We start from the raw sequence: 70,375 nt of genomic DNA, 5'->3' as shown, positions 1-70,375 counted from the left end.
AAGTTATTTCCATCTGTTTTGTTTCCATTTTTCTATCACTTCCAACCTTTTAGAAAAGTCCTTTTTATAGCTTGATCCGCTGCGGTTTTCCACTACTTTGTAGCCTGCAGTGTGTTGCTGAGATGATCTTGACACTTCCTCTCACTTGCCCGGCACACAGGCATTGAGAAGTACTTCAGCTACTTTTTAACATCACAACATGCTGGAGCCAGTGGCTCACTGGTCTGACTATTGATCCAAGTCACCACATCAAGGTGAGCATCAGTGCTGCAGAGTCCATTGTGGGACCTCATCCTGAAAGAGCAGAGCTGTCCACAGCTCTAGGCGATGCCCAAAAGAGTGACAAGTGCTGAAACCACTTCAAGGGGGCTAACAGTGCCCTCAGCCCTTTCTAGTCCTTGCTTCAAAGCTGAGAGCAGGCTCTGGCAGATCACCCCCTCCTTTTACTCCCACCCTCACTCTCTCTCTTTATGGTCCTCTGGGGTAGCTGGTCCTATTCTTCTCTCTCAGGGCCGTCAATGTCAAAGCATGAGTGAGTCCGGTCAAAGCTAGTCCCCCTCCCTCTAAAACACACACACGCGCGCACACACACACACACACACGCACACACACACACTTGTTTTTTTCATTTCTTCCCTTTAAGTTTTCTCTTTCCCTCTGATGCACAGGTCCCATCCCCTCTGCATGACTAGCCCTCACTGACAAGTGGAAATCACAGACATCCTACTGGCAAAAGATGGAGAGTGAAGAAGACTTCAGAAACGTGTACCCTACAGCTATCAGTGTCCTGAACTCAAGAATGAAGACACCAAGCACAGCTCCTTCACTATATACTATAAAAACTAGTGAGACATGTTCACAAAAATTTAAAGGGGGTTAGAAAACAGGGTATGGTGCATGGTGATTTTTTTTTTTTTTTTACTTTCTAAGATAAATAAGTGATAGAAAAGAGGGAAGAGAGGGAGCTTTACGTTGCCAAAAGGGACCTTGGGCTTTGCCCTGTGGGCATGGCAGCTTTCATTTTCCTCTTTCCTCCTTTGATATTCCCAGCCGGTTTCCGGAGTTATGATTGAGTTTCACATATTGGAGTTATATCTGGCAGCCAGACTTGTTTATCTGCTGGGGCTGATAACTGTACTGGCCTGAGTATGAAGCAGAAAGTGAGGGGAGGGAGAAAGAGAGTGGGAGGGAGATACAAAGAGACAGGCCGCTCGTATATTCTCATCTCCTCCAGTCTTTTCTCATTGATTTAGCATGTCTTCATCAACAGTCTAACCCAGGTATGGCTTTTTTTTCTTTATCTCAAACTGCAGCTAGACCTCTGGTGTGCACTCAACAGGAGTAGCTGCCAAACGTTTGTCAGTCAAGCAACTGAAAAAGGACTGAACCAGATCAAGGACAAATTACGTTTTGGGAGATATACCAATATTCATTATTATATGTTTAATTGCACACGTCTGTACAGTGTGGTTGGACTTAATAAATCTGCTATGTCTTCACAAACATCACAGATTGTTATGCACTAAATTTGCTTTAGTACTTTAGGACTTATCCCAGATACTCGGGATAGAATCAGAAGAGTTGCAGTTCTAGTTGCTGTAGGTTTTTAATATGCCATTAACTGCAGAGGAGAAATGAGAAAGGGGTGTCAGGGGTCAAGATACAATTTGTTTCCGTTAAAATTCACTAAATGCCACGCTATCTTCAAGACAAAGACTGCCAAAGACTGGCTGTTGAATCCAGCTGAAAGGCAAAGTGAGACAAAGAGACTTAGGGAAGGTTGACAGAGGGGGAGAAACAAAAGGAGGACTGAGGGAAAGCAAAAGAGAGAGAGAGCAAGCAGTGCTTGCTGGACCCTGACTGCGTGCGAGGCCTCAATTATTCATGCGGCAGTGCACATGTCAAGAGCTCACAGACAAGCACAACTGCAAGGCCGAGCGCAAATCAAACAGCGCATCCGTGGGCAATGCCCACAATGCACCTGGAGGAACACACCTCGGCCCATTTCTCTGTTGTTCTCGGATAAACAGAGAACAAGGCTACCTGAGCACTGCCTGATTCTCCTCAAGAGCCAAGAGCTGCTGGAATAGTCTTTGTTTGTTTGTTCCCCTCACCCACTTTATTTACTTGTTTCTTTTTCTGGCAGCAATGCTGGTGCCAGTGGGTTCCATCTTTTCATGGCTCATTAGCCTGCTGTTTCGTTCACTTTATTTCTCTGAACTAGCTATCATGCCCTTAGTGTTGTTTAAGTCCACTGCCTCTTTTTGCCAGTCCCCAACATGTCTACATTAACTACAGCTGAGGTTTGTCTCCTCAAGTGCTGCAGGTTAACGGATGGCTCTCGACTTCCATTCTCATTTTGTTTAAGTTTATCGACCGCTGCCTCGCTGTCTGCTCTGCTTCATCTCTCCATATACTCCCAAGCCTGCTTCTAGAAATGCAAGGTTTCTTTTTTTTTATTATTATTATTACTATTGCAATTTTCAAGGCTCCCAAAAAAACCCTGCAGGAGCAGGAATTGCAGTAAAATACCTCAAGAGACTTGGAAGGTTAAGGTGCAGAAGCACATTCAGAGATTTGTGTTTAATAGATTAAAATATGTTTTATCTACTTCATTATTTGCCTGCCATTGTGCTCATTGTAGCTTTTTTTTTTTTTAAATCGTGCTCCAGCCAGGTAGGTGTGATTGACATATTTATTTCTTTATTTTCTGTCAGCGCAGAAGCAAGAGCGGTTTTTCAGAGGTTAATATTTGCCTGTTAGTTAAGGAAAGGTGCTGATTGATCAAGCTCATTCACAGAAAGATGATGTTCCCATACTTCCAAAGCTCCAGTCAAAATGGTTTGAATCAGGCAAATCTTAAAATGGAGTGCAGTAACAAAAAAACCACAAACATACTGTCTATTAGCAAGCCTTGTAGGATGTACTCCAAATATTCTCTTCACTTTGCACGTTGGAGCTGCATAAGAAAGCTCAGTAATGATCCAGTTGCATGAGGTTTCTCACGTGACGTCTTGCACACATTGCTTGAGATTTGTCCTCCATAATGGACACAATAACACAGCCAGCTGCAAGGAAAAAATGTGTTTGCACCTACTGGGTGGCAGTGGTTTCTGGAGGTGGGTGCTGGGTGAGATCAGTTGCACTGAAGCTGCTGCACTACAAACCTCCCAGTGATTGCTGTGGTTGATTACAGGTTGCCACAATTTCCTGCAGTTTTTCGTGTTTGCGTGCAAATACTCGCTAATAACTAGCTGAGCAGCAGAAAAGTTTGAAAACGTGGAAATGGAGAAAATTTGCCTTCAAAGTAAAAGTTGTCCCTCAAATTTTCAAAAGGCACAACTTTAACTTTGAAGAAAATGGTTGTTGTTCCAATTTGGGTTGTCTTTTTTTTTTTTACAGTTTCACCACAGCTTGGAGAGCAGCTGAACAGTGTTTGTAGACAAGTCTGTCACTTCCTTGCAAACTACAGGCATACAGCAATGTGCTGGCAACCAATGAGATTAGAAGGAGGTTTCTGACAATCAATTAAGGAATAGACAGTGACAGGTGGCTCACTAGGGGAAAATGACTCTCTAAACCTGTGTGAGTGGGTCCTTCAGATGCATTCCATTTCATTTCCCAGTCTCTAGTCAGAATTTTCAACTGGAACGCTCACTCAAGTCTGATTCCCAGCTTCGAAAGTTGGAGCAGCCCCACCAAACCAACCTCACAATCCAAGATAGCAAGAGTACAAAGACTAGTAAAACTGTAAAACTTTTCATCTCTACTGCCTCTGTTGTGCATTTGTTACTGGCTAAATAAGCTATACGCAGAACCCTGACCAGTGCAAGCATAGCCCTAGATTGTTAGTGATGCATGAATGGGCCTAGCTTGCTAAATAGCAAAACAAATCCTGGTTTTTCTTGTTTTTTTGGTAGAAAGTGCTCAATTTGGAAGTGACATCACTCCCAGCTACAACTTCTGAGATAACGGAAAGCGAGATAACTCACTTGGTACTTCATTGTCACCTTGATTGACACATAACGTTAATGTCACACAGTTAGCAGCAATGTGTCTGCGAAACCTGACACAAGGGTCAGATTCCCAGCACCCTGTCTGATTGTTGATGAAAGCAGACCAGGCACACTGGGTAATGGGATAGCTGCCTAAATTCTTGAGATGACTATAAAGCCCCACCATAACTGTAAACTGTATATGTACATGAATAAATTGCTTTGGAAAATAAATGTTTGTTAGAATAAAAATAAACATCTAGACGAGTGATCAGAAAAACAAAACTAATGATACCATACTGTTGCTATGGATTTTTCTCTTCTTTATCCAGGAAAAAATACCAGGAAACTGGCTGTTTTGCTCAGTTCCAGGCAAACATTGGCAGTTGTGTTTGCAGTGGCACGCACTGCCTTCCATCTATTTTTACTGTAAGCCCATGAGATGGAACAAGACAGCTCCTCTGTTGTCAACAAGCTCTCACTACACTTTTCTTCAATACTTGAATGCATTATTGGTATAATCCCTCTGTGTGGTATCGTGAACTGAATTTTCACTGGCCTGACAGACATGAAAAGTGCATGACACAGCTTTAACTGAGGAGTGGCTCAGGGAGAGAGAAAAAAAAATCACTTCCTTGAGACATAATTTTACCGGTCAGTGAATCCTATTTCTTTCTTCAGGGGGATTTCTAACCTGTAGTAATGGAGTAATCTAATGTGTTTCCTTTGGAGCTCAACTGCTCAACATCAATTTAGAGGTATTTTCAGGAGAGACCACATGGGCCATTCTTACATTGCCGTGCAACATTAATATATTTTTGAAGGTGATGTGGCCTTTTGTTTTTTGTTGGGTCACTTTAAAGCAGCGCTGTTTAGAAAGGGGGGCTGGATGATGATGGAAGTACACACAACAAGGGTTTGAATTCAATCGTAAACAGTAAAACAAGCTTCACAGGATCATAAGGAACAACACAACAGAAGGAGCAGGTGTGCATAAAACACAAAGGATCACTCTCACCATGTCCCCACTGTGGAGGCTTGCTTTCTTAATGATATATATATATATATATATATATATATATATATATATATATATATATATATATATATATATATATATATATATATATATATATATATACACATATACATATATATGCTCTTGAAATTTCAAGAGCAGTTTTTCCACATGATAAAGAAATCTTTCAGCGTGATGACTTTTTGGGCTTAAATTCTAAGAAATAAACATGTAATAATTGCAGAAAAAATTCTGGTAGGTCATTGTCTACATGGTCCTGTAATTTTCTGTTAATTCAGCCTTTTTTGTGGAACCTTTGGAAAAAACATACATTTCTATAGTCAGAGATTTTTAAAAAATTGATTCAATTACATGGTGTACTATGAATACCTATGGGTGAGGTCTGCAAAAGAAGCTGCAAAACCTACTAAAATACACTGAAAAGTCCAAGAATTTATATTTCCTTCACATTTTCCAAAGCCATCCAGTGGGCCAGACATGAGTTTTTGCCGGGCAAATTCTGGCCACCAGGCCTTGTGTTTGACACCCCAGCCCTAAAGCATATTGCACACCATGCAGTACTAGTAAAGAATTTACTGAGAGCTTAAAGCCAGTGCGCAGCAGAATCGTTTTCTAATAGATTTCTCTACAATCGACATTCTTTTTGCAACCAAGTCATGCCATGGCAGGACATTTCTACCCTGCCTTCACTTTTCTGGTCTGGAGGATATTTCTTCCTTATGTGATTACTCAGAAACGTATCTGCAAGCTTGTTTTTCCCCATAAACCCGGAGTAGCCAATCTCTGTGTTCTCCTTGGTGGCAAATGAGGATAAAGCCTTGATTGAGTTAAATATTGCAGTGTATTTTGTGTAGGTTCTGCTAAGAATGGCTCCATGGTTAATAAAGACTGACACACATAAAAATAAATTAATTCAAATGACTGGAAATACAAGCAGAGAAACTAGTTTATGTAAACTTTGGAGATGATGGGAAATATTTCACCAGGTGACCGACTGGGTATCAGTAAAGCAGAATTTTGCAATTTTTTTATTGCATCTTAATACATCTTAAATCAAGGATTATTAAATGTATAGTTAATGCACATTTTGCACATGGGTTTGCGAATGTTGTTTCAACATTTCACATTATTCTGTATATAAAATGTATGCGACATTTGTGGCATGTTTTTAATTGATTCATACAGAAATATTAAAATGACACAAAATTAAAAAGTCCTGCATAAGGTCTGTAAGCATTCCCCATCTGTATACATGTACCTGGCGGCTGTTTGCTAGGGGATAGTCCAGGATTCAGTATTTTTTGCTCCCACTGGCTGTTGCCACCATTGTCACCTCAAAGCTGAGGTAAGATTGATTCAGTGTAACTCACTGTTTTCATAATGATTTTCATTGACAGTCCATGGTCACTGGGTGCCATATCACTACTAGTTTTATCTAACTTCACATGGACACTTCTAACCAAAGCTGCAGCCCATTCTCAGTGCCTGAGCATCAATTGCTGCCATTTCATAAGAGTGCTTACATCTCAACTCTAGCTGGATTCAGCAATGAATAGTCTTCTCTAGCTTCTTTTTTTGTCCATGATGCTGCACCATACCAGGCATCTTTTGCATGGCAGTGTTTGACACTGCAAGATAACAGCTCAGTGATATAGCCAGGTGACAAATGGAGACTTCAGACAGCTCACTGAATAACCAATAGGTAGTTGTGTATGAACATACACATGAGGAGGAAATTAAACGTCTCCTGTAACTCTTAACAAGAAAGCAAATAAGCACATTTTCCTTAATTAAACAACTCAGTCTTCTTTGTGATGCTTTATTGCATAGAAAAAATTGTTTTTATTAAATATTTGGAGGATCGCCAACCTGAAATTATGAAAATGTGTGGAACATTAATTAGTACACTTCCAGTGAACTGCCAAGCTGGAGTTTATCACAGCCCCACTGACCAGATAACTGACTCAAAAACAGCGACACGTACGCACAACTCTTTCCCACATTCCTGCACGCAAGCAAAACAAACGACCAAGTAAACACCGTCGGCCACCTTGGTCTGCCGTGTGCAGGGGCGAGCTGCACTGCGAAGGCACCAGTGACTGCTTTATCAGCATGCCATAATTTATGTTGTGTTAATTAGGTCCCTGTGGCTGTGGCTGGCTGGTAGCAGTGTCTCGTCCCACAAAGGGGAGAAGGGATAGAGAGAGAAAGAAAAGAGAGGAGTAGCCTTCGTAGACACAGTCACATTAACATGCCCTCAGCAATGGCACCAAACTGAGATACAGGCGTCTCATAATTAATGGTAGTGAATTATTAATGTGGCTGTCCTCAATATGTTTGCATGCTGTGTGTGTGTGTGTGTGTGTGTGTGTGTGTGTGTGTGTGTGTGTGTGTGTGTGTGTGTGTGCGTATCTGTGCAAAAACCCTTGTGATTTTGCATATTTACCTGCAACCTCTTGTGCGGTCTGCTTTTCATTTATTTTTTTTTTCCGACTGAAACATTCAGCGTGGGGTTGGCTTCTTCACAGCCTTTCCGTGGACGAATACGGTCATCCAGAATCCGGAGTAAAACGCAGCTTCTGGAAGGCCCCAGCTCAGCCATCCTACCTGCTCATTAGCTCAGACCGAGGTCAGGGGGTCAGGCAGGGGAGAGCTGTGGCATGCTGGCACTGAGGTGCACAGGGGCCGACACACAGGCATACCTGCAGGCTCCGCTCCTGTGTTATTAGCTCACAGACTGCTGCCAAGTGCCTGCGCAGGTCGCACACTATGGTCTACTACAGGTCCTATGAGGATCCTGTGCACACACAAAAACACACACTCTAAACTATGAACAGTAGAATACAAAACAGAAATGGCTTAAGGAGAGTATTTCCCAGAAAGGGGGGGTGGACTTTCCCAAAACACACACACACACACACACAAGCACACACACATATTGTGAGACAACATAAAATGGAAAGGCTGAGTGGTATTAAGATCCATATTGACAGAGTAGAATCCCATAAGCACCTCAGTTCTCTCTGTATGTCAAGTATTCCTCTAGGTGCGGATAATTCAGTTTTACTACCTTTCCTTAAAATTCAATTGCACAAGGATTCAAGTCTTTTGATAGGATAAACACACACACACACACACACAAACTGGTGAGGTAAAATACTGTTTATGAGATATATTATTTTTTAGATCTATTAAATTTTTCACAAAATCTGTTCAGGGCGTTTTGATTGACAGATGTGTGTGTGTGTGGGGGGGGGGGGGGGAATCACAGAACATAACATTTCTATCTATATGTTTTCCAGCAGTAAGCACATGCTTTTTATTTCACAGTGCTTCATGTCGCAGCAATAAGGTTCCTGGTTTGAACCTCCTGCTCTGCTGGAGGGTCCCTTCAGATGTTCTCCCTAAAGACGTGCACGTTAGGTTAACGGGTTAAGTCGTTTGTCCCGTGTTTCGCTGGTGACCTGTCCCGACTGTACCCTAGATTTTGCTCAGTGATAGCTTAGAAGGCCTCCAGCTTCTTGTCAAACTTGGATAAGTGGTTAGGAAGGGAATGGATGGACAAATTATCCTCTCCTCCCTTACACCATACAGGAAAAATTTACTTATGAATCTATGATACTTATCTACTAGATAGTCACGTAAAAAATAAAGATTTTATGTATAAAACATCCCCTGCTGGCATAATATGATCATTTCTTAGATATTACACTACTTCCAAACACCTAATATTAAAGCTTGTTGATTGCTTTTCCACTGCTGTCTCTTCGGCTTTTATATGGGAAACCTAGGCCAAGGACTTGAACACAGAACTGTCGGCAGGCTTTTCTTTTTTTCAGAAGTGTTCTGTTAACACGCACTACAGATTGATTCAGTATAAGGTGATTTATAAGTTGTATTACTATTCTTTTCAGTGCGACAAATGTTGCTTGGCTGAGGAGATGCTCGCACATCTTTTTTTGGTTTTTCCCGACCTTATGTCAACATTGGATTGAAACCCTCTCTCCGGAGACATTAAATATAACCACTTGGCGATTTCATGAATGCTCTGTGAAAATCTTCACACTTCCTGATGTCCAGATTGCTCTGAATTTAGGAATGGTGGTAGCCAAGAAAAATAATTTTTTTTCTTTTTTTTAAATTTGGAAGTGTACCTCTCAACCTATCTTTGCACTCTGGACTAAGAAGAAAAAATGTGAAAAAAAACCTGCCTTTTTTTTTCTTTTTTACACATTTGGCATCAGTATTAATGACTCAAAACTGTGCTAGAATTTATCTTTCCAGTTTAATGTTTATATTTGTAAAAAATATCTGTGTTTGTGTTACTTGATGATCATAATGATTATTATTATTGTTATTACCGCCCTTCTTTTTTTTTACATTGCAATTAAATCTAACATCACTGCAACATCAATTCCATACAGTCTCACCGCCGAACCAAGTTCTGTGATCTTAAACATATAACTGAAGCTTTATCAGGCAATGGAATGTGTGGAGTTGTCATTGTCATCCAACAGAGACACCCTCTTGAACTATAGCGTGTGGCTTTAATGCCAAATCAGTATACATGACCTGTGCATTTTCTGTTGTGCATTTCTAAATTATTGACGCTATGGTTGAAAAGTGGTGTGAAAAGACTTCTTTATAATATCTTTTTCTTTAAATAATCCAGTCTTTGTGCAACCTGAATAGAAGGCCCTCCATTTCCACAGTTGAAATTTTATGGTTCTTTAACTTATGTAATTTCATTTGATCTTGCACTGAGTGTTGCGGCACTCGTGATGCATTCCAGAAAAATAAAACCATTTCACAACCAGCGTAATACATAATTTATGCATCTCAGGCAACAAGGGAATAAATATGCCTTTTGAACACACATTACAGAGGCATGGCCTGACAAGAAGTAGTTTTATTTTTCCTTTTACATAGCGTGTAAGGAACATAATAAAACTCCCCCTCAAGACATTTAAATTGATAATCACCACATAGCTTTAATATCATACAGACAATAAATAATTAAGACAAATGTCCATTCGGCGTATTTCATTAACTCTCTTTTAAACCTCTCCTTATTTTCAATCTTTCTGACCTTGAAACACTTTAATCCACTGATGTTAAATGAGATAAAATCATAATTATGGCAGCTGAGTCTGTTATTTAAACCAGATCAAGGACAAGAAGGACTTTGGGGATCGTGGGATGTAGTACAGATAGCCATGTAGTTGGAGTAAGAGAGGGCTGTAAATGGGCCAAATCCTCCTAGACCCTTGTTACTTTGTTAAGGTGTATTTTAAACCCATAGACCATGAATGTCTTTATGAACTAATATAGAATCTTTTATACTCAGGACAGGAAGTGTGTGAAAATAAGTAGATTTATAGCAATCCACTCAAGTGAGATGAAACAGACAGCCAATGGTGTTGATGAAAACTCTCAAATCGTGGCTGTTCTTAGAGTCAAAAGCGTCCTTATGCAGACCATTCATAGTGTCAAACAATGAGGATGTTTGAATATACTGTATTATTATTATTATTATTATTATTATTAACACAATTTATGTGTCGTACCAATGGAGCTGAACGCAACCCAATGCAACACTATTTACCATCTGTGCTCTGGCACTGTTCATGCATTGGGGCATTTTATGCAACTCTTGCATCAGTGAACTGTGAATAAAAAAACTGTATTTGTCTTCTCGGTGACTTGATACAAGTGCAAGAATGAAGTAAATATGGTTTTTGTTATGACTTGACAAAGTGCACCTGTCTGGTGCGGATGGTGTGCAGAGGTGTGCTCACTGTGTGTGTTTGTGTGCGGTAATGGTGCTGGTGGTGGTGGATGGTGGCCTGGCCGGCATCACAGCCACACACTTCAGTGCTCCCCCCATAAGTAGCCACCTTAGCCTGGCTGAAGAAGTACAGGAAAACCACTGCAGGAATAACAAGTCCAAGATGTTGGATAAAATCAGGTCTCTATCCACAAAAGTCAAGAATCAACATGAAAAATGTCAATGTTTGCGCAAAGAGAAAAAAAAAAGACATCTTAAAATATACATTTATTCAGAGCCTGTGCAAGATCAAACAGCAAAATTGATCTGCTCTTCCTTCAACCCTTGCTCTGCTCCCTCCCTTCAATTCCACTCCTCACCTATCGACTTTCTACACAGGCCATCGCCATGACGACTCCAGCTTGGCCTGCTGTCACCTCTCCTTGGGCCAGAACCCTGACTATTATGGGATAGGGTTCATTTGACTGCCATGGGCAATGAAGTGTCTGGCGAAGTGCACGGATCCCATTTCACACACACACGCACGCACACACACACACACACACACACACACACACACACACACACACACACACACAGAAAGGTACACACAATCATAAACTTCTCACCTGGCCCCTCTTGGGTGAGATACTGTTTCCCTAGGGGTCTCTTGGACCACAGACTATGGCCTAATCAAGGCTGTGAATGCCTAATGCTTCAATTCTCCTGGATCTGCTCAAATTGATCCAACAGGAAATCAGATTACTCACTGTGCCCCTTCAAATGTAATTATCAGTCTGTGTCTTTAAATTGTTTCTTTGCACTAAAGACATTTCAGGAAAAATAAAATGAACGAAATGAACATTTTTATGATTGACATGAACCCGAAGTCAACGTCCTGTCCTTAAACAATAGCTTACTTAAGTGCTTTCTGCTTGCTATTTTGCTTTTTGTTTTTTATTCCTTCTTTCCTGTTTTCACTGGCCATCAAGACCATTAGTCCTAACACTTGGCACTTCAGGGATGGAATTTTTGATGTTTAATATAATGAGGAACAATGGTTACAGAATTGTATCAGATATAATGTATCACATGATTGCTACTTTAAGAATTGGCAAATAATAAATCTACACTTTAAAAGTGGCACTTCATTTTTCAGTAGGTCATTTATATTGGCTTCAATTGTTTGAACAGTTTCAAAACATTATTGCCAAGGAAAACTTGCTACTGTTGATAAATACATGCCATGAAGACAAAACCACAGATTTGACATAGTTTGGAAGTGATAAAAGCAAACATATGTGATAATGAATCACGGAAAGCATGGATAATATATTTATTCAATTCAATATATTTTCACAATAAAAGCTAATAATGTGTTATTTCTCTCAAGCCGATTTAACTGAAATTATTTTTTAAGCATGTCAGTAATGTTAAAATGTATGTATAAAAAATCAAATCTCTCAAATCCCTCTGGGCTGCCGTTCCTGTTCTCTGGAAAATTATTAAATAAAAAATAATTAAATTATTAAAAAATAGAAACACTTCCATGGTGTATTTTAGTGAACTCGACATCATCTGTTGTAAAAAATTTTAGCAACACCCATGGGGCCTTGACAGAGGCTCATGTTACTTGTGCAATGTGCGTGAATACACTCCATTTTTCCAAAGTGGTGAATCTTTACTTTTGAAGGCCTATCTGATTTCCAACCATCCATCCGTCCATCCATCCATCCAGTGAGTGCTGGACCCAGTTCCAGCTGACTGGGCGAGAGGCAGGTTACACCCTGGACATCATAGTGCTTACAAAGAGACAAGGTGAACCATTCATGCTAACATTCACATCTATGGCCAGCTTAGAATCATCAAATAAGTTAGCATGCTTGCATTTGCACCCTGTTACCTGCAGAAAGCCCTGAGACAGATTCAAACTCACAATCCTGCTTCAAGGCAAGTACCATGCATCTCTCCTTTCCCGAGATGCTCTTTTTCCTTGAAGTCCTTAAAGCAAAACTTACCACTCAGGAACCATGCTGAAAAACCTCTGGGTGATTCTGTAGGCAGCTATTTCAAACATTATTTAAATTAACTTTAGTTTCTTTGGTCACTTGGATTTAAACACTACATATATAGATTATAGATTAGTGAAATCTTACAATAAAAAATAAAAATAAAAATGCTAAAAAGGTTTTTCTGTAAAACATAAACTCTCATGAGTTCTTTCACCCATATCTGTAGCTGCAAGTGATTAAACCTGATTTTCTTAAGCTTTCTGAAAGTTCAAATGTAATGCTGGCATTCAATCGAAATCATATTACAACAGGTGGACAAACAACAGAGGAATATTTAGACTCTTGATATGCTGTAGATAAATCAGTTGATTAATTAATTATGTTTATATTTGCACTGTACACCATCTCCCACCTTTTTGAGCAACCTTGATTTTCTTTGAATTTTGAAATGTAGTCTAGTTTAGAGAGTGGAAATCCAAAATTCACTTCATCTGATAAGCGCTGTTGTCACTGGACGAGCACTGGGTTTGGTCCAGTGGTGCAGATATGGATGCAACAGCTCCCGTGGAGGCAGATCTCAAATTGGTCAGAGAGGAGGATCAATACCACCAGAAAGAGATCGAGAGAATGATGGGCATCCCAGGATACTCAGGGAAGTAAATTACATTAGAAAGTTAGACATTGATTCATGATGAAAACAGTAGAGAGGAGGGATAAAAACAGCCAAAGGGAGCCTTTCCCCCCCAAGATGAGTCAAATCTTACATTTATGAACCCTCAAATTTGGAAACATGAAATTATTGTTTGGGTTTTTTGTTTTTTATATAAACGATGTGTAGTTTTTCAGTCAAGGAATTTTAAATGGTAAGGGTCCTTTGGTTGTGACAAGTTGTGACAATTATAATTCGACTCAAAAGTCGCTAAAACACAGCACACGATTAAATGTGTAACAACAATATTTGATAACCTTTTCTTTGATATTATAGGAAGGTAGAAAAATTATGTGCATTATCCAAATTATTTACTTCAGTATTTGTTTTGTTGAGGTTTTGTTTGTTTGTTGAGGTTTTGTGTATAATTTTAATATCTGGAAAAAAAATATTTCTTGGGCTCTTCTTATGATTTCTTTACAAAATCTTGTTGTCTAAGGTTAAGGTTAAAAAAAATAAAAAATAATAGTATGTCAGAACAGTATGTTGTAGTTATGTACATGTACTTCAATAAGTTAATAATTTAATATCATCAAGTCTGTCAAACCACCTTGAGGGCCACATTTTTCAACTCCAGAGTAAGTCTATCTGTGCTCCAGTTCCTTGACCCAAAGCTCCTCCTCTGGTCAGATCTCACTGATAATGCATTTCTTTTTTAGAACAGTCTGCTGATGATCTTGATCTGCCTCCCTGTAGTCCACCATGAATACTATTCGCTGCCCACTTATTGTGTAATGTGACAGTGTAGATGTAGGTGACCAGTGGGTGGGCCCCGTGAGAGCCAGCCCAGAGGTCAGCCGGTCACTGTCCCTACGAGGCAGCCCTGCCGTGGGTCACCTGCTGCCCGCTTTCCCCTCATTATTTATCTCTCCCTGGCAGTTCATTCCTCTTCCTGTCAAAGCCCCTCCTCTTCCATCTCCCCATTTTCTTCTCTCCTCTGCTGAGTTTGGCACCAGTCCTCCAATCCTTTCGCCAATACCAGCTACCCAGGCCAAGGTCCACTGAATCACCAACCCCTGTCTGGGTCATATGACATCGAGGTTCAGGGACCTTTCTTGTGATGATGGCCAGGCCACGGTCCTATATGTGAAAGTCCACTGTGCAAGTTGCTCTGTTTGGATGGCAGGGCTCCTCTCAGCGGCCCACGAGAGGGGTAATTACTTCCCCGCACTGGGCTTGGAACTGGACTTTGCCCCCCTTGAGTCTCCGAGGACTGGCTGGGACGCGGCACCCCCTTTCATTAGGAGAACAGCTTATAGAGGGAAAGTCTCTGAAACAGACAAAGTGAAGGCCCTCCTTCGGCCGGTGATAAATTGGTTTGCCTCACAGGCGAGGTGTTGGGGGGGGGGGGGGGGGGGGGGGTTGGCGAATGACACTCAGAGGACATGAAAAGGATGAGGAAGTCACAAATACAGTGCAGGAGAGGAGGGACTGTGCAGATAAAAATATCTTAGTTTGAAGGTAGAGAAGGAAAGACATGCAAGAGCTGCTATTTTAGCAAAGCAGGTCTGCTCTGGGCAGCGCTCATCGAGCTGGGAAGCACACATCAAGGTCAGAACCCAAGTGGTGGGCATTAATATCAGTGTGGCGCATTAAAAAAAACTTCACAAGGAAAATAACTGTTGTCATCTTCTCTTGGGCACTTTTCTCAACTCCGGTTAGAGCATTTTTATACCTTCCCCTACCTCCCACTGATCATAGGCAGTATGAAGTGACATGGTGAGCTGAAAGAGGAGAGGAGTGAACGTGTAATTAGCAAGTGGTTTTATAAGAGTGCTCTTTGATTTATAATTCAGCATAGCAAGAACCCCTGCTACCCAGGGCTAGTGCTCCTCTGAATTAGCCCTGCGACTGGGAGACGCAACAGCGAGGAGTGAGGAAGAACCTCACTAATTTGTGTTCTGTTGAGCTGGGTTTGAAAAAAGAAGAAGACGTGAGGTCCATACCTGGACATCGCATCGTAAGATACACCATAGAGGGGTTTAAGGATGAACTGCTATGTAGGCCTCTCATTCCCTGAGAGAGTGAGACTTGCAGAAAAGTTTAACATCCCGAGCACTGCTAAATTGTGATGTGAATCTTACCCCACTGATCTGTCAGTGGCAGCGTATTAATAAGGGCGATGCTACAGTTTTCAGGTAAAACTTGTGTATGAAGTTATTTTCTATGGGAATTGAGCAACATTATTCCCACTCTAACTGCGTCTTTGATAAGGGAGGCTTGTTTTGTCAGCAGTGGCCTCGTTTTTTCCTCAGCTTTGCATGCTACATACTGGATTCTCTTTAGTTCCCCATGGGTCCAATGATCCCCAGATCATCTATATTCTGATGCCCTTATAAAGCTAATGTGCTGATTTTACGTTTTCAACCTGCCATGATCCCCCCCAATCCCCTCTGTTCCCTCCGTTTCCTCTTTCACACTCAAGCGAGGATCCGCTGCCGCTTTGATCACAGTCCCCCGTTAAAGGTTTAAAACGTCTCAATTCCTGACGATTGTTGGGGCCTCTGTGGTTTACTTTAAGCATTTCCCTATGCCCCCTGTCCAAATTCACTACTCCTAAATGAGGTACCCTTTCTCCCAAGCTTCCCATCCCTGCGCTGCTTTCAAGTTCCCCCGATTGGGTGCCGCAGCTGTAAGCCCTAGATTTTGTCTCCTCCATCTTTGTCAAGCCCATTTGCCAAATACAAAAAAGACCCAATAAGCTAGGTCTTCATTGCTGCTCTCCAAAGTAATCCCCAGATCTCCCACTCTCTCGAAAATCAATGCAAAGGTTGAGATGAGGTGAATCTCCCTTCTTTAACTCATCGTGCTGGGAAGACTCTTATGATCACTTTTTTTTTGTAATCGTCGTGCCTCCATGATGAAACTAATTGTCCTATTTCGTGCACTCCTCAGATTTGCAGCCTTGCGAATGTCCTTTATCGCCACGCTTAAAAAAACAGAGCAGCTGAAGACGCTGCCGTTAGTCGTAGATTAAGTCAGAGTCAAACTAAGTTTATTCGTTTGCGAGAAACTTTGAACAGCAAAGTGCTAACGACTGATGTGACAGAAAAGAATCGCTTAACTTAGCAAAGGAAAAACATTAAAGCGTTAGCTTCCCTGTTGAATGGCTGTCCTGTATTCACTCACGCTGTACCTGAAAACACACACAACTTTTCTTATATGGGATATATGTGAGAAACAGCAGGGTTGGATGTATCTCTGTAAATTAAATTAAGACATTTAAAAGTGGTTGAAAATTTTAATGTTGAATTTTTGTGGGATTGGATGAATGTAACAACAAAAATTTTATTTTAACTGAGACATTTGAATAACTAACATTCAGATCATGTTTAACCCTGGCACTGACATATTATCACCTATATAAGTCACCGTGTTCTGAGTGTGCAGCCCTGCTTCTGAATCTCAGTGCAGATTTCACTCTTCTTTTACCTCCAACCTTGCCCATCCGTCATTTGGTGTTGACTGGCACCATCAATGGGTTCATCAAAGCCCCTAACTGCCTGCTGCACGTGATGATGAGGACTGCAAAAGTGAACCAAACAAGCAAAGGCATATGGCTAATTTATGGTTAAGGGAAGCTGAGGGAAAATTCACAGTCATTCCCTTTGGATTGCTTAGTATAAATAATAATTTTAGCATTCTGTTTGATTTATTATTAACACAAATGATCTGTACAGTGTCACCTGCCAATATTTTTACTGTTACTAATTAAGCTGTTTACTACCAAATACATTTTGTCTTAAATAAAGTTCAAATCCAGCAGTTTACATTAATTATATTGATAATACAGAGAGTATGTTAGAAACTTAATGCAACAAGTGTTAGTACATCTTTCCATACTGACATTAATATCTTTCTGTCTTTCATTGCTTTGTGTGTCAGCCTTTATTTTCCAATGAGGATTGTGCTGTTACACAAATTGTTGAGAGATGTTCTGCCGTTCTTTGGAGTCTGTTTTATAGCTGCTCTTTGCTGGAGGGGTTGTGTTGCTCCATCCTTATCTTTCAAATACTCCAAATGTGTTTTATTGGATTCAGGTCTTGTCCAGGTCATATTTATTTATCTTTTATCATCTATAGAAAGTCTCTTGTTTTTGCCAGTATGATTTGGATAGCTACCAGGCTTGAATATTTCGCTTTTGCTGAGCTTCACCATTTGGGGGGGTTGTCTTTTCAGTCCCTATTTTTATTTATCCACATAATTTATATTGCCAACTATAAATGCTATCTCCCGCCTCTGTGCTTAACTGCTGGAGTTATGCATTTATTGTATTAGACAGGTTCATGCAAAGCATTCTGGACCCATATGACCACAGGGAGAGTGTGTTTCTTTCACGCTCTTCTAGAATGGCTACTTGTACTTGTAATATTGTGGTAATAAAAAAACAATGTTTTATTTTCTATAGGAGGCTGTCATTAGATGTTTTCCTCTGATAACCCCTGAATTTAATGCCACAGTTGTGCAGTGACGTTAACATGTTCTCCCTGTGAATCTGTATATTGTACCTTCCTCTCACTGTCCACAGACATGCATGTTCGGCTGTTTGACTATTTGGTATTTTATAAAGCGCTTAAAGTGTTTTGAAAAAAAGGCTTTAGGAATGCATGGCTAAATGTTAAACGTGGCTTATAGTTTAACATGCTTTGGCTGGTCAATAGGAATAGAAAGGCAGAAAGGAAAGTGTCGGTCCATTTGCATTTACACTGTAGGTCATTCTCATTTTATACTGCCTGGCTGGAGGGTCCATATGCACAACACATGGAGACAGAATGAAAGCCCAAAAATGGATCTTTAATCTGAGTCAAATGCAGAAATGCTGGCAGTGAATGATACACGAAAATTAAAAATGAGGAATAAAACAAACCACAAATTGGCAACACTAGAAAACAAGGTACACAAGAAAATGTGCAGAAAGCTGGACTAGTGCAAAAAGGGTAGTGAATTGAGAGTGAAGCAGGTTTGGACAACTTATTTCCCTTAATAAATGAAATAATCACTTAAAAACTGCATTATGTCTTTACTCTGGTTATCTTTGTTTATCTTTAAAATTTGTTTGATGACCTGAAGCATGTAAGTGTGTCAAATGCAAAAGGAGACAGCTGTGGCACAAGAAGAGCGACAAACAGAATGAAGGCAAGAAGAAGACCGGAGTGATGTTCAAGATAATCAGGAGAAACAGGAAGTGACTAAACTCAACAAAATTATACTCATCACTGCTGAAGCCACGTTTCTAGGAAAGACAGACAATCAGACTTTTTTCTGTTCTTCTAGCAGTCTTATTTTCAACGTGGAGCCAACTGGTCCATAACTGGTCATTTTAGTCATGTTCCTGTAAAATCAGCTTACTGGAAATCACGGGCGCGATTAACCACAATTTTTTTTTAATCTTGTGTCAGTGACCACAGGTAAATTCACTTTTGCTTAAAGTTTCTACTTTGTGGCTGTATTTTCTTGTCAAAACCATGCCTTTATTGAGAGGTGATGCAATTTTCAATCAGTTAGGCGATCTTGCTCATCAGTGTGCCCGCTTCTGTTACAGAGCAACACTAACATGTAATACTCTGTTTGGATAACACCTCAGCTCAGACACAAGCAGTCGTGGTTACACCAATCCAAACTGCTGCCTCTGCATCCGTGCGGTTTGGTTGAAAAAGAGGGGCTAGTGCTGGGACAGCAGAAATTCTGCCAGCTAGTCTTGGCTAATGTCAGCCTGATGGAGGCTCCAAACCAGTGGGGTGGGATGTACCACTACAACCCTCTGCCCTATGGTCTACCATTATAATTAATATGTTGTTGTATCAAAGTTGAAGCATTTGCCTCCAAAATGTCCTGCGCCCAGCCCCCTTATTAAAGACCTGACCTCCAAGCAGCTGAAGGTTGCTCTGCAAACTTGGCACACCCCCGAGCGAAAACATCTGCTTTCCTCACAGGCAGGACCGCCACGGACCCCACGTCTCAGCTGGTTCCCACAGCCCAGCGAGAGAGCCCTTCCCCTGTCCTCGCACACTGACCCCCACATTTATAACCACACCCCCACCGCCACTGAGACCTCCTTAAGCCTTGGGCGCAGGCCTGGACCTCTCCATCACCTCACCCCTCCCCTGTCCACATGTAGCACTGTGCCAGTGTGGTCACTTTACTGCTGAGAGGACTGCTCCTGTCTTGTTATCCCCGCATCAGAGCCTGTCGAGAGGAAGGGAGGGATGGAGGGATGAGAAGGAGGGCAGTCGTGGAGGGAGGGGGGAAAAAGGCATCTGCGCTGCTCCCACAAAGCGGCGACTGTTGGAACGCTGACAGAAGCATCTGTCATCCCCTGCCTTCACACATCCACCTGCTGTCCTAGTCCCTCACTCTTTCCATCTTCCTCCTTTGTCTCCTCCTACTTCCTCTCCACCTTCCTGCCTTTTTGAATGTTTTGGTGATTGTATGGAGCTCTTGGGCATCTCCTTTAGAAGTCCCATACTCTGAACACCCACTCGTTCTCACTTTTAATGAATTAGAGCTCCAAGTGCGGGTCCAGACTGCATTAAATATGACACCTGTGCTGGGAACTTTTCTTTCGTCTGGTGACTGCTTTCCACTGTACTTCTTCATCTCTAATCATCATAGGCTTTCTTTGCCAAGTCAGTGCCAAATTAAGCCATATTTATTAACAAATATTGCCACGGTGTTAATGAATGTACTGACCTGTCTTGTGACTACTTTATCATTCTCCAGTGGCACCCCGGCCGTTCCCCTAACATGCTGAAGGGTTGCCAGCAGTAAGGGGAAAGATGCCAATCCATGTGTATGACACACATACATACACATAGACACACACGCACACACACATAAAAAGAAAGCACAAGCTCAAGGACACCATCATTCATTCAAGTCAGGAGAAGGTGCCCTTCAGATGATGCCACAGAGGAGTGTGCAAAAACCCAAATCGATGATTTCATCAAAGTTTGACGGGGAAAAACCTTTGTACATTTTCAACATTACTCGTACTTACACTGAGAGACAGAAGATAGTCTTGCTTGGCATTAAATTCTGCTCATTTTTACTCCACACTATGGATTTGGGAGGTATTTGTTTTTGTTACAAAGGCTTTAAGAAAGGGGGGGGGGGGATGCATCTTGTACAGATTTGGCAATCTGGAGCTACAAACCTGACAGATGTGGACTCTAATTTTTGTCTTAGCAGCTTATCTGTATATTAGGCATAGGTTTAGTCAAACAACCAATGTGCACTTGCCTTCAGATACAAGCACAAAAAGCTTGATTGCACATGAAATATGCACGAGCTTAAACAACTTGCACAGAACAGAAGTTTTATTGTGTAGATTTAAACTTTTTTAATTAATGTAATTTTAAATCTAAATGCAAACTATTCCGATGTTTTATGATACTCTACTGGAACACGTTGTTTGCTTAAAGCTATTTTTTTAAAACCCCCATAAGAGGATTTTGTGGCTCTGCTCCCACTTTTGTCCTCTGATTTCAGCTACACAGCCACTGAACAATTATTCAGATCTTTTAATTGAGTAAAAGTGGAAACACCACAGTATGAAATCACTTCATTAGAAGTAAAAGTCCTCCTCGGAAAATGGAACTCAAGTAAAAGCTGATTTAATTTTTTTGCAAAATGTGCTCAGATAAATAAGAGATATAGTGCAGTTACAGAGCATGCACACACCTATGAGAGACAGCACTAAGACGATAAAAGCTGGACTGGTTAAGTAGTGGTGTGGCTAATGGGGTGAAGAGAACAGGTGTATTGGCAAGTGTGACTGAAAGTAGTGGAAAAGTCTGAGGCCATCTAGTGGCTGGCTAAAAAAAACAGGTCTAGAAAGTGTTGGAGGCAGGGACAGGGGCAGGAATCCTGTCTGAGCTACGTCAGCTGTTTCATACGCTGCTGGCTTCATGTTTTTCAAATGACATTTTATGTATAAAATATTAAAACATTTTTTTCAAATACAAAATCTTATTGCCAGCATACATTTTTATGGCATGTGTGATTGTATTATTTTTGCCTTCCATGGATTTTGCATTATGTTTTTTCCAACACAGTTAACTCATAATTGAACAAAGTGTTCTTTTTTCCATGGTTGCGATTGCACTGCTTAATATAAGGTAAGGCTTCATGGACTTTGTTTTTCCTTGCAGGGAATCTTTCTGAACACCTGCTTCCTTTATTTGGAAAACTAACATAAAGTGCCCTAAAAATGTACTCATGCGTTTTACTTGAGTCAATATTTTAAGTTTCTTTAGGTTTTTTGAGTTTTATGATGCTAATAAAACAGTACACTCTTATTTATAGTTTTTATTCAGCTCATAAGCTATCAGATTAACATCAGAGCTCACCTGAGAGTCAGACTTTCACCTTTTTGGTGTCTGTGTGTGCTAGTTAAGCAGCTCCATTTGTCTGTGGCAGCTCTGTGGCTCTAAATGCTGCACAGCTTCCATGAAGTCCAGCTGTCTCCTTTCTAGGCTGTCTCATTGTCATGGCGATCCAGAGGACGGCACTAATGTAGGGAGGTGATTTTGAATGGCAGTGGTCATATATAAAGTAGCTTCCCTCAGCATGAGCGAGGACGCCGTGAAGAAGAGAGGCAGGTTAACAAATGAGTGAGGAAGGATTGCAGGACTTTGTGGCCCTCAGAGACAAAGTGGGTTGGGATGTTCTGCCAACTCCTCGTCTGGCAGGGTGAAGGATACACATTCACGTCCATGCACACATACTGTCATCTCTCTATACCTTCATCCCCGGGCCTCTGCCATAGCCATGTGTCTAAGCAGGAACCCCACTAAGCTGGCTGGGATCCAACTCTAAGGTCTCTCACCTCACAGGCTGGGCAGGGGGCCTGGTAGCTCCTGTGAGTTATTCCTGGGCATGGACCTGGGTTCCACCTCGTTCTCTTCTCCTTTTGTCTCATCCACCCTCCTCTGGCCCACACTGGCCTCCTCTTCTCACTTATCCCCCTCTCTGGGACTAAGTGGCTGGTGCATCTGTCCTTCAACTATCAGCATCGTCTATTGTCTTGATAATACACACAAGCACACACACACACTTAGATTTATGTACACTTGTGTATCTGTATGGCCACAAGTGCTAAGGTCACCTTCATTTACCTACAACATTTGAGGTCTTATAGTAGTATAAAGTGCTTCAGAGCCTTGTGGATGACTTATGGAAAGATATTTTTATTAGTTTGATAACTTTTCCTACAGTACATTTCAGCCTGTATATAAAAAATGGAGGAACAAAGAAGAGAATATTTAAATTTGTAAGAAAAGCTGATGCAATAATACATTTATATAGTCATATGAGTGTGTTTTATATATGTCTGTGTCTGTGAATATTGCCTGTAGCCAACTTTAGAAATAGGTAAATACGCTACTCTCCAGTGTTTTATCACTCTTAATTAAACTGCCTTTGTATAATAGTGAGGTCCAAAATCTAATTTCAGAAGCTTTTGGTCAGACAGAGCACATCTGAAGACTTGCATTAAGATCCACGAATTTAATAAGGAGATTTAAGCAGCTAACTGATCAATTAAGAGAACAATCTGGGCATCAACTGATAAGAAAATAGCAGTTAGAACTCTAAGATTAGTCAGTAAAACAGATGAGCTTGAAACTCTAAAAAAGAGATTCCAGTGTCCATTGGTAGTTTGCAATATACACTGTAGTATTGAACTCCTCATAGTACCAGGAACCGAAATTTTTTTCATGGGAATGTAATAAAATGAAGACCACACATAAGTATTTTACTGTAATAATTACAAACTCAGGACTGCTTTCAGTCAATGTGTTATACCTAGATTTGTCCACTAGATGTCACTAAATGCAAACCAAATTGAGTCGGGACGTCAGCCATCATATTCCAAGTGATTACCACATCAAGCACAGGCTTTTGCGCCTCGTGATGCTGGTTTACAATAAAACGAGAAAATTAAAGGCCTTTTTTTGTCTCTCAGGTAATATTGCTTTAAAAATAATATTAAAATATACCATCCCTGTATGAGCGATAGATGGCATCCGCAGCATCAGGACCAGCTGCCGACCTCCCACTCTGACTCTCACGACCCAGGAACATGTACTGAGCGATCTGTTGGATTAGAATTAACGCTGAATGTAAATGTTTAGAATTGTTGTATCTTTCCTTACTCCGACCCTTATAAGTTTCCATAGTTACAACTTTGAGCGTCAACGCTTATCGGTTTAAGCTTTTATATAAAAGCGCATGCGCAGACGTTAACGCCCACTAAAGCCGCATCCATCCCAACTGGGTACTAGCGTTATTACCCCTCAAATACATGCCGCACAAGACTCCAGGTCTCACAAGCATTTGGCATTTATTTAATTATCGTAATGGGTTGAGCTCGATTTGATACACAGAGAAAAACCTAGGTAGTGGCTTTTAATTAAAATCGACTCCCCCCGATCTGCACTGTATTGGTACAGTCTATTGACGTCCTGCGCGGGAGCGGAAAACGTGCATCCGAGTGTGCGGAAAAGGAAAGGAGCAGTTTGTTTTCTTATTAACAATTCTGATATACTATCGATTTTTCGAACCGCAGCAAATAGCCTGCTTCCCCGCGGAAGTCTCTAAACGCTAGAGGTCAGTGGAAGAAGCTGTTTTGTTAGCAGTGAATGGCTAAACGCTAGCTAGCGTGTGTGTTTGTTGACGAAGCGTTTCGCTTTGCTTGCATCGCTCACGCGTGTTAATACGCATGGCTTTCACTTGTTTTTAGCCAGCGATGAGATTAGCATGAACACATTAAACAAATCCATATAATATATGGCTGTTTTATCACAGCAAACGTGACTGTCATATTTGAATGAACTCCGGACTCCAGAGGATGTTGGTTGTGGTTAGGGGAGGGGCATTGAATGAGGGTTTCACCGTGTGGTACATTATATTGATGCAAGTTTAAATTTACTGATTTTTCCAGCTTGGTGATACGTCCAACATGACTCGAGATTGGAAACCTGGCGATCTGATTTTTGCCAAGATGAAGGGTTATCCACACTGGCCTGCAAGAGTAAGTACGATGCTTATATTGTGGACAGACATACAAGCACCCAAGCAAATAAGCCACTACCATTTACAGCTGTAAGCAAACATCTGCTTTTTCTTATGTCTTTGCCAGATCGATGAAGTACCCGATGGTGCAGTGAAGCCATCCAACGTCAAGTTTCCAATTTTCTTCTTTGGCACCCATGAAACGTTAGTAACAGGCAGCTTGACACCTCCTTCAGTTTGATGTACTTACGGTGTTCTGCATGTTTCATTTGGTCTGAGTGATCTGAAGAGATTCGACTGGGTAAACTTGTTGAAGATCTTTACAGAGGTGTCACATGACGCAGACTTAAAACTGTAGAAGGATACATGTGACCTTTTCATTGTATTTATGAGTCATTGGAATGACCGGGAAGTGACTTCAGTGGTTATGAAAGTACATTTTGTTATTGTTTTAAAAATTTTAGAGCCCTGTCAGTCCTAGCAGTGCATGTACTCACCGGACTTTATACTACACAGCAAAAAAAAGTATTAAATATACAAACATATTTTTCTGCAGTGCATTTCTTGGCCCCAAAGACATTTTTCCATACCTCCCTAACAAAGAGAAGTATGCCAAGCCTAACAAGAGAAAAGGATTCAATGAAGGATTGTGGGAGATTGAGAACAACCCAAAAGTAGAGCTTACTGCACCCAAGGTATATCCTCCTCTTTTCTTTTCTTTTTTGTCTTCTCCAAAACCTGTCCCAGTATTTGTCCTGCAGACATCAGGGCATTGGGATTGAATATACATCATAAAACGTGTTGCCCGGCTTTTTGTTTTGCTGACAAACATAAGTGGGCACCAGTTTGCATTCAGAGCATTTAGCCTTTAGCTACCTAAAAACTCAAGTATGGTTTGTTTACAGGAATAGTTTGGGTCATATTTGTTTAACTTCAAAGAAATTACCTGTTTCCTGCTGCCCTGTTCGGATCATCTGACATTACTGAATGTGCACAGCTACTTCTGAGCCCTGTTCTTGTGTTTTTTTGCCCAGTTTAATTTAACCAAATTCCTTTTTGTTTGTATTTGAAGCCAGTTCCCCCTCAGTCTTTTGGTGAGAAGGATTCAGACAGCAGTCCAGAAGGAGAAGAGGATGCAGATGACAAGGTGATCAAAGCCAAAGTAAGTTTTTCTCTTCAGATCCCCTTCTGCCGACTGTATTTCACTTCACTGCACTCACCTTCTGCTCGTTTGTCCATGTGTCACCAGCTTCTATCCTTTTGTTTATTTATTTGGTTTTTTGCTAGCCCTCAAGTCTTCCTCTTGCCTTCTTTATGATGAAAACCATATGACTGCAGCCAAAGCTTCACAGATTATTTGCTATTCTTTTATAACTGCTTCAGAGGCTTTTATGCCAACAGTTGTGTGTGTGTGCAGCAGAAGAATACTCGCTAACTTTTCTCCCTTTCAAGACTCGTTCACCCCACCACGCTGCGTCCTATGCTGTGTCTTGGGTGCATTCAGGTTCCAGGAAGTGAGGCTGAGCAGGAGAATGAGAATGAGGAGGAGGAGGAGGAGGAGGAAGGGTCTCTGATCTCTGAGCAGGGTCATCAGGACCAGGATGTACGTACTTTGCATGTTGTAACGCCCTAAAGCGGTGCAGGTTATTCTGTTCTCCTTGGGAAAAGCATGTGACACCTGGTGCTTTTATTTAATTGGTCGAGTTTTTGGTTTGTTTGTTTTCCTGTTTGACTCAAAATTCTTGTCGTTGGCCACAAAACGTCCCCGGTGCTGGACGATTCGATCGGAGAGCCTGGTGTGGGTTTTGCTGTTTTTAATGCTTTTGAGGTGATCGCTGATTTAGAAACTGATAGGTTTCTAAGAAAGCAGTCTGTTTGTTTTCACTAGATGAAATAATAATAATAAGCTCAGGTAAGGTCAAAGCTACCAGTGGAAATGGCTGTAGATCTAATCTGTCTTCATTCAAGACCCAGTTAGAGACCCGGCTATAAAGAAAACACAAAAAGTGTAATTTCTTCTTCTCTTTCCACCTCTTTGGGATTAATCTGACGTCCTGCTGCAGCGCTTTGCATTTCCTGCTTTTTCCTATCCATATAATGCACAAGTACTGTTTTCAATCAGTTAATAGTATTTTATTTTGCATGGCTTTCTGTGTACCTTGGAGAAAGGTAAGTCGGGACTCATAATTCAATTAAATTAAAATACATTATTTTACTATGACTAGGGATGGGTACCGGTATCCGGTGCCATCATGGCACCGGTTCTGACATAAACGGTAGTAACCAGACCGAAAAGCAGCGCGCATTTCGGTGCTTTATTTCGGTGCTTTTTTTTCCTGAGCTGTGGTACACTTTCTTCTTCCTTACATTTCTATTGGCGGTTGGCAAACAACTGAAAGGTGCATTACCGCCACCAACTGGTATGGAATGATACACTTTAGATTCTAGCCAATCATTTTACGTTTCGAGGATAGTAGGCGGGTCCAGGTACGTACGTTCTTTTAGAGCAGAGCTACAGATTAAAAATGCCCAAGGCAAAGCGGTCAAAAGTCTGGCTGCACTTTACAGCAAAAGATGCAAACTCAGCAGCCTGCAACAAGTGCTTTAAGCTGATACTGTCAAAGGAGGTCACACTTTAAATCCGATGAACCTAGCCCTGCCAGTGTAGCAGAAATGATGACGGCAGCAGCAGCCGTTCTTCTCTGCGTGAGTAGCTTAATGTTGTTCGTGTGTAATTTACGTTGAGTAAGCTAACCGCGTTATTAAATTAATGCATGTAACGTGAACTAGCAAACACCATCATAGCTACATGCGGCTGTCTTCTTGTTTGATGTCAGATACCCCCTTCACCCTGGCCAAAAAGGCTAAAATGACCGAAGAAAAAGTGGAAAACAGCTAAACATGAGAGGTTTTTGGACAAAGTTTGTGTTTTTTCCATTGTTTAAGCACTGCTTCCAGCCCAGAGTGATACCATATATGCCCTATACCTGCAGAAAAGACTAACATTGTTATCTTTTTACAAAAAAACAGCTGAACATGAGAGGTTTTTGGACCAATTTTGTGTTTTCCATTCTTTAAGCACCGGTTTGGGCACCGTTTAAGCACCGGCACCGTTTCAAAAGTACCGGTTTGGCACCGGTATCGGATAAAACCTAAACGATACCCATCCCTAACTATGACATTCTTCCTGCTGTGACTGCAGTAATTTAATGACTCACATGTTGTGTCTTATTTCTTTAATAAATACTGATTCATACTGAAGCTTTAATACCCCAAAATCTTTGTACTCATACTTATAAAGTCTGTTTGTGTGTATGTGTGTATATAGCTGCAAACAAACTAACTAACAGGCCAAAAAAACCCAAACTTGTAGTGAATAAAGGATTGATATATTTAATGATTCACAGAGTGTAGTATTTCAGGTATACACTAGATGGTGCCACTGACACCCCCTCCCCCACTACCATCAGCACCACCACCAAAGTCAAAGACAGATTGATGCTTTTTTTTTTTTTTTAAATCGGGGAGGACATTTACCTGCTCATTCTCTTACTGCTACAGCTTTCCTTCTTATATTAATGAGATAACAAAGAAAGCTAAAATTTGATGTGCGTTCTGATTAAAATAACTGGATGTGTCAATAATTTTAGGACTCTGCTCAGAAAGAATCACCAGATGTACTTAAACCCAAGCGAGGAAGAAAGAAAAAGGTTGGCACTGGCTATTAATTTGTTTAGTTTAAAAGAAGTGTAATAATAATAGATTATAGTTTTGGCGGGTTTTTTTGTTTATTAATTGGTCTTTAGTACTTTGTTTTTAAATTCTTTTATTTCTTCCTAAATTTCAGAGCAATGCTGACCAGGAGAATGACAAAGATGATGTACCAGCAAGTCCTGTTAGTCCCACCGGTAGGCTGTTTGTTTTGTGGTGCTGGTATGATAATCATGTAGGAGCAATGAGAAGTTAATAAATCAGAAGCTCATATTCATGACAATACATCTAATACACAGGAACGAGGTGGGAATATACCCATTACAGCTTGTAGCCTGTATGATATATACATTAAACTTACTGGCAACTGTTAACAATGCATTATTATAGGACTGGACAGCTGTCCTTCATAACTTCTGCATATGATCAAAATGAATCGTGTGTCTGCGTGTCTCCATTCATGTGATTAGGTGGAGAAGGCCCTAAACGAAGAGGCAGGAAGCCCAAGAGTGAGAAGTTGCTTTTGCTTCAGCAGCAGGAACAGCAAGGCTCTGGCAGTGAAATGTAACTACATGATTATCAACAGACCCCGTACAAAATTCATGCAGACACAGAAGCTCCATGCTTTCTTTGCACAGTTTCTGCAGTGGCTCTTTGATGCTCTTCAGCCTGCATAAAGGCCAGATCCTGAAACCCCGATTTCACTGGAATGTTAAAAGCTAAATCAGCCCAGCAGTATAAAAACAGATGCATTTTTCTCTTTCTTTTTTATTTAGGGAGATTGGAGAGTCAGACAAAAAGCGAAAGAGGACAACAGAGGACAAGACCCAAAGTGGAGAGGAAGAGAAGAGGAGGAAGAAGGAAGGAAAGGACACAGAAGTAAAGGAGCCCGAAGCTAAGAAGAAGAAGTCCAAGGATGATAGTTCCTCTGGCTCTGACGATGAAGAGGCAAGTATCTATGTAATTCGTCTCTCCCATTGCCATCATTGTTTCTGAAAGAGGCGTCATAAAAAACATGCTTTTACCTTAATCTCTCTTAATCTCAGAAAAATAAAGGCAGAAAGAAACAGCAAAATGCAGATGTGGACAAAGATGTGCGGCGGCGGAAAGCTGATGAATTGAGAGAGTACGTTTATACACAGCAAATGATAAAATGTAATCATGTGTGTCTTAATCCTGGATAGAGTTATGACATGTTGTATTTATTGCTATCTCGTAGACCAGGTAGAGATGAAGAGAAGAAAAATGAAGAGACAGGAACCAAGAAAAAAGGTAATTTTGCTGGTCAAAACAAAAAACCTATATATTCATATTTTTGTGGCAAGCTAAAAGTCAATTGTAGGTGCAAAAAGATTTTAGTGACCAATCAAAATATCTATTTTTTTTATTTATATTTCAGTAAAGTTTTTTAAAAGTAGTTATTTAAGAATAATCATGTTTTCTTCCCTTTTCTTTCTTCACTTAGAAATGTCAACTGATTTGAAACTGCAGAGACTGCACAGTGAAATCAAAATTTCACTGAAAATTGACAACCCTGTAAGTTCACATCACTCAAATCTTACATGTTACTCAGTCCACATTTCTCTTCTGGCAACTTTATGAATCAGTGTTCAGTGCACTGTGCTGATGAAGACAAAAGGTGTTAAACCCGTCAATGCTTCATCTAAAGTATCCATCAAAGACTAAAATAGTATTTACCCATAGACGCATACTTTTCTCATTGTGGTTTTATTGCACTGTTTAAATTATGCCAGAATGCTTGGACTCTTATGTGGGTATCTTAAGGTTAAGAATAAGCCTGCTACTCCATCCTTGTTAATGCGCTCCTTGCATTATTCAGTCCGTCGGGGCTCAGATCTGCACATGAGCTTTTACTTTAGTTCACTCAGTTTTAACTGGGCTGTGGGAAAACATAACTGGCATTTTTCCTCTTATTTTTACCCCTCAACCATATAATGCTGATGCGGTATTGGCATCACCTCAAATTGATACCATAGGTGTATCTTCTAAAAATCTGTATTTTGGACTTTTTTTTCCATGCCATCTGTATTATTCCCTGTCTCTTGTCACTAGGATGTGAAGAAGTGTCTGGATGCATTAGATGAGATTGGTGCCCTTCAGGTCACAACCCAGCATCTGCAGAAACACAGCGAACTCATCGCCACGCTCAAAAAGGTAACAACGTGAAGGAGTCTTATTTTGGATGCATTCTGCATCAGCATTATTTCATGAGTGGTAATGCCTTCCTTATTTGTTCATGTCCTAGATTCGCAGATTCAAAGCAAGCCAGGATATCATGGACAAGGCCACCATGTTGTACAATAAGTTTAAGAGCATGTTTCTGGTTGGAGAGGGTGACTGTGTGCTCAGCCAGGTGCTGAACAAATCTTTAGCTGAGCAACGGCAGCACGAAGAAGCAAAGAAAGGAGCGCTGAAGAGGGTTGAACAAGCCAAAGAAAATAATTCGGGTACAGATCATCACATTCTTTCTTTCTTTCTTTCTAGCCTACCTTTACAGTAGCTGTTTAGCATGCATGGGCCTATATATTTTTGGACACTTGCAAAATGTATTTTGCAAAAATGTTGCATCAAAGCAGAGACAATCTTATTATGTTGTGATTGCAGCCATTCCTGGACTTGGTGAATGGTACCATGGTTGTGTGTGTTTCATTTTTGTATTTTAGCCTTGTTGTGCTGAGTGGGAGATAAGCACAGCTTTTTAAGATAGACCACAAACATTATCAATACATGATCTAACATTCCACTAACTCTGTCATTCTTCCCTTGGAGCATATTTCTCTTACTTTTGTGCTCTGTTTAAGAACTACCATTTTATCTAAGAGCTTTCATAAGGGGTATGTGTTTTGAGAATAACTTTGGTCTTTATCAGATTATAATCTTAATCTTGAGGGATTCTGTTAAAATATAATTCTAAGAACCTTGACACCAGCAGCTCCTTGTACTTGGAAGCTTTATATATGGTCCTTGGAGCTTGTGTATTTTTCCTGTATTATGCCACTGACATTGTATTAGAAAATCTGCCTGAGGTGTCAGATATTTAGGGTTCTGTCTTTGTAGTTCAGGGGAGCCAATCAAAGGTTTATGAGTGAGTCAAAGAGTCAACGACTCACTGTGGTTTAACAGCTCCTCACCACATTAACTGTCAATGCAGACATTGGTATTAAAGCTGGTATAACTGCAGCATGTGAGCTCAGTGAGAGAGGTTTTCCACTTGACTGGTGCCAATAAAAGTTTACCTTAATTGGAGGTCTTATCCATGCACGCCTCGACTTGGTTTTTCGGGGTGTTTTTCAGTAGGTGATAGTACCTGCTACCAGGCACTTTTTTAGTACCTACTCAGCCAGGGTTCTCAGTGATCTGAAAATGTGATGTCAACAGACTGCACACCACTGATTGGCTAGTCAACTCAATAAATTACTCAATAAATCACAAGAGTTTCTTCCACATGAACATCAAAACGAGGGGAAATGGTGTCATAAAAAAACACCACTGTGGTCCTCAAGTCTGACAAAAAGCCATAAACTGAGCAGCCGGTATACCATCGCCTTGACGTCCCGCTTTGTTTTGGCGTTCGTGTCGCTTGCAAATGACATCACGGGACTGTCAGCTGCTATAACAACCCCACGGAGCCAAATAGGTACTAGTGGAAAAGGGCTATTGGTGTTGAATTCAGCCCGATATGATGGCTGCTCTCCATCCAGTGATTTGCAGGATTGTAATGATTCTTTAGGACTGATGATGCAGGTCTGTGTCCCTGCTGTGGAGCACTACACACAGCTCCTGGATGGAACATTTCACAATAAATCAAGAACATCACTGATTCCTAAACAGATGTGCAGTGCATACGATGATAAAGTTACAGAGTGATATGAAGATATTTTGACCTGTTTTCATTTACCAAAATATGCCAGACTGGCAAACAGGCACGGATGCTAAAAAGCATGTTTCTACAGAAAGTAATGCACATTTATTATGGGTTGATACAGATGGTATGTAAAAGGTATGCATAACCTCTAGGTCTAAAAAGTGAAGTCTCTGTGCAGGTGCCTTAAACCTGCATTTGCTGCTCACCAGGAGCCGACTGCTCTGGCTTCAAGGAAAACAACCCTCGCCTCCCATTCTCAATGACTAATGACTGCCCTGATGAGATGATTTTAGTCCCTGGTTTGGAATCTTTTTTATTACAATGTGACAGTCATTTAGGAAATTATGGTCCCCCACTGGACTTTAGAACAAGGATGAAACAAGATTGCTAGTTGGAGAGTGTGCTGTGTCCCTCAGATACTTGTGACATATGCTTTTAAAACACTAAGATGGCAAAGGCTAAAATGCTCAGATCAGGGTTTCCCAAGAGAATGTCACTAACCAGTAGGTGTAGTCATGGTAGCTGCATCCATCCTTTATATATATATATGTTGTCTGATGGATTTTATTCTTATAATGGTGAGTAGGAGAAAGTTTTTATCAAATAGTGTGGAAATGGCAGAAATAACAGAAAATGTCAGTTTTCTGTCAGTTAAGGTAACACAGATCTCTTTCCATTACGTTAAGCAGAAGGTTTGCGCTTACTATGTATTCAGCCTTTAAGGGCGTGACTGAGCCTCGGGCACAAGCTAGTGATGATGGTAACTGGTATATGGAAATAAGATAACTATAAGCTATTTTGATGACTGCAAGGGAAAACAGTAACAGAAATGGGATAAAGTTGCATCTAGGACTTTCTGCTCATTATTTTAAATTCATTATGAACTTCTAACACACTTATAAATACCAGTAAACAGAAACAGTGATCCTCTGATATCAGCTTCTTCTCCCCTTCCCAGGGGGACGTCACAGGATCAGTGTGGTTTGCATCCTTTCCAGAAAAACTAACCTTAATTACCTTATCCTTGCTTGAAAATACAGTACTACTATCAAAATGTGTGCTTTTTATGAAAGGTCTTTTTTTAAAGTGCATAGCATGTCAAATGGATAGAAAATCGTATTTATTTTTGTAAGATCCGGACCGGTCATGTGCCATCACATGCTCCTGTCATGGCTCAGGTTGTGTAGCGATGACTCTGTTTGACTCAGCCTGTGCGTCTCTGCCGAACAGACAAAGTGACAAATGGTGATGTCGGCCCCGACGAGAAGAAGCAGGAGATGGAGAGAGAGAGGCTTCCCGAAGATGCTTCAGCAGGAGAGAATCAAAGGTAGCTTTGAGAACACAAGCTTGATTGTGAGCCTCCTGCATGCTTGATGGCCTAAACGGAAACTCAGTGTAAATCAGTTGAACCCATTAGTGCTGGTTATATAACTCCAATTCATAATGTATGCATAGTTTTCAGGGCAGTGCCACACATGTGGGTTGTTAACTTTTTCCCCTCTTGGTCTATTATACAAAAGGTCATCCTGGAAGGTGCTGTGTGATACCTGCCCACTCCCACCTCGGCTTTGAGGTTCATACAAGTCACAAAATCAATGAAGGAAATAAAGCCTTTAGAGCTTATTTTGTTATGTGCTGATTTGATCAAGTTTTCTTACTTCCATTAACAGAATCAAGGCCCTTGCCTCCTGCTCATGACTTAAAGTAGGCATTTGAAAATGCATTCAAATATATGGTTTCATTTTTTTTATAAAAGAAGTCTTTGTTGGGGAATATTTAAGATATTTGATGTTAAAGGGGATGAGAACTTCTGTTCCTATGTTTCTGTTTTTTTAAATAAAGAGCATTGAACATTGAAATTCAGTTTCTCAAATACACTGTAGCTCTTGATCATCACAGTCTAACACAGTCAGTTAAACTGCAGGGATTTCAGTCTGTCCAGTTAGGAAGGATCAAGCACTGTGAATGCATTTCATCTGCTTTGGTGCAAATTAAATTCAGGTGCACTGGAGAAACAACAACAAAGAGCATGCTCAGGCACGTGTATGCTTGTGATTAACATTTTTGGTATGATTTTGAATCTAGCCTTCACAAGGGTTGATGATTTTAGTTTCCATTGATTGTGCACAAGTGCTACATGTGCCATACATGTTAGAAGGATAACGTTTGGTCTTCCAAGGATTTTTACTAAAAATAAATGAGTAAATATAAAATATCAAGACTTTATCCTCATTATTTTTTAATGAACTGTTTTAACCTTTATCCCTTTATTATTTATTTTGGACTGTAGTGCCCCAAAAGCTCAGGAGGAGTCCACTTGAGTGTCTTGCAGGCCTGAAGAAAGGAGATTTGCTGCTGTAAAACTGGGCTGATCACATGAGATCTCACGCCCAGTTTGTGACTGATGACATCCACTGGTTTCCAGTTTAATTGATTTATTTTTTTTGTTGTTTTTTCTGCATTGCTGCTGCTGAAAGCTTTCATCAGCCCAACCCCAGGATCGCGACTGATTGCATATATTTTAATTTCATGCTGTCTGTAATCTTTAACTTCTAGACACCTTATGCTTAGATGCATCTGTTTGAGTAGCGACACGACTTGTAAATCTGCAACCTTGAGTTTGTCAAACTTTAACGAGGATGGGAGAGAGTTAGTGCAGGAACCATGGGGGGGGGGGATTGTTGGAGCATTTACGGATTCGACAGATGGATCTTAGCCTCAATTATGGGAAGTACAGACAATTATCTGTAGGTAGAAGCACCTTGAAAATGTCTAATAGCAGTAGATGTGTTAAGTCTGTAAAGCGTGTTTCATACATGTCCACTTCAGATGCACGAAAACATAACTGTGGAGATTGCCAAAGTTTCTAGCCAAGAAAATGCTTTAATTTCTAGTCAGCGCCTGTTTTAGGTTTTTCTTTGTTTTTTTACATAGATGTAAATAAGAGTATTTTTGTGCCTGTCTGATGACCTGTTTCAGCATCCAATAACAAAGTGGTAGCTGTAGTACAACTTTAGTTTTTAAAGCCGATAGCACAGATATTGTGTGATAATATTAAACAAAGATTAGTCCACTTTCTGTCATCTAGATTTTTCTTAGGTTTTTTTTTTTTTTTGCCTGTTTAACCATAGCGGTTATTGTTGTTCTGTTGCTGCCATTAAAAAAAGAAAAATCAAATAAACATGTTGAACTTGGATTGTGCCCTTTTTTTCTGGGTAAACCAATGGATGTGTTAGCTGATTGTGTTTGTGTTTGTAAGAGTCACTCAAAGCCAAAAGGCTTCATCAAAAGCTTAAAAGTACTGTGCAAAAATTGATTGATTGATTGAACATTGATTCTGTTCATCTGGGCTTTAATCAATGGTCATGAGAATTTGTATATTAAGGATCAAGGAACTGACCTCCCATCCCATTGTTGACTTATTTGAGCAGTGTGTTTGGGATCATTGTCATACTGAAAGACTTACCTCCGTACATGATACATACATGACACAATTTGAACCAAAACTTTAACCACTCCATAAATCCTGTTGACACTGAATTTCAGTCCAGTTATTGTGCAGTTTAGCATACCTCTACCTTTTTCTCTTAAGGATGCCTTCTTGACAGCTGCTTTTCCACTGAGGCCATTTCTGATGGTTTCAGTGAACAATAGATTAGCCTTAATCCAGATGCATCACTCGGGTTCTGTATCAGGTATGTGGTGGAGTTTTTGTCTGTTTTCTAAGGACTTACGACAGGGTTCATACACCTTTTTCAGCACCTTTTTTAGCATCAAATGTTTGAGCACTTTCAATGTCCATTTTCAAGCTTTTCCAGCACATTAGCAAAAAAAAGAATGCATGTTTCACTTTGCATCACCTCAGTAACGCCATGTGAAAATTAAAACAAATCATCCTAGGTTGATTTAAATACCTTTGTTCCTCTTTTTTGCTAAAACATAGAAAAATGCAGCACACAAAAATAATGCAAAAGGAGGTTACCTTATTTGCATATAGTGTATAAACTCAAAAAAAAAAAATTTCACTTAAAAATTTAAAAATTAAGATGTGGAAATGTGAACAAATTAACTTGTTAGAGATGTCATATTCAGTGAAATTCAAGACTTTAAGAATGCACAAGCATCTACCTAAAATCTATTTAATCAATCTATCATCTATGATATTATTATATACAATTATGATGTATTGTTCCTCTCCCTTAAATAAACAGGCAGCCTTAAAGTATGAAATACTCATATACATAAATGTGTCTATTGTCTCAGTGGCTGATAGTGCCCCACAGGCCCCAGTGTGAGCTTTTAGCCATTTATAATGTTTAAGTTGTTTAATGTGTAGGTGCCCATGATAAACAGATTTTGAATGAAAGCCGGGGAACTTTGGTAGCACAAAAAAGTGTCTATTCTTTGTGCCCATATGGATCAGTCCCTCATATTACCATTATTCCCCCTAAGGTGTTGCCAAACACACCAAAGTTAATACTTGAAAAGCTGCAGCAAAACACAAAAATATGAACAGTATTCTAATTACTTGGTGACAACTTTGCTTTTAGCTTTTAATTGGCTAGTTATGTAGTTCACAGCATATTCCATAAATTACCATGCCATAACTAACTTCTATAGTAGCGCTGCCGTATTGCATCACACTCAGTGCATTTCAATAATAGTTTGCAAGCTAGCAAAAAAATAATAACTTTAAAAATTAGCATGTGTAACGTACACATACTCAAAAATGATTTACTAGGACTTACGCAAAGCCCCCCCATTGTGAAAAGGCGCAAATCCTTCATGCAGACTACTCAGGTGGGGGGGGGGGGGGGGGTCTAGTCTGTACAAAGACTAGCCCAGAGAACACTGAATCACTTTCAGAAAGCCTGGACAAAGCTTTGCTCAAGACCACTTGAAAAATAAAAAAAAGTGGAAACAAAATACAAAATAGAAATGAGAAAGAAAAGAGGGGCGGCTCAAGACTTTTGCACAGTACAGTATAAAGGTGACAAATAAGACAGCCTTTTAAAATTGTCATCTCACTAAGGTCGAGTTTCTGTTCTGTGTCACCCTCATTGATTTGAAATACATCAAAATGAGTTAAACAAGCTGTATCAATGTCCACCAATCAAACATAATAACTCGGTTACTTTTAATGAATTCAATCAAAATCAATCAAAAAGCTGTTTTGTGCATTTAAAAATCAATAACTTTACACAAAAAAAAGTATGCTAAACATTAAACTGACCATGCTGCTGTCAACTGAACTGTTTATCAGTAAATGTTACTGTTTAGCTCAAAGAGGAAACTCAAAACCTAAAAAAACAGTTTTGATGACGTTGCAAGTATCAGAACATTTCTTTCTGAAATATAAACCATGTAACTGTATTATACAGCAATAGGTCATGAGAACCATTAATTAAAGGCACCCCGGTCCACATAGGGATAGGCCAAGAATTCTCCCACTTTATTGCCTTGAGCGTCGTAGTGCATCACACGAAAGCATTTGTCACAGAAGAGACATGGGTCACTCGGAGCAAACTGGTCGTTGGTGGTATACCATCTAGAAAGACGAGATACGTGATCAGCCTTTAAAAAAATAAAAATAATAACACAAAGCTTCCGTTGTTTATGCAGCGCCTGATGTCTCCTCACCTTCCAATGAAAACATGGCAGACAGCACACTTCTGGGTGAGGACTCTGTGCTTGTGCGTGAGCAGTGGGTACAGATTCTTGTCTAGACAGTCGTTCTTGTGGGCCAGTCTGTAATGGGTAAAGAGCAGGGAAGAAGACGACATTCTCAGAGGCACTGAGCGGTAGGAACACAGATTTGTCTCACATTCATGATATCAGGAGCTGCTTTCATGTGCGGTCGGCCTGCTTACGCCAACGCTACATAAGCTCGAAGATAACTACGCATCCGTTAGTCTTGTGAGACATGTTAAATCCCGTCTGACAATGCGTCTCATTGTCAGACGGGATTGCTGCAGCTGACAAATCCACCTCCTGTACTACAGTAGTAATCAGTTTATTACTTTATGGTTTATTAAGCACAGGGTTTGATGTAAAATCAAACCAGATAGGCATGAGTATTTCTTATTCATACCAAGCATCTTATTCATGAGGAGCTGAGATGAGCTAAAATGACCCCGTTTGGCTGCATGCTTATTTGGTTGTGTGATTATCTGGATGTACTTTACTGTGAACTCCACCAAAAAAGAGCTGGAAACTATTAATACATTACCGGACTAACAGAATATAAACATTTCGATGATTTTAGCTCGAACTTTTCAACTTTGACTTGGCCGTATTATCGACAGCTGAAATGTTCAGGTTTTAAGTTGCTCACTGGACACAAATAGAAAAGTCGAGTTTATTGCAAGTGTGTTTCATGTTTGCACAACAGCAATAAAAAGAAATTAAAATGACTTTGTTGTAATGAAAAAGCATCCATTAAAGCAAGTAAAGAATAGTTCCTGGTTGAACCTGGAATCTTGGTGTGCACTAAGGCGTGTATTGTTAGGTGAACTGTTTATTCTAAATTGACTAAAGGTGTCAACAGTTATCTGCCTCTCTGCGTCTGCCTGTGATTGCCATTCACACTTTCACTTTAATGCATGGGGTTCAACAAAAATCTTGCACTAAGTGTTTAGGAGCTGTAGCCTTTTTTATATATAGGGTCTCCTGTTGGTTGAAATTTTTGCTGATAGCCAATAAATATTACTAATTCCTGTTATCCCTTGTTACAGAGTGTTACGACTGATCTTAATCACATGCAAATTTAAGTGTCCAGGTGCTCCTCCGGGATTGGTGCGTCCGGGTGGATGGCTGGCACCGATTGGCTGCGGACCGGGAGGCAGCAGATAAGAGGAGACCGCTGGCGACTGCTATTTGATTCATCCTCGGCCCAACCCGACCGGCAGACCATTCACTATGTCACTGTGTTATGTTACTCGATGTAAGAGCACGTAGGGGTGGACCGCCTTTTCTTTTGATCAGTTTTCTCCTGTTTTTGTTAGGCAGGGAGGGAAGTGAGTGTCGTTTGGTTTAGTTCTTTTTGGGTAGGTAAGTTGTTTATTTTTGAGATAGGTTACCCTTTTGTTTGTTGTTTTGGCTTTGGGTTCACCCTGACGTTAAGATATGCTCCCTTCCTTGGTTTATCGCACTTATTGTAAATAAATCACTGTCACAAAAATATTAAGTGTGTGACGTGCTGCTTGGGGTTGGACGGGGATGGATCACCCCTTATGTTGTGGTCTGGCCGCGCCTAGACGGGCCATAACATAATTGGGGGCTCGTTCCGTCTCTTTTCTCGCTTGTTGGTGTGTTGGGGTTGGCGTGTCTTGTTCTGGTTAGCAGTTTTGTTTTTTTGTGTGGGGGGTGTGTGAGAATGGATTTTTCACTTGAAGATTTTGTGGAGGCACCTTCATGGGAAAAAATTGACAAATGTAAGAAAGCGGACCTGCTCATTGTGGCTAACTCTTATGATGTGGAAGTGTCTTACAGTGCTCGTAAGGCAGAGTTGAAGGAAACCCTGGCTGAAAAGCTAGTGGGAAAAGGTGTGCTACTACCATGAGGGGATGCGGAAAGCAAGCCAGTGAAAGGGGCAGATGGCACTGCATCTGAAGCGGATGCTAACGCAGTTGATGCGTCTGCTGCTGGCGCCGAGGCTGATCGGATTTCTGAATCCAGTGAAGGTACGTCCACTGAGGATCTACGCCTCACGCTCCGCATAAGAGAGGTGGAGACCCGCAACAGGGAGCTGGAAGTGCAAGCTATGCATCTCCGTACCAGGGCTCTTGAGCTTGAAAAGGGCTCAGCTAATGTTTCCCCAACGTCATCAAGCACAAATGCTTCTTCTTCTGCTAGTTTTGATATAAGTAAGCACCTCAAGTTGGTTCCCCCGTTTCGCGAGTTGGAGGTAGACTCTTATTTTAGTGCATTCGAGCGCATAGCCGCTGCTTTGAAGTGGCCGAAAGAGTTCTGGTCCCTCTTACTCCAATGTAAGCTTGTGGGAAAAGCCCAAGAAGTGTGTTCAAGCCTGTCTATTGAGCAGAGTCTAGATTATGAAACTCTTAAGAAAACTGTGCTGCAGGCATATGAACTTGTCCCTGAAGCATATCGGCAGAAATTTAGGAATCTTAATAAAACTGCTAACCAGACTTTTGTTGAGTTTGCGCGAGAAAAGAATGTGTTGTTTGAGAAATGGTGTTGTTCATGTAAAGTTAAAACTGTGGAAGAGTTGAAAACTCTTATTTTGCTGGAGGAGTTTAAAAAGTGTTTGCCGGAACGCATCGTGACTTATTTAAACGAACAAAAGGTGTAGTCTCTCACTAACGCGGCACTCCTGGCTGACGAGTTTGTTTTAACGCACAAAAGTGTGTTCTGTGCACAGAATTCGTTTCAGGAAAATTTCTCTGAACGAAAAAAGTCACCAAAAGCAGTGCGTAAAAATGTCTCAGCATTCATTGCTAGATCAAACGGTCGGGAATGTTTTTATTGTCACGACTCAGGACATTTGATTGCTGCTTGTCCAGTATTAAAAAGAAAAGAAGCGAGGGGCACTAAATTCCCCGCAGGCGTGGGTTTGATTAAAACCGCTGAACAAAACCCGAAAACTGACATTGATCCGCAGTTCCTACCATTTGTGTCACGCGGCTTTGTTTCGTTGACGGGTGAAGAAAACAATAAAGCGCCAGTCACGATTCTTAGAGATACGGGTGCGTACCACTCATTCTTACTAGAGTCTGTGCTGCCTTTGTCTGAAAAAACAGCCTGTGGTTCCGACATACTAGTGTGGGGAATAAAAATGAGTGTCACCAAAGCCCCTCTGCATATGGTACACCTGCATTCGCCGTTAGTGTCGGGCTACGTTAAAGTCGCTGTGCGCCAGCGATTACCCATCGAAGGAGTTTCCTTCATTCTTGGTAATGATCTAGCTGGTGGGCATGTTTTTCCCCCGCCAGAAGTTGTTGATGTTCCTGCCCTTGCTGCTGACTCAGGCTCCCCTGCTTCAGAGGTGTTTCCTGCGTGCGCAATTACTCGTGCGCAGGCTCGTAAAATGGGTGAGATTGTGGATTTGTCGGGGTCGTTTATGGCTACGCTTGATGAAGACGACTATTTCGTGTCACCCATTGATTCTGTAAAGATTTCCACATGTGACGTTCCTGAAATGATTCCTGAGGACATTAATCAGAGCTTGAATATGACCAGAGAGATGTTGATCAAAGCACAGCAGGGTGATCCTTCACTGGTGCCTTGTTTTACCTCTGTTGTGGACAGAGAGGGATCTAAAGCTCCAGTAAAATATTTCCTTGAGAACGGTGTGCTGTTGCGATCTTGGTCTCCTGACTCAACTGATTTACATAGAGTAAATCAGGTTCTGGTGCCACGGGAATGTAGACTCCAGATTCTCAGTCTGGCGCATGATGCCAGCTTAGCTGGACATCTTGGGGTCAAAAAGACGTATCACCGTGTACTCCGTAACTTCTTTTGGCCTGGACTAAAATCAGATGTGGTGAAATACTGTCGCTCATGTCATACATGCCAGGTAGTGGGAAAGCCAAATAAACCGATTCCGCCAGCGCCTCTTCACCCGATTCCAGCGCTGGGTGAGCCGTTTGAGAGAGTTCTGTTGGACTGTGTGGGCCCGTTGCCAAAAACAAAATCAGGCCACCAGTACATGTTAACAGTAATGTGCGCCGCCACTCGTTTTCCAGAGGCAATTCCATTACGTACATTAAAGGCAAAGGCCGTTGTGAAAGCCCTCACAAAATTCTTTTCAACTTTTGGGTTACCCAGAGTTGTTCAAACTGATCAGGGAACAAACTTTATGTCAAAGGTGTTTGCCCAGGTTTTGAAGGAGTTAAAAATTAAACATCAAACGTCCAGCCCTTATCACCCTGGAGAGTCAAGGTACACTGGAACGATTTCATCAAACCCTAAAAACCATGTTGCGCAAATACTGCCTTGAATCAGGTAAAGACTGGGATGAGGGGCTTCCACTTTTGCTTTTTGCTGTTAGAGAAACACTCAGGAATCCCTTGGATTCAGTCCGGCTGACTTAGTTTTTGGACACACTGTGCGCGGTCCCCTGCGACTACTTAAAGAAAAGTGGTTATCTGAGTCGCATCAAGCCGAACATAATGTGTTAGATTATGTTTGCAGTTTTAGAGAGCGTCTTTTCCGTGCATGTCAGCTGGCCCGTGAAAATTTGGAACAAACCCAAGGCAACATGAAAGCCCGGTATGACAAAAAGACGGTGGTCCGACATTTTGCTCGTGGTGAAAAAGTTCTGGTGTTGCTCCCTTTAGTTGGGTCTAGCCTCCATGCTCAGTTTTCCGGACCCTATGAGGTGGACAGAAAGATAAGTGACACTAGCTATGTAGTAAAAACTCCTGATCGAAAGAGAAAACTGAGGGTTTGCCACGTTAACATGCCTAAACGCTATGTTTCCAGAGAGGACGCGGCAGCTGAAAAAACCTCTCCCATAGCGCCTGTCTCTGTGTGTTCGGCACCACCATGGTATGTTTTGCAAGATGATGACTTGATTGACAAGAGCAGTTGTATGCCTGTGGCCCGTTTGCGAAACTCAGAAGTGTTGGAGGACGTAGAATCCTTTCTGTCGCATTTGTCAGATTCCGCCCGCAAAGAGATCCTTGATCTGATTGAAGCTAATTTGCTGCTTTTCTCTGACCATCCTCGGCAGACGTCTGTGCTGTTTCATGATATCGTTGTGGAAGTTGATAAGCCAATAAAACAACATGCTTATAGACTAAATCCAACCAAGCGGATTTTAATGCAACAGGAAGTTGAATACCTGGTTAAACATGGGTTAGCTGAGCCCAGTAACAGTGCGTGGAGTTCACCCTGTATTTTGGTGCCTAAACCAGATAACACCCCACGTTTCTGTACCGATTTCAGAAAGGTTAATGCAGTCACAAAACCTGATTCTTTTCCTCTCCCCAGAATGGAGGACTGCATTGATCGTGTCGGCTCAGCTACATTCGTCACTAAATTAGACCTGTTAAAAGGGTATTGGCAAGTCCCGTTAACCCCCAGAGCTTCTGAAGTCTCTGCTTTTGTAACTCCAGATCATTTCCTCCAATACACTGTAATGCCCTTCGGGTTGCGAAACGCACCTGCAACGTTTCAACGTCTGATGCAGAAGGTATTGTTTGGAGTGAAAAACTGTGAGGCATACTTGGATGACATTGTCATTTATTCTCCAACGTGGTCAGAACATCTGGAAACGCTTTCTGAGGTGTTCAGACGTTTTTGTGAATCTTCTCTCACATTAAACCTCTCTAAGTGTGAGTTTGGTAAAGCCACCATTACTTATTTGGGGAAACAGGTCGGACAGGGGCAAGTGCGCCCTGTGGCTGTGAAGGTACAGGCCATTGTAGATTTTCCTGTCCCGCAGACAAAAAGAGCTCTGCGTCGTTTTTTAGGAATGGACGGTTTTTATCGAGGGTTTTGCAGAAATTTTTCTGATGTGGTTAGTCCTCTGACTGATCTTGTTAGCCCTTTAAAGCCTTTTATTTGGTCTCCAGCGTGTCAGGTGGCATTCGAGTCCGCCAAATCATTGTTGTGCAGTGCACCAGTGCTAGCAGCGCCGAATTTTGAGCGCCCTTTTAAATTAGAAGTTGATGCCAGCTCGTGTGGCGCAGGCGCTGTTCTGTTACAGGAAGATGGTCACGGTGTAGATCATCCCGTCTGCTACTTTTCAAAAAAGTTTAACAGACACCAGACCCATTATAGCACCCTCGAAAAAGAGGCTCTTGCCCTACTCCTTGCGTTACAGCATTTTGAGGTCTATGTCGGGTCAGACATAGACGGGTCTCTTTCAGGGAAAGAGAATGTGTTGGCTGATACTCTGTCTAGAGCACTTTCTCCTTGAATTAAACATTCTGGGGGTAATGTTAATTCTTGGGAAAGGGGGTGTTACGACTGATCTTAATCACATGCAAATTTAAGTGTCCAGGTGCTCCTCCGGGATTGGTGCGTCCGGGTGGATGGCTGGCACCAATTGGCTGCGGACCGGGAGGCAGCAGATAAGAGGAGACCGCCGGCGACTGCTATTTGATTCATCCTCGGCCCAACCCGACCGGCAGACCATTCACTATGTCACTGTGTTATGTTACTCGATGTAAGAGCACGTAGGGGTGGACCGCCTTTTCTTTTGATCAGTTTTCTCCTGTTTTTGTTAGGCAGGGAGGGAAGTGAGTGTCGTTTGGTTTAGTTCTTTTTGGGTAGGTAAGTTGTTTATTTTTGAGATAGGTTACCCTTTTGTTTGTTGTTTTGGCTTTGGGTTCACCCTGACGTTAAGATATGCTCCCTTCCTTGGTTTATCGCACTTATTGTAAATAAATCACTGTCACAAAAATATTAAGTGTGTGACGTGCTGCTTGGGGTTGGACGGGGATGGATCACCCCTTATGTTGTGGTCTGGCCGCGCCTAGACGGGCCATAACACAGAGCGAGACGTTAGAAAAGAACCAGGTAAATGTTAATAATCAAACTCTTTCACCTTGAGCTATTCAGCTGATATCTATCCATTTAATGTTCACAGGACACAGTCGGCTAAATCCTTCTTGATTTTATGTAGTGGTTCAGTAAGCTTCCTAAGCCTCCTTCCTGGTAGACCCAACAGTACTGCTGGAAGCATGAAATTAAACCAGTTAATCAGTTATTTAAACTTCAGGGGGCCTAGTTTCATTATTACTGTACCAATTCATCTTAAAGACAGCTGTTATTCAACTGTTGCTGAACAGAGGTGCAGATGTATAACACAGTCTCTCTGTAATTTGTTTTAATTGACAGCAACACACAGAATATGACATAAATGTTATTTGAGGTTGTAATAGTTATAGTAATAGTAATATATAGTAATAGTCAAAACTGAGCAAGAGTTGGAGTGGGCTCTGTAAAGAAGTTGAAGTTGACTAGACAATGAGTAGCACTAACCTAACATCTGTGATGATGACCAGATGTTCGCAGTCGCCCTGGTGACAGTAGAGATACGGGAATCCCACTTTGACTTTCAGATCCTCCAAAAGTGTGTCCTCCATCTTTGCCTGGCTGTAGGATGGGAAGTTATGGGACTTAGCCCATTCAATTGTAGTCCTGCATCATAAAGCAAGAGGAGATAAGATGAGAAAAGATGTCTGTTATTCACCCAGAAGTTGGCAAATCCCCTTTTTATAATAGTTAAAGATTAAGTTAAACACAGCAAATGTTTAACAAACAGTATCTATGCAAAGAATAGTTTGTAGCTTAAAAAAAGAAAACACAACAAAACAATTGTATTAGGGTAGAAACAAAGCTGAAATCAGAGTAAATATAATAAAGTAAAATAAGTGAAATAGAAAATAATGATAATAATAAAAATAATTATAATAATAGAAATATTTTAAAAAGTAAGCTGAGTTGAAAATTAAAAGATAAAATAATATTTGGCGTATATTTTTTACATGAGTTTCATGGTTATTTCACAGAATGATACATAATTTTGCACAAGAGCGCTTATGTCAGTGATGGATTTATTAAAAGCACAGCAAATATCAGATGACGAGTCCTTTCAGTTCATTAAAAGACTCCCTACCTCACCACAACAGATTAGCCTGAAAAAAAAAATACCAGGGGAAAGACACTTCTTAATATAAATTATGCAAAACTTTGTGGATTTTTAATGGATTTCTAACAGAAAACAAAAAACATTTGGAAAATCTCAGTCCAATTCTACTCTAACTGTAAAACTGTGCTTTTTACAGGCCCCTAAATCTGTTGTCAGCAAGCCAACATTCAAATATCTTCAAGCATCCTTTATTCGATGTTAACTTGAACTACACTAAATATTCACAGAGCCATAGCAACAAACAAAACTGAAGCACCAAGCTTAAAAAGATTTCTAGAAAATGGAATTTAAAAATTATACCAGAAAAAATGTTCCCAATTGGATCTTGGCCACAAATCAAGAAGGACCTATTAAGTAGAACTTTCCTCTGTCAGATCTGAGATGATCAGCTGGGAAGTTGTTGTTGGGCAATGCGATAAAGTGCTTAGTGTGTGCTGAGGTGTAGATCACAACGCTTTGTGACCTTAAACTAAAGTAGATCTACAGTTAGCTTCTGCTCTTTAACAAGCTTCATGAGAATGCTACACAACAGACCAACATACACTTTAAAGGGCTGAGCATTTCTGGAGATTACGTCCTCATCGATTACTTCAACTGGATTTATGTTTCTAGGAAACAGATAACTGCATCAATACGACTGTAGGTTGCAATCCAATGAATAAAGACACAAAAAATATCAAATACGCTAAAACTGTTGTCTTTATTTACTGTGACCGGTCTACGTTTTATAAATGTGAACAGTTTGCAACGGTCAGACCAAGTATACTCTTCAAGCTTCTATCTTTATCTGCTTTCATAAGCTGCAGATATCACAGTGATTATTTGAGCGTTTCAAGTTATTTAACAAATCATTAAATAGAACTCTTGAATAGACCCGGTATTCATAGAAATCCTGCCCAAAGCCAACATTTAGATATTTTATTCCATTTCATTTTACTAACCTTTCCACGGCTCTCAGCTCCAAGCCCAGGTCACTCCTTAGACACAGTTTACAAACTGCTGAGCACTGTAGAGTTATTAAACCTTACTTAAACAGATCTAATAATTTTATGGTTTGGAATTCTTTCCAGACATGTAGGTCCATATGTTTTTGGGCAGTAACCTAATTTTTGGTATTTTTGCCTCTGCACCAATGCACAATGCAGATGTGAACGAAGTGCAGACTTTCAGCTTTAACTCAAGGAGCTGAATAAATATATTCTATTAACTATTTAGAAATTACAGTAATTTTTATACAAAGTCTCCCATTTTCAAAGGCTCAAGAGTAATTTTGAATTTTGGACCTAAAACTGTACTTTAAGACTTTTTAACCATTTTTACAATTTACTCAAATAAAAACTGAGAACAAATTTAAGGTGGCACAGAAGACGTTAGCATTGATTCCCGCCGTGTGTGGCGGTTTTACTTCTGCCTGTGCAGGTTCTTTGGCTTCCTCCCGCAGTCCAAATAGAGGCATGTTAGGTTAAAATGGCTATTCTGGTTAAGTGTCAGTGGTCGTTTGTGTCTCTGTCTTAGTGACAGACTGTCAACCCTGTCCTCTCACCCTATGACAGCTGGGACAGGCTGCCAACCTCCCGCAACCTCGATTTGGACAAGAAAATGGATGACTGGACATACAGACGAATGAATAATTGGAAAAAACAATCCAATCTAACGATTGCTTGCATATATGCCTGCAAGTGTTTTGAAATGAAAGCCTTGTTAAGAAGTTCAGGGTTTTCAGCCACTGTGGAGTCAGGACTGTTAATATGAAACGACTGCGCTAAATTTGTTCAAGTTAAGCACCTTGAGGGGGCCATGTCAGGAAAGCTTGCATGTTAAACTACAATACATTTTTTCCTAGGTCAGCTTTATTACGTTTGCAATTCATTCACTCATTTCATTTTCAGAGGAGACACATGAGTGCAGTTGATAACCGTTTTGATTGGCAGCCCTGTGCAGGTGAAATAAAAAGATGTTCTACTCTCTAAATAAGAGCAGATTGCAATAAATAATAAACTGAATGATTTCTCTTTAAACTGCCTAGTAAGTGAGTTATTGCTTGCTTTGTTACAATCAACCCAAGACAAAAGTCAAAGCAACATGAACAAATGAAAATGTCAGTGCATCCACCCATTCACACACACATTCACACACTGGTGATGGCAAGCTACATCGTAGCCACAGCCACCCTGGGGCGTGCTGGCAGAGGCGAGGCTGCCGGACACAGGTGCCACCGGGCCCTCTGACCACCACCAGTAGGCAACGGGTGAAGTGTCTCGCCCAAGGACACAACGACCGAGACTGTCCAAGCCGGGGCTCAAACCGGCAATCTTCCGATTACCAGGCGACCTCCCAACTCTTGAGCCACGATCGCCCGAATAAATAAAATAAGAGGCCCGTTTTTAATAGCAACCTTCTACAGATTTAGGCCTGCTGCCTTCAACTGTTGTAAAGGTCCTGGTTAAGAAATGCATAATCTTTAAAGCTTCCTAAAGCAGGAGGTACTTACGAGCTGATGTCCTGGCACTCGGGAAACCGCATGTCATTGTAGAAAACTCCTTCAAAGAAGAAGAAAGCTGACTTGTAATGATCCTGAAAAAGAGCACATAAAATATTTTTCTCTAGCTTACAACAGATGCATTTTTAAATATATACATACACGTATGAGAGTCCAGTCACACTAAATGTACAGAAACAGTTACATTTAGATACGGAGCACAGCAATATTATCCTGTTCGGGTCCTGTATTTACCTTGCTGATGAATTCTGGAGCTACGTCAGGCGTGTTGCTGAACTCTCCACACACTTGCAAGTCACTGACACAGCAAACAGCATCCCTGAGCTCTGCCAAGCTGTGGGAACCCATCATCAGGAGAGTCATGTGGGGTCTGATGTAGTTAAACTGCAGGAAATGCACCATTAAATATAGTATTCAACTACAACACACAACACTGTGGCTTTTTTTTTTTTTTTTTTTTTTTTTAAACAGTTTTATGACAAAAGAAACAAACAAACAAAAAATGTAACCCTTACTTTGTCAAACACAGCTGGGTAGTAGACATTGATGGTTAGAATGATCTCTCCTTCAGGAACCATGTCAGTCACCGTTTCTGGTTTCCTGCCAATGGTTAGGCGCTCCTGAAAAATAAGAGAGAGAACCAAGCCTCACGTTTAGATACAAGATGAAAGAGAAAACTAAAAATGTCTGGGAACCTGTCAAGAAGCCCCAGGGGATAATAATAAACACCTACTTTAGAGCGAACAGTAAATGCAAAGGTTAATTATGTAATCTCAGTCCCTAACTAAATTCACCCACCAGTTCATCTGCATAGAGGTCATGTCTGTTCTTTTTAATCTTTTTAAGAGAAGCTCTGTGGTCTTGCCTCTTCTTTCTTTGCCTGTATTAAAAAGAAAAGAAAAAGCAAATCACATTTAAAATTGCATTACGATACTGATCAATCACATTTTTCATTTGTATGAACTGAAGTAAGATCATACACTAGTGTTCTTAATGTGGGATCTGGAGGTACAACTTCTGTGTCAGGCTGCTGATCTTCAGGGTGACATCGAAGCGAATCAACACTTCAAAAGAAAGAATAAAAACAAAGTCATTTGACTATCTTTGGTAACAAGAACAGATCATCTTCCACGGAGTTATCAGGTGAGAGTCATGCGACATCGACAGGACTTTTTTTCTTTGACATTTTGTTTCATAACGGCCATCGTTTTACTTGCAGCTCAATTCTTGTTCTGGAGTTTGCACTAATTCAGGGGTCCCCAATCCCAGTCCACAAGGGCCGGTGTCCCTGCAGGTTTTAGATGTGTCCTTGATCCATCACAGCTGATTTAAATGGATCAATTACCTCCTTAACATGTCTTGAAGTTCTCCAGAGGCATGGTAATAAACTAATCATGTGATTCAGGTGTGCTGACCCTGGGTGAAATCTAAAACCTGCAGGGACACTGGCCCTCGTGGACTGGGATTGGGGACCCCTGCACTAATTGATGAGCCTACTGTGAAACTCCTGGACTGAAATCAACGTTTGAAATAATCATTTATTTTAAAAGCAACCTTCCAGTGACCACAAACTTGATGAGACACAAAAAATAAACATCCCCCACTGTCATTAATGAATGTCATTTTAGTCAGCAAAAAAAGGATAGCAGCTGATAAATCGGCCCATCTCTGTTTAGTTTACAGACTGTGGAAGGAGTTTATATTTTTACACTGTTAAAGCTGGCATTCATTTCTTTAAAGAAAAATTAATAACGTTTTGTTATCTGGATAAAAACCAAAAAATAAAACATCATTTAGTTTTTATGGAAAATATAATAAAGATTTTACAAACTATACAACTAATCAGGGAAACATTGATCTATTTATAATTACAACTGACTTAACCCCATAACCTAAAAAGCTTTAGTTTTAATTGACATTTTTACACGACTTACTTGAACGCAACATGTACGTCGTTTTATATTTCAGTGTCTTTACGCCAACCTCTGCAGTTGTTTTCCCTCTATGTTTGACCACGTGGTGGATTTTGTTGTATTTTACGGTACTTTATGTTTCTGCAGCACATTGGGACACTCTGTAACTCTTAATTCATAGTTATATAAGTAAATGTTACACACCTCTTCCACGTTTGGTGTGTTTACTATCACCTGTTTTGGGACAAACTAGATTCAGCTATCAGCTATTACACCTCATTATGTAATTTAACTACGATTCTTAATATCAGTCTACCATTACAATTACTGCAACTGAACTTAATTACCATTAACATATTATTATGGTGCACATTGATCTCGACTACCTGCACACAGTCTTAAGATCAGCCATGGTTTCCGCACCGACCCCCATCTCTTCAGCAAAGTTAGCAAGAAATGCGTCCTCATCCGCCTCCTCATACGAGTAGTCGCTTGGTTTCAGTCTGTTCAGCCACTCCTTTTTAAAAGAGCCGATATGAAATGGTTTTGTATTAACATCGGGATATTCGTACTCCGGGACGTTCACGTTTGCATCTGTCGTCTGCTCGGACGCCGCCATGTTTCCCAGAACCCAAAAGTGCGCCGAGAATCTTGGGATATGTAGTTTTAGCGCTACAGTGCCGTTTAGACCTTGTAGGATTAGGCAAACGGGAAAATATTGGACAAAAGAAAACCAACAAACGGCTTTCCAAACATCTGTTTTCATATATTATATAGTACTGCGCAAAATTCTTGAGCCACCCCTCATTAATAATTACAACGAAGTCTGGCTCCTTGGACGCAACATACAAATTAAAAGTGATCTTGAGCATTAGTCCTCCAGGGTTTGGACACTGGTGGTAAAGGCTCTAAATACTACATTTTTGGTTCAGTTTTTGTCTCATATACTGTATTTCCATGTGTTTGTGCATGTTTCAGCAAATTGTTGCACCTCTGTCCTACATCACAATATAAAGCCCCAAGTTGTAGCTCAAGACAAATAAAATTTGAATTTGATTTGAAGACTTCTGCATCCTTCTGTATCTACATCTATTGTACTTGCTTTTTTTTCCCCTCTAATGTTTTTTTTTTTTTACATGGTATTACAGTCCTGTTGTGGACAAGAATGTTAGTACAACAAAAATTTGAGGAAAGGCTAAAGCTAAATTTGTATTAAAACAGACTATTTATGTTAAATGACAATAGTGAATGAGGCTATTTAGGCCTCTTTTCTTTCTTTCTTACTAAATCATCCATGAACTGCTCTTCTAGTATGCTGTAATACCTCATTAGATTGATTCACTGAAGCTTGAATGAATGTGTGTGAAGTAGTCTGGCTTAAGAGTCAAGGAAGGTGGTTGGTACGCAGACTCAGCAAACATTTTAAGTTCCCAAAGATAAGCAGTTTATTTACAGTTACCTCCATAACGTGAAACTTAAACCAAACCATCCCAAGCTAACTCACAATAACTAAAAACCAAAAATGACATGAACTGTGCAACAGAGCTCACCTTTCCTCCCTCATCTGAACCAACCTGAGACTGACTATATATAGAACTGTCAATGCACCTTCAGTTTGTCTAGTCCATGCAGGGGTGGGCAATTTCAGACCTGATGGCCAGTGTCCTGCAGGTTTTAGATCTCACCACACCTGAATTGCATGATTAGTTCGTTACCAGGCCTCTGGAGAACTTCAGGACATGTTGAGGAGCTAATTTAGCCATTTAAATCAGCTGTGTTGGTTCGAGGACACATCTAAAACCTGCAGGGACACCGGCCCTCAAGGCCTGGAGTTGCCCACTGTACCACTAGCTTAAGCTGCTGAATCTAAAACACAACACAAATAGCAGAGAATCACAAAAGGCTCACTGCTCTCCTGATTAACCCATTTAAACAGTGAAATGGTTCTATATAAGAAAATATTCTCGACAAATGGCCTGTATTTATATAGCGCCTTACTAGTCCCTAAGGACCCCAAAGCGCTTTACATATCCAGTCATCCACCCATTCACGCACACATTCACACACTGGTGATGGTAAGCTACAATGTAACCACAGCCACCCTGGGGCGCACTGACAGAGGCGAGGCTGCCGGACACTGGCGCCACCGGGCCCTCTGACCACCACCAGCAACAGGTGAAGTGTCTTGCCCAAGGACACAACAACCGAGACTGTCCAAGCCGGGGCTTGAACCGGCAACCTTCCAATTACAAGGCGAACTCCCAACTCTTGAGCCACGATCACCCCAAATCACAAATCACAAATCACTCCATAATCCAAGAGACAAGCAAAAGAAAACATTGCTATGGGGGAAAAAAAAACCCTCCTCTTGGTTTAGCCTGGGGGTGTGACACGTGACATCATCAGCACTTTAAAAGTCAGGACTGCTGGGCAGACCCTTTTCCCACACCTTTCCTATAATGTAAGACTTTCTGGTAACGCAGAACAAAGAAAGAATGGTAAGTATGAACAAATGGGTTAAATTTGCTACATAATAAAATATAAAGCAACAAATTATTGAATATTTGTTTTAATCTGCTGACTGTTTGATTCTGACTGCAACGTAATGCTGGGGGGGGGGAACAAACACAGTATAGTAAGTAAAGCAATGTTACTTTGGCCATAGCAAATGTACATGTAGAGAATAATGTGCTTTGGTATAAAATGTTGACACTTATTAGACAAGTGGTGAGTAGAAAAGTCTCCTGACAGCTCACTCACTTTGTCACAGTGGGGTGTAGCGCAGCATGAGAAATTAGGAGGAAAAAAAAGGAAGTGATTTAGTCATGCAGGGACGTCACATGCATGCAGATAATCAGAAACTGTAACCCGTTCCAAGTAAAACACCCTGCGTACTGCCACAGCGCATTTACGCCACATCAGCTGCATGGGGAACAGCTGGAGGGATGTACCCCTCGATGACATAATAGTCTTTTGTATGGGAAAAAGTTTTCCTCGGGTTCTCCATTCCCATGCACTTGGTACAGTTTTGAGATCAGTTGTACTTGATTATCTCCTTTTCATCTTTTCTTTCGGTTACCTTTTTCGCTCAGATTCATTTATCTATTGTTGCATCTTCAAAAAATAAAAATGAAATAACTGAGACTTACAATGGAGTATCGTTGCACTGGTTTACTGAACCTTTCTTTCAGGGCATGTACAGAACATCAGCATCCATTTTCTACTGCCTCCTACAGGATATACTCTTCTTCCACTTCCTTACAACATTAATGTAACATAGAACCACTACTGCCTCTCCTGGCATTACCATTGTAACAACACACTCATTCTGTTTCTTTCAGGTGAATAACAGGAACTTAGGACGTAGGTATCTATGAATAATAACTATTATGCATACTCATATATTTATATAACCACTAATTTCTTGCGATACCACGTCTATTATCGCTCATCTGTTGTTATATAACAAAGTCAAACTGGGGCTGATTGTCAGGGCAAAAGTTGAGACATTAATTCGCTGAATGTCCAGGAAAATGTAGCGGTACATTTAATGTAAAATGTCTAATGTCACGCCTTTCAGTGTAGGAAGAGGCGTGCGTTTAAGGAGAAAAATTAAAGATCTCGGCATTGCAATGCTTTGAGGCAAATTTGTGGGCTGATCCTAAAAATCCAGGCCACACCCAACTTCTTACCTTATAAATGGCAAACTACCGTTAGTCTGCCGTTAGTCAATGTCAAGACTTGTTGACTTGTTGCTACAGGGAAAAATATCAGACCTTTTATTTTTCAGTGACTTGGTTTAACTGCTTTTTATTTAACTCAAGCATCAAATGGAGGGTGAAGACAATTCACTACAACAGGTAGGTTCCCTCAGTTTCTCTAAAGTAATGTAATGAAAGAGGCGAGCTTTTAAAGCTGAGTGAATTTTAATGGTTGTTTCTGGCTTAAGTGCTTTTATTATAACTTTTATTTTGCATGTTACTTTGAAATATTAAAGTTACATGATTTCAAAATAATAACACCCAGTAAACCCAGTACCAAAAAGCCTTGGAGAAAACTCTGCATAGTTTCATTTGTTTAAGATGCTGTGGCAATGGGCTTTACTGTGCAGTTTAATCAACACACTGAACATCAGCTCAGTGTGAACTGAACTGAAATGAATAAAAAAGCTAACTTACACATTTTGTCAGCTTTGATTTCAAGTGTCTCTGCTTGTTTTCAGGTGGGTTTGAAGCAGCCCAATGAGGATGCAATGTAAGTGACATCATGCGATGAATATGCTTATTGTAAGAGTTCTAATGCATTTATCCTTCATATTTCAGAGTTGTGCAACAAAATTCTTTAGACTGGCTCCATTTTGTTTTTGTTATTATTTTGATTTTGAATATTCATTTTTGACTCTTTGAAAAAATGTATTCTTATTATTATTCAGATTGCCTGAAGAACTGCCTAAAATGGGTTTGGAGACAGCTTTGAAAGAATGCTTCACTGCCCTCAATCTCTTCCTGAACAACAGGTTTGCCGATGCACTGGCTCTTTTAAAACCCTGGTAAGTCACCGTTGCTCTAACAACCTGACTATGTCCCTTTTTAATTTGTTCATGTATTGGAGCTTTATGACGGTATTTGGATACAGGTTGTATTTTTACTGGGGATTTGCAAAAAAAAATCCCCAAATTTTGCTGCCTTCCTATCCTCTAGGAAGAGTGAAAGTATGTACCATGCGATGGGCTACAGTAGCATTCTGGTGATGCAGGCCGCCATGACTTTTGATGCAAAGGACATTGATGCTGCCATGACATCACTGAGAGAAGCCTTGCAGGTCTGCCAGAGGTATCCCAATAATTAGAATGACCATTTGATAAGGTGTAAAGTTTTAGGATCTCTTTGGGTTGTTAAAAATCAGTTTCTTAACTTCTTTAGATTTCGGAAGAAAATGGGACTAATGGAAAGCTTGGCTAACCTTTGGTACAGACAACCAGCTGACAATTTGACAGAAGGCGAGTGAATTACTCTATCTGCTGACTTTACAGCTTTGGGAATTAATGAATTTGATCAACATGGTGAAACATGACATTTTAATGGCTGTGTCACCTTATCTGCCATTTATTAAACACCCAAACAAGACAAGACATTTGTAATTTTTTTTTCCACACATAACATGATGTTGCATTTCTCATTATCAGAAGAGATGCATGCAGAGCTGTGCTATGCTGAAGTCCTGCTGCAGAAAGCTGCCCTCACGTTCTTGGATGAAAGCATAATAGGCTTCATCAAAGGAGGGATGAAAATTCGACACAGTTATCAGCTTTACAAGTAAGAGGTTTGGAGGCGGTGTTTATAATAGAAATGGCCACCAAAAACATAATTTATTATTTGAATTAATGTAAATATGTTTTTCCAAACCAGGGATTGCCAAGCCATGGAAAAAGTCACAAAGGATGAGGAAAAACAGAGAAGCACACACATTCATTTTAGGGGTGGGGTCAGCATGGGAATTGGATCATTCAATCTGGTGAAAAAATAAAAGATTTGTTCCAAAATATTACAAATAGTTTTATTTAATATATTTAGTAACAATGTTATATTTTTGGTTTATATTTTGTTACCAGATGCTGTCTCTGCTTCCATCCAGAGTCCTTAGACTGATGGAGTTTTTGGGCTTCTCTGGAGACAGGGTAGGTGAGACCACATACATACCAACAGAACTCAATAAGTGTGGACAGCAAGTGGAAGTGGGTCTGGAGAAGTAGAGTTATGCCATAGAGAAAAGAGGAATGAAAGATGGTAGAGACAGAATACATGTGTGAGAGGGAGGCAGGCGGAAAGGTGAAGCTGTAGTGAAGGTAGACGAGTTTAATGGATGTAGTGAAGGAGGACATGCACAGGGTTGGTGTGACAGAAGAAGCTGGGGATGGGGTGAGACGGAGGCCAGTGATCTGTGTTGACAAGTCCAAATGGGAGCGCCCCAAAGAAGTTGTCCTGTCCTTAATATTTTGTCAGTTAAAAGAACTGAACTGTCTCACAGGAAGTGGGTTTGACAGAGTTGAGAGAGGGAGCAACTACCAACAACCTGCGCTCCATCCTCAGCACCCTCACTCTACTGATGTTTCAGCTCTACATCACAGTGATACTTGGTGAGCACACTGTAGGCTGGGGCTGTTGCTTCTCCTAAATTCAAAAATTGTGTCTAATCTTGAATAATACCAAAGTTATCATTCATTTGACTTTAATTAATGTGAAAATGATTCTTTAAGGGACTGCTGATGTAAACCTAAGTGAATGTGAGGCTCTGCTGAAACCCTACTGTGAAAAGTTTCCTAATGTAAGTTGTGGGTGTACCTTACTTCTCGTGCAGATATTAATATTTTAATGCCCTTTTAGTGTAAAAACTCTGACATTTTTCCTTTATAGGGGGCTTTAATGCATTTCTTCAGAGCAAGGATTGCTGTGCTCAAAGGAAACTTCACATTTGTAAGTACTTATGATGTCTAATGTATGTATTTATAGAACTTTCTCTCATGTAGTTATTGCTCTGTGTAGGCCCAAGAGAAGTTCTTGGCATGTATTGCATCGCAGGAAGAGTGGCGTCAGATTCACCACCTGTGCTACTGGGAGCTGATGTGGGTCTACTCCTTTGAACAAAACTGGTTTGAGGCCTATCGATATGCCAACCTGCTCAGCAAGGAGAACAAGTGGTCCCAGGTATCTAATGTGACAAAATCTCTTTAACCCTGTAATCACATTACTGATTCATTTCTCTATTGAAACCTTTCTGTTGCTTTCTTTTCCCCACTTCTAGGCCATCTATGTATTTCAGAAAGCTGCCATCTTGAGCATGATGCCAGAGGAAGAAGTGAACAAGCTCAATGAAAATGTGGTGGAATTATTCAGGTGTGCAATATACACGATATATACACTAACGCTCCTTCATGCATCGAGGATGCAGCAGTCTGTCACTGAAGGAGCTCTGCAGCTCAGCATGGGGTGGGAGACTGTCTATCAGAGAAGTCATTTTGGCCGGAGTCCTTCTGTCTTCCACCACCTGCACTAGGTCCAGGGTGCATCCCAGAACAGAGCTGGCCTTTCTGATGTATACCAACAGTACTATTTAGTTTGTATCAATAAATAAAGCCACTGTGAAATGTGGTTTGAAGGCAGGTGGAGGGCCTCAGGCTGAGGTTTGCTGGGAAGTCGATTCCAACGGAGAAGTTTGCAGCGAAGAAGGCCCAGAGATACTCCTCCTCCACCCCCGTGAAACTTGTCGTTCCTGCTTTGGTGAGGACACGTTCTCTGTGAACTGATGTGTCTTTTATTTTTGCATTTGTAAGCAACAATAATCTGTTACCGCAGGAAATGATGTATGTGTGGAATGGCTTCACAATAGTAGGCAAAAGACCCGAGCTGACTGAAGGAATCCTGTCAACTTTAGAGAAAGCAGAAGAGCAGCTCAGAAATGATCCAAGTGAGGAACAATTTCTAATCAGTGGGTGTTTTTTAATACTGACACAAGGCTTACAGTTTACTGTGTGATGTGCAGACCCATCAGAGTACCACACGGGCGATGAGTGCGTTGTCCAGCTGCTGAAGGGCCTGTGCTTAAGAAGTCTGGGACGGCTGGTCCAGGCTGAGATCTGCTTCAATCATGTCATCTCCAGGTGAGCTTGTCTTGATGTCACTGCAATACACCAGAAGCATTCGAGTGGGAGTCTACTAAGTCCTCAGCAGAAACTTTTACTTCAACAATCCCTTCAATAGACTACTTTTCCAAGAGCTGATCTGTTTAATGTCCCACTTAGGGTCTTCTGCAATCAATCAGCACTGGGGATGAATCGGAGAGGAGAGAGCAGGTTAATAAGGATGACAGAAAATCAATGGTAGATGTGCTGACGGGTCAATGCATAAATAACAGGCATATTATTTACATTTTTTAACTCCTCATTGACCCTTTAACAACATTTAAATGTTTCCAGTCTGACTCTTAAAAAGGACGAACACAACTGGCATAACATGTGTTGCGCAATATATTTTAATTACATGTTTTAATAATTGATGATAAAGCAGATTTCTCTGCTTGATTACTGATTATTGTTGCATAAATATCTTATCTGGACAATTTTACCTCCCTGTGGTGTTAAAAATAAATCTTGTTGCTGCTGTTGCTTTTTATAATGCTTCTTAACAGACAGACTGAAATGACTTTTGTGTTTTGTTTTTTTGTTTGTTTGTTTTTTTTCCAGTGATGGTGGCATCAATCATGATAGCTATCTGGTGCCCTTTACCATGTATGAGCTTGGCCTATTGCACAAGCAGACAGGTGAAATCAACAAGGCCATTGCTGTAATGGAAAATGTCATGTAAGTCTTTTCAAACAGTCTTTTAATTTGAATATAAATAAACTTTAAAGTTACCTTAAACAATGGACAACATTTCAAAAGGATGTTTTAAGTTTGACGTGTTATCTAAAGCACTTTGAGTGGCCAGTTAGACTGGAAGTCTGCTATATTAACTCACCAGTCGCTTGAATTTCGGTCAACCAAACAAACCCACACATGCAACACAATGGCTACCTGTTTATTCTAGTAACATCTAGAACCTGCTGCCATGTTACATATTACTGACTCTTTTTATTTTTTTGCAGGACGAACTACAAGGACTACAACATGGAGTCAAGGCTGCATTTCCGCATCCATGCAGCACTCAACACCATGGGCTCCTTTGCAGCTAAACTTCCACCATCACGCACGGCAGCTTAAGAGATCCCATTACATGAAACTTGACAGAAAAAGGGCTTTAAACCTGACATTGTTTACTGTGTTTCATCATTGTCTGTTGCCTTCAACTCTGAAGGTCCTTGGTCTTCTGCTCCAGGGAAGTTCTAGACTGGCCATCTTGCCGTAGACTGTATGCTACCAACTAAATGCCTCAAACTGCAGGCAAAGTACACAAGCAACCAAGACTTGAAAATTAACGGTTATCTAACCTGTGTCTAAATTTCCTGTCCCCTTGGGTGTTTTTTCCAAAGCTTGCTGTGGTTTACTTTGCAAATAAATTAAGGGTTCACTCCCTGCCTGTGCTTCACTTCACCTGATCGTAATGCTAAATCTGCAAATGATTTATTCATTTTTTTGTTGTTTGTCATTTTATTTATGAAACTATAACCTATTTAGTCTATAATTAAATGAGAAACAAGCAAGCAAGTCTGCCCTTATGATTGCAGCTTACCTGGTATTTTAAACAACATGCTTGTATCACAGATTACAGCTTAGCCATGCTCTAAGGTCCTTCTGTACATAGCTGAGTGCCAGATGAAACAAAGTACTGGGATTGGCATTTTCAGAATAAATATTACTAATATTGTTCACCACCCTGTCTGTTGCTTGTGTTTGTGTGACCGTTTCTTCTCGGGCCTCTTAAAAAGAGAATTTAATCTCAGTAAGATCGAGTCAAGTGAAGATTTCTGTGAAAAATAGCATTGGTGTTTGTGCATTTGATTACTGAAGGTGAAATAGCCTTTGATCAAATACACGATTCCCACATGCATCACCTATACAAAAGTACAGGTGAGGTTGATGAAGTAAGGCAAGGCTGAGATTGTTTGGACAGATATGCTGGGCAAAGGGTGTTGATGATAGAGGTGCCAGGCTGGAGGAAAAGGGTAAGACCACAGAGAATATTCTTAGATCTAGTGAAGGACAGCCAGGGGGTGGGCGTGACAGAAGAGGATGTTGGGGAAAATGATTTGCTGTGGCGACCCCTAAAGGGACAAGAGGGAAAGAGATGCATATATATACATATATATTAACGTGACCCGAGCATGCTTCTTTTAAAATGTATGTGTTTACATGTGTAATGATTAAAATAATAATAATAAAAAATGAGGACTGAAAGTTTAAAGTCTTCTCACATTTACCGGGAAAAACGTTAGCACCCCCTCTGTTTTTTCGGCACTAATTTAAATGTCATTAACACAGCTGGTTATAGCTTTCACATTCACCAGATTTAAATCCCTTTAGATTTAGATGGTGACTGTGGGAGCCATTTGACTAAGGTGAATTCAATGTCATATTCAAAAATGCAGTTTGAGACTATTTGAACTCACATGGCTTGTTATCCTGCTGGAAGCAGCCAACAGAAGACGCGTATACTGTGGTCATAAAGGGATGAACATGATCAGCTGTGTGCTGGCAGGCTGCGGCTTTTACATTATACTCAGGTGGTACTAAGCTGCCTAAAGCATAACAAAAAATATAGCTAATACCTTCACACCACCAGCCGCAGCCTGAAAACTTGATACAGGGCAGCATGGATACTTGTTTTCATGTTGTCAAATTGTTTGTTGTCAAAAAGTTTTGATGTTGTTTTAATTAACCTTAATGTGGTTAATTGTGTACATATAATATTGATATCCAAAAATATTCATGTTATGCTAATAAAAAAATACTCTGTGATATTCTGTGATGTTTACGCCTCAGTAACCCTCTGACTGACGCTGCTGTCAGTGCCATTGACCACGTGGTATGAGGTGCTCAGCTGACTGCCGGGGGAGGAAGAGGAAAGAAGATGGAAGGGAACAGAGACGAAGCAGAAAAATGTATAAATATAGCAACAAAAGCTCTCGAAGCCGGTGATAAGGAGAAAGCGTTAAAGTTTCTCAACAAAGCAGAGAAGCTGTATCCGACTATCAAAGCCAAAGGTAAGGCTGTTTGTGGCTGACTTGTACGTTTAGCTAACCAAGCGAAGGAACAACCTGCTCCTCATCCGCTGATATTGTGTAAGTGTTAGCATGTAGCTAACATCTGGTTACATCGGTTCGTCACAGGCCATCTGTTGAATAGTATGTAACAGTGTCAAACGTTTGTCAGATTACTTAACGTTTATCAAAACTGCGCTATGTTTTATACACAGCAACATTAGAAACACACGTTTAAATTAGCCAAGATGTGGCCTGACAGCTAACCTAGCTTGCGCTTTCCTTTGGGCTTATCAGTAAAAAAATGGAGTTTACAGTTGTATGGTCACATTAAGTTAATAACTAACTATTATCCCGTCGTGATTTTTAAATAACGCATTCTAACTGATGAAAGGTCTTAGCTAAATAACGAAACGTCAGTTCACTAACAAGCCATTCATTCAATTTGACCCAGGCTAGTTATCGCCACTAGTGACGTTTTATCTCAGTAGTAAGCTGGTTTTCGTTTATTTGTTAAGCTGTTATTTCACTTTCACTTCATTTCGGCACACATTTTTAAAGTATCTGGGGATTTGGGGCAAGAGCGAAGCTGAAAATGTAGGACGATGTGTCCATGCTGTCCAGGCCACACAGCCACCCGGTCAATCCTTTAATTGAGTGATTGACCAGGGAAAGGCTTGAAGTGAAGGCTAATCTAGGACACACGACCGTCTGTGGGATGACAGTAAACCAGTAATAAGGATGAGATTGAGACCGCTTTGGATTATAGTTTAGAAAAAGTCTTAATTATATAGCATTGTGAGTGATTACATAACAACATAGAAGAACTTGCTCACTGATAATTAGTAACTCCCCCGCTTTAAAACTGTAACTCGTTGGTTGAAATGTGTCTAGCTGTCTGCATATTTATGTTCCTACACTGTCAGCATTAGCACTGTGTGTGTGTGTGTGTGTGTGTGTGTGTGTGTGTGTTAACCACTGCAGTTTTCAAGATGCCCACAAGAAGCTTGGATAACTTGCTGCCTTTTATTTGTTAGCCATGTAGTCTAACATTAAAAAGGCCCCACTCATGGCACAATTCCACAAGGAGACATCCAGCATAAAAATAAAGACTAAAAATATAAGGGCGCAGCTGAAAGTTTCTTTATCTTTGGATGTTTAAAACAACCTCTTAAAACACATGACATGGGCTTTTAGGAATAAAAAAAATATATAATTTTGTGACTTTATTGACAAAGCAACACGTTAGAGAAATAAATATAAGTTACAATAAATTACACCTTTAAAACTGTAATGAAAGTAATTGGTTGGTGCACAAGATGTGCACTAAAATGCGAAGATCATCACAAAGATGTGTAGCTAACGCTTAATACACATTATAAAATTGCATAATGAAGAAAAATATGAATTAGAAGTTCTAAACTGTGCAGCTAAAGAATAAAAGTCATACTGTTTAGGAAAATGTGGATTTTGTGTTTGAGAGTGAGTCGACAGTTTAGAACTCAAGTCCCTGGCTGTTATCTTGCTCACGCACTGATGTAATTACTGATAAAGATTAAAAATAGTTGGCTGAAGTAATCCTGAGTATGCAAGGAATTTCTATTAAAAAGGCGGACTTATTATTATTATTATTATTATTATTATTATTATTATTATTATTCGTGGGTTATTTGTGCTGGTGAAATGTTTTTGCATTCACAATGAAGGCCTGACGGAGCTGCATGGAGAGGGTTTACAGTCTCATGAGCACCGCAAATGTAGTTTGTAGATGGGTTTAACCTTAATGTGGTAAAGCAATGTGTCAGGTCCCCTGATATTGCTACTGCAGCTTTGCTTGTGGCTGTTTAGCATGAACTAATCTCATGTGGGTTATGGCTACAACTCTGTCTGTAGTGCATATATTCACATTAGAGAGAATATTGCTTTTAAAAATGCATATAAATGCAGTATTATTAATATTCAGCCACGACCACTGTAGGCAGATTAAATTTTGGCAGCTGTAAAATTATATTTGTGAATTTCCAGAGCTGCATAATATAAGCACATTACTAAAGTACAAATTGGCTCAACAAAAGACTACACTAAAGAATCCACTGTTTTCATCATATTTGGTAGCCGAGAGGGCTGTGGGAATTTGGCGAATATGGGGAATGTTGCACCATTTAGAGGACAGTTGCACTTACATTTCCTGAGTGATGTTAATGAATAATGCATTGATAAACAATTGAAAACTTTTATGCTGCTGCCGGGGCAGAGATAATTGATGTGCTATATTGCTGCGTTACTTTGTTTGCACGTCTTTGCACTTCACTCACCAGGTCTGGCAGTCGTTGTGTCCTTGGGCAAGACACTTCACCTGTTGCCTACTGGTGGTGGTCAGAGGGCCCGGTGGCACCAGTGTCCGGCAGCCTCGCCTCTGTCAGTGCGCCCCAGGGTGGCTGTGGCTACAATGTAGCTTGCCATTTCCAGCGTGTGAATAGGTGGATGACTGGTTGTGTAAAGCGCTTTGAGGTCCTTAGGGACTAGTAAAATGCTATACATATACAGGCCATTTGCCATTTAATAGCGCTGAGAATCAGCATTAAAAGTCTTTAATTCATATTTTATCTTTGCATTATTTCAGCTATAGGAAGTCTGTTAAAAGTGTGGAAATGTAATATGCCAGACAGCATTACTGTCTTTTAACGTGTCTTTGTTCCCTCTTCTTTCAGCTTTGTTGGATGTTTTAATGAAGAATGGGAGCTCAGCAGGTAATGGCACATATCGCAGGAGAGCAGCGGAAAACTCAGAAACCAATGGTACTCAGTCAGAACGAGAGAACCCAGGATCTGGAGTAGGTGACCCGCCTAAAAGCTTCACCAAAGAGCAGGTTGAAGGAGTGCAAAGGTGAGACTCGCTGTGCTTCGTTTTCCACTAAAATCTGTCCCACTTCAGTCAGCTATTTTTGTGCTCTTCAGCTTTGCTGCAGTTGGCTTTGTGACAGCACCAGTGTTTCTTGATTAAACGGAGGAGGACAGATAGGACGCTCTAGTCTCAGCAGTGTTGTGCACACATGGCTATTGCTATGGGAACTTCTACATCTTGATAGGTTTCCCATTGGAATAGGCAGGTATTTAGCAGTGTGGACTAGATACTGGGTAACTTTACATGTGGGAATTTTAGAACATTAGAACTAAACAAAGAGAAAGGCAAGCATAGCACATTTACCCATATCCTCAAAATATGTTTATGGCAACTTGAGTTTATTTCCAGGATAAACATGCTGCTTGTATTCCAGTTAAACTTAGCCACTCTTTCCCTTGTGTTTTTCTGTTAAATCCATTGGGAGACTTCTGTGAGTTAAATATTGCATCATAGTTTCTAGGAAAAAGAAACAAGGGTTGTACACTTAGTGTATATTAAAGGTGTCTTATTTGTGTAGTTCATCCGTAGTTCCACTCCACTGTTTTGTGAGCTTGGTAATTCAATTCAATAAAACTGTATTGATCCTGAAGGTTGACCCCTGAATTATAACATGGTGTGAGAATTTCATCATATACTTTATTAAAATCCAGTTAGTTTATTTACTTTTACTCTTTTCTTTTTGTTCTTACGTATTGCTTTTCTACTCTAAGCAGTCATCCAAGCATGAATTGCTTGGATGAGTGAGAATTTCATCCAGTCATCCAAGCATGAATTGCTTGGATGACTGGATGAAATTCTCACTCATTCATATTCTGATGAATGCATTGGAGACTTGCCCAGTATTTGGCAAGCAGACTGGAGCAGACCAGGATCGAACCACCAACCTTCTCATAGTTGACCTGCTCTACCACTGAGCCACAGCCACCATCAATATTCTAAAGTAGCAAAGTGCAACAGTATATTTATACATTTTAAATAAAGGAACTTTCCAAATAATTGTGCATAAAATTGAATTTAGTTGTCAAGCACTATTTTTGTGTTATTATGTAAATTGTGAATAAAATCATTTATATGTTCTCATTTTGCCTGTTAGCACATCTGCAAAAACAAGAGCAAGACCGATATATCATTTGCCTGATATTATCAGCTTATATTAGATATTTGCTATTGTATTGGCATTTAAAAACAGCAAATACATAAAAATAAAAATGAGCAGGCCTTTTGGTCATATTCTGATTGATCACATTGCATAGTTTGTCACCCAGAGGACACTCTGCAACTTCCCTGCTGGCAACACATGTTTGTTTTCACAAACAGAACAGCCAGCTAATGTTTTAGTCTGAGGTGTCGGGCAGACTGTAAATGAATAAGGAACACATAAAAAATGTTAGGGAAATCAGTTCATGTTTCTTGCGTTTGAAAAAAGAAAAACCTGTATTGTCTGATATATCACAATTTTCACTTTTTAAATGGCTAAATATCAGCACTGGTATTGGTCAAACATTCTACATCGGTTGGGCCCATTTTTCTCCTTGACTGTCTTTATAAGTTTTAGTTCACTTAACATTTGTTTGTGTAGTTTATTCACCTGAATTTGAAAAGTTAATTGAATCAAGTCCTGATCCAAATAATTAGAAAGAAAATGTTTTTCTTCCACTTTACAAAATTGTGTTTTGCCACAATTGAACAGTCCTGGTAATACCACCCCACTCCTTCCAGTTTAGGCATTCTGGAAATTTTAATTTCTGCGTAACAATAATTCAGTTGCTCATACAATTTTAGATGAATTTTATCATCACACCTGCAGTTAAAAAGTCACACAAAACATTTAGCCACAAACCTACATTTGAATGACTTGGTTTACCTGATGTGTGGCAGCAAGGCTGCTGACATACATAACAGACTCAGAAAATAAGAGATGAACTCAAAGTTGTGCATTTCTCTGCCTGTGTGCGAAGCACAGTGCTGCAACATGTTAAAGAGCACCACCTCTGCTCCTGCCACAGATGGAGATAAATGCGTTTTCTGAATATGAAACACAAAAATGCATCTTTTCAAAACTGAGAACAGTTTAGCTTGTCAATATGGTCGTCTTTGATTATGTAGCCAGGTTTTGGTACCCACAATTACACATGCAAAGTATAAAAGATGGATTCCTCATCTTGCACTGACTGCTTATGAAAAGCTTTGAGTGCTGAGATATTTACAGTGTAAATGATGAATTCTCACCCTTATCAATGATGTGTGTAGAATCTACAAAGGATGGAAACATAACTGCTGTGGCATCAAAAGGTTATTCGTGCTCTCAGGTGTTTAGTTGTGGTTAAATATCACACATCTGATCGATTGGGGCCAGGACCATTAATATTTTAGTGACAAAATGTTCTTGCTTCATCCAGAAGGTGACAGGAAAAGAGTGTGAATCTGAAAGCTTTTTATTCCATTCACACATCTGTTTCTGTCTTTCAGAATAAAGCGGTGTAAAGACTACTACGAAGTGCTTGGTGTCAACAAAGAAGCCGGTGATGATGAGCTTAAAAAAGCCTACAGGAAACTAGCGCTCAAATTTCATCCAGACAAAAACCATGCACCTGGAGCAACAGAGGCCTTTAAAAGTAACTTTGTTATATTTTGCTTTGAATTGTGACTTTGAATGTGTGATGGGGACTGTTTGTTGTGTAGAGCTGACCTCTGGTTCACAGGAATGACTTGCTTGCTATGAGTTTTGTAGCCTCCCTGCTCTTGCCCACTGGACACAAGTGGCAGAGGATAGCTGGATTTCCTGCAGATTTCCTAAAAAGACTACAAAACCATAGTTCAACTAGTGCGCATAAGCAGGGAGATTAAAATGTTGAGGTGATATTTAAAAATGATGTGAATTCAGTGTCAAAGTGGGTAGCCTAAGCTCTTCAGTGTTGAAGCACTCTAATATACTCTACATTAATTTTTTTTACTTTACCAAAAATATAAAGTGCCTTGAGGTGACTGCTTCTGTGATTTGGTGCTATATTTAAAAAAAAAAAGAAAGAAAAAAAAGAATTAAGTAAATATAACATTTTTGGAGGAAGAAAAGGAAATGAAGAGATTTTCTAACTCCATTCTACTAACTCTGCTCTCTTTTGTAGAGATTGGCAATGCATATGCAGTACTCAGCAACGCAGACAAACGACGGCAGTATGACTTGACAGGAGGAGAGGAGCCGAGCAGCCCAAGTCACTCACATGGCGCAGGCTTCGACTTCCACAGGGGCTTCGAGGCTGACATCACTCCTGAGGACCTCTTCAACATGTTCTTTGGAGGCGGCTTCCCATCCTGTAAGTGTGCGCATCAGCACATAAGGACACAAATGCAGAAAGAATTACTTGTTCTAAAAAAAAATGTTGTAGTTCTTTTAAATATATTTTTTTTTAATTGGTATGGATTTCTGTTAATGGAGACATAAGAAATGTAATTTTGTAAAAATTGCATAAAATGTTCAAAATATTAAAAATCAGACTGGTTGTTTGGGTACCTGGTGACAAAGGTCATACCCTTGTGTCTGACCTCAGCTGTGATATTTTAATATTCTGCAGCCAATGCCCACACTTTCACCAACGGCAGGACAAGTTACAGCCATCAAACGGATTACAGGCAAGAGAGGACAGAAGAACGAGGAGATGTACGTAGACTGCTCACAATTTCTGTCTTAAATTTTTAGAATTATTTTTTTAACACTTTTCTGTTATCACAATTTTTGTTGATACTTGATGGCTTTATAAGCTCTGTACTAATTTTAACATACTCTTTTTGCCTCTAGGGTGGTTTTTCAATGTTTATTCAGCTGATGCCCATCGTGGTCCTGATTTTGGTGTCATTGCTGAGCCAGATGATGGTGTCTCCTCCACCCTACAGTCTCTATTCTAGACCGTACGTGTACACACTCTGTCATTACTGACACCTTTATACATGATAAGGTGTAATTTCATGCATTACTTGGCAAATTTAGCACAAAAAGTAGTCTTGTAAGACATGTTCTGTGCTCATCTGAGCTTTTTGAAGGCTTTCTTGAAAATTTAGTTCAACTGTGCAATTTGCACAGCTGGCTCCTTATTGGGAGCCGTGGGGTTGTTGGTTTTTTTCTTTCTCTCACCCTCTCTTTTGCACTTTTTTTCCGCTTCACTCCGCAAGCGAGCCTTGTGCTTTGCACTGGGAAGAGGGGGGAGGGGAGGGGCAGTAGAGACACTCGCAGTAGCGCAGGAAAAGAGCAGGAGGGAAAGAGAGCCAGGGACAACAACGTCACATTAGAAAGGTATAGTAATCATCCACAACTATTTTCGGTTGCGGATGATAAAGGATTCAGAAAGTTTATTCATGCAGGCCCATATGACAGAGAATGTGCATCTTCTTTTTGTTTTCATATTTTTTCATATTTACATTTAATTGTGTTGTGGTCTTCTTAGAGTTTTGAAACAAAATGTGTCACCATATGTGGAAATTGCTGCTGTTGTTAAGAATTTTTTACCTAAGCTTGTGCCTCCCATCTCCTCCAGGTCAACAGGTCAGACCATAAAGAGGCAAACAGAAAACCTGCATGTTGACTACTACGTCACCAGAGATTTCAAGTCAGAGTTTAAGGGCTCAGCACTGCAGCAAATTGAGAAAAATGTAGAGGAGGACTATGTATCAAATGTCAGAAATAATTGTTGGAAGGAGAGACAGACGAGTAAGTAACCACAGTTATAAATTCATACTCAGAATAGTTTGTGGTCTTGAAAAAATGTGACACAGTTTCTTCCTCCGTCTCATCCAGAAACAGACCTGCTTTACGCCGCTAAGGTATACCGGGATGAGCGAATGCGCAAGAAGGCAGAACTCATGACCATGGATAACTGCAGGGAGTTGGACAGACTAAATAACCTCTTCAGAGGTGGATGAAATGGATGCTTTTTAGGTCTTGTAAATCTGTATGAATAGATATGTATGTTCATTTTTTTTATGAAGATTCTTCAAACTTTAGGGCACTTGAAGATATAATTTAGCTCTATTGTTGTGCTTTTCCCCCCCTCCTACTCTCATCCTCCTCCTAACTTTTCTTTTTCCTCATTCCACATTCCACTTTGGCCCTTGGAATTGCCTTGTTATGTTGTAATTGACCAATCTACACACAATATAGAACGTCTCAGATGTTTTTCTTTAAAAAAAAAAAAAAAAACAAAGAAAAAAAACAACTCTTATTTAAGTGTGTTTTCCTTACAATGGGAAAGAAAAGGACACTTGATTGTAAAAGGCATGTGCGCTTTGAGTAGTGACAACCTGAGAGGCATTCTGCACAAGCAAATTAATGTTGTTAGACCAACAAGCTGCTTCTGGCATCATCTGCTTGTCATAAACATCAAATGGGAAACAATAAGTTCACCTGGAGGTGTTGTCCCCACACACAAATCCGTTTCTTCAAGAATCACATTTAAGAAAAAAAAGAGGGAGAGCGAATGCTTGTCTTGGCTCCTTACTCACCTCCACCTGTGGATGAAGATCCCTGGATCATGAAGAGTCATCACTGACTTTGCTACTAGAGAACATTTTATATCGTCCAGTCTAATATGTGACTTTGGTTGGAACTAAAGATGAACGGACAGTGAAACTGTTACTCATAACTGGTTGTACATTTTCATTTTTGAATGTTTAAAGTTTATGCAGTTATTTAAGTAACTATAGAAGGAAAAGGATTTTTCTTCAATGCTCGCCTGATCATTTAAATAAAATCAAATTATTAACATATCCTGAAGGAAACTGTCTTTGTATTATGAGTAAGAGTAAGTTGGTTTAAATTACACAAAAACCTCCTCTCATATATCAAGTGGTGTGTACTTTTAATGGATCTATTTTTTTCCTCACATAATTTAATGGTTAATGTTAATTTTGTACATATGTATTTCACAACTGACAGTAAGCTTAACCAGTCAGGCGTTTGACCGGTACCTCAGATTTGCACTGGGCCTAGTTCTGTGAAAGATGTAGACTAGCTACAATCTGGTTGCTCCCAATATTTTCACACAGTCTGCAACAGGTAATCGGGTAGGCTGTGGTAGTTGGCACTAAGGGAGTGCAAAGAAAATATAGTAATAATATATGCTTTTGTTTACACTAAATTCTTGACCCTACCATCCAAATGCTGCTGCTGCAGCAGAAATTTGGATTCATCAGACCAGGCAATGTTTTTGTCATTTTGGTGACTCTGTGAAAATTGTTGGCACAGTTTCCTGTGCTTATGTGACAGGAATGGCACCTGGTGTGGTCTTCTGCTGCTGTAGGCTATTTGCATGAACGTTTGAGGTGTTGTGCAGACCATGCTGAGCTCTTGTATACTTTGCACATATAATTATGTAAAATATTTTTTTAATTAATTATATTAAGCCCATGAGTGCATTTTATTTTACGTTATTTCAGAAGTATGTGTAATAGCAGAGTTTCTACCAGTAGTTGGTACTACAGTCTGCTGTGACGTAAGGCGAAGGTACGTTACGAAACATAGTTAAAAAATATTATTTTTAACATTTCTATAACATTTAAATTACATAAATTCGAACGTTGGTCCTGGACCGAACTAGAGATGGCGATACAGACTAGTGATGTG

At 40.3% G+C, this 70,375-nt stretch overlaps 4 protein-coding genes across 13 annotated transcripts; 3 read left to right on the top strand and 1 right to left on the bottom strand.

Annotated features, from left to right (window-relative positions):
- The first annotated feature begins 23,742 nt into the window (after positions 1–23,742).
- Positions 23,743–35,326, top strand: psip1a (PC4 and SFRS1 interacting protein 1a). Of its 4 annotated transcripts, none has more exons than XM_085162353.1 (17): positions 23,743–23,844; positions 24,465–24,554; positions 24,663–24,739; positions 25,092–25,230; positions 25,608–25,697; positions 26,040–26,138; positions 28,186–28,245; positions 28,383–28,443; positions 28,717–28,810; positions 29,023–29,194; positions 29,293–29,372; positions 29,466–29,518; positions 29,712–29,782; positions 30,320–30,421; positions 30,513–30,714; positions 33,363–33,459; positions 33,653–33,880. In XM_085162353.1, exons 2-17 carry the CDS (start codon positions 24,483–24,485, stop codon positions 33,702–33,704), a joined length of 1,521 nt encoding a protein of 506 aa, XP_085018479.1. In that variant the 5' UTR covers positions 23,743–23,844; positions 24,465–24,482; the 3' UTR covers positions 33,705–33,880. The 4 variants fall into 4 exon arrangements, with proteins under 4 accessions (XP_085018479.1, XP_085018478.1, XP_085018480.1 ...); XM_085162352.1 differs by lacking the exon at positions 23,743–23,844 and adding an exon at positions 23,904–24,130; XM_085162354.1 differs by lacking the exons at positions 23,743–23,844; positions 33,653–33,880 and adding exons at positions 23,908–24,130; positions 34,423–35,326.
- snapc3 (small nuclear RNA activating complex, polypeptide 3) lies at positions 35,215–51,826 on the bottom strand. 4 transcript variants are annotated; one of them, XM_085162357.1, is made up of 10 exons: positions 51,717–51,826; positions 50,553–50,683; positions 49,234–49,317; positions 49,052–49,133; positions 48,769–48,873; positions 48,488–48,637; positions 48,245–48,327; positions 45,084–45,242; positions 37,773–37,880; positions 35,215–37,680 (listed from the first exon to the last, which is right to left on the bottom strand). In XM_085162357.1, exons 2-10 carry the CDS (start codon positions 50,597–50,599, stop codon positions 37,533–37,535), a joined length of 966 nt encoding a protein of 321 aa, XP_085018483.1. In that variant the 5' UTR covers positions 50,600–50,683; positions 51,717–51,826; the 3' UTR covers positions 35,215–37,532. The 4 variants fall into 4 exon arrangements, with proteins under 4 accessions (XP_085018483.1, XP_085018485.1, XP_085018484.1 ...); XM_085162359.1 differs by lacking the exon at positions 50,553–50,683 and having other exon boundaries at positions 51,717–51,821; XM_085162358.1 differs by lacking the exons at positions 50,553–50,683; positions 51,717–51,826 and adding an exon at positions 51,491–51,664.
- A 737-nt stretch (positions 51,827–52,563) lies between these two features.
- Positions 52,564–59,251, top strand: LOC146517052 (tetratricopeptide repeat protein 39B-like). 4 transcript variants are annotated; one of them, XM_085162348.1, is made up of 20 exons: positions 52,569–52,664; positions 53,957–54,026; positions 54,389–54,420; positions 54,599–54,715; positions 54,867–54,998; positions 55,089–55,165; positions 55,352–55,481; positions 55,575–55,680; positions 55,778–55,843; positions 56,194–56,302; positions 56,423–56,490; positions 56,580–56,639; positions 56,709–56,870; positions 56,968–57,059; positions 57,323–57,443; positions 57,519–57,630; positions 57,706–57,823; positions 57,965–58,015; positions 58,406–58,522; positions 58,807–59,251. In XM_085162348.1, exons 2-20 carry the CDS (start codon positions 53,997–53,999, stop codon positions 58,919–58,921), a joined length of 1,815 nt encoding a protein of 604 aa, XP_085018474.1. In that variant the 5' UTR covers positions 52,569–52,664; positions 53,957–53,996; the 3' UTR covers positions 58,922–59,251. The 4 variants fall into 4 exon arrangements, with proteins under 4 accessions (XP_085018475.1, XP_085018474.1, XP_085018473.1 ...); XM_085162347.1 differs by having other exon boundaries at positions 52,585–52,664; positions 53,991–54,026; XM_085162349.1 differs by lacking the exon at positions 53,957–54,026 and having other exon boundaries at positions 52,564–52,664.
- A 1,413-nt stretch (positions 59,252–60,664) lies between these two features.
- On the top strand, positions 60,665–69,289 carry dnajb14 (DnaJ heat shock protein family (Hsp40) member B14). The gene is made up of 8 exons (XM_085162360.1): positions 60,665–60,861; positions 63,570–63,744; positions 66,232–66,377; positions 66,888–67,076; positions 67,335–67,420; positions 67,559–67,668; positions 68,292–68,464; positions 68,552–69,289. Exons 1-8 carry the CDS (start codon positions 60,729–60,731, stop codon positions 68,674–68,676), a joined length of 1,137 nt encoding a protein of 378 aa, XP_085018486.1. The 5' UTR covers positions 60,665–60,728; the 3' UTR covers positions 68,677–69,289.
- Positions 69,290–70,375: the final 1,086 nt, after the last annotated feature.

The sequence above is a fragment of the Neolamprologus multifasciatus genome, chromosome 6 (assembly GCF_963576455.1).
Source record: "Neolamprologus multifasciatus chromosome 6, fNeoMul1.2, whole genome shotgun sequence".
In the NCBI taxonomy this organism is placed as follows: domain Eukaryota; kingdom Metazoa; phylum Chordata; class Actinopteri; order Cichliformes; family Cichlidae; genus Neolamprologus; species Neolamprologus multifasciatus.
Note: the sequence above shows the minus strand (reverse complement) of the source record. Positions and strands in the feature narration are given on the sequence as shown.

Excerpts from the sequence above, each read along its gene's own strand:
- psip1a (XM_085162353.1), top strand. The coding sequence starts at position 24,483 with ATGACTCGAGATTGGAAACCTGGCGATCTGATTTTTGCCAAGATGAAG. Across the intron at positions 29,373-29,465 it reads AAAGCTGATGAATTGAGAGA|ACCAGGTAGAGATGAAGAGA; the intron begins GTACGTTTATAC and ends GCTATCTCGTAG. Across the intron at positions 29,783-30,319 it reads CACTGAAAATTGACAACCCT|GATGTGAAGAAGTGTCTGGA; the intron begins GTAAGTTCACAT and ends TCTTGTCACTAG.
- snapc3 (XM_085162356.1), bottom strand. The coding sequence starts at position 50,785 with ATGGCGGCGTCCGAGCAGACGACAGATGCAAACGTGAACGTCCCGGAG. Across the intron at positions 49,134-49,233 it reads CCCACATTAAGAACACTAGT|GCAAAGAAAGAAGAGGCAAG; the intron begins GTATGATCTTAC and ends TTTTTAATACAG. Across the intron at positions 48,638-48,768 it reads ACCCAGCTGTGTTTGACAAA|TTTAACTACATCAGACCCCA; the intron begins GTAAGGGTTACA and ends CATTTCCTGCAG.
- LOC146517052 (XM_085162347.1), top strand. Across the intron at positions 56,303-56,422 it reads CTACATCACAGTGATACTTG|GGACTGCTGATGTAAACCTA; the intron begins GTGAGCACACTG and ends TGATTCTTTAAG. Across the intron at positions 58,523-58,806 it reads GCTGTAATGGAAAATGTCAT|GACGAACTACAAGGACTACA; the intron begins GTAAGTCTTTTC and ends ATTTTTTTGCAG.
- dnajb14 (XM_085162360.1), top strand. The coding sequence starts at position 60,729 with ATGGAAGGGAACAGAGACGAAGCAGAAAAATGTATAAATATAGCAACA. Across the intron at positions 67,077-67,334 it reads TGGAGGCGGCTTCCCATCCT|CCAATGCCCACACTTTCACC; the intron begins GTAAGTGTGCGC and ends AATATTCTGCAG. Across the intron at positions 68,465-68,551 it reads TTGGAAGGAGAGACAGACGA|AAACAGACCTGCTTTACGCC; the intron begins GTAAGTAACCAC and ends CGTCTCATCCAG.